At 44.7% G+C, this 72089-nt stretch overlaps 1 protein-coding gene and 1 pseudogene across 1 annotated transcript; one reads left to right on the forward strand and one right to left on the reverse strand.

The window, feature by feature from the left end:
• Window positions 1-14810: 14810 nt before the first annotated feature.
• LOC104657872 lies at window positions 14811-15402 on the reverse strand (annotated as a pseudogene).
• Window positions 15403-24074: 8672 nt separating this feature from the next.
• AKR1B1 (aldo-keto reductase family 1 member B) lies at window positions 24075-40666 on the forward strand. The gene is made up of 10 exons (XM_010357733.2): window positions 24075-24266; window positions 31605-31772; window positions 32449-32565; window positions 33561-33638; window positions 33930-34052; window positions 34567-34673; window positions 34999-35080; window positions 35679-35762; window positions 37692-37774; window positions 40250-40666. The coding sequence occupies exons 1-10, from the start codon at window positions 24201-24203 to the stop codon at window positions 40290-40292; spliced, it is 951 nt and encodes a 316-aa protein (XP_010356035.2). The 5' UTR covers window positions 24075-24200; the 3' UTR covers window positions 40293-40666.
• Window positions 40667-72089: the final 31423 nt, after the last annotated feature.

Below are 72089 nucleotides of genomic sequence, written 5' to 3' on the forward strand. Positions count from 1 at the left end.
ATAGTTGGTGGTTTCTGATTGACACAGTTGCTAGTTGGAGGTTAGCTGGTGATCTCTGATTAGTTAAGTTTCATTTTACTGTTTACACTGAGTTAGGCTTCAGTTTGCTGATGTAGAAACCCAAGGTAGTAGAGCTGTTTCAGCCTAATGGCCTCCCAAGTAATGATTTTAATGGGGAGGTAATCATGGTTAGGTGAGGTTATGAGGGTGGATCTATCATTATGGGACTAGTGGCCTTATAAGAAGAGATACCAGAGAGCTCGTTCTTTTTGTTTCTCTCAGTTACAGGAAGATACAGTGAGAAGGTGGCCATCTGCAAGGCAGGAAGAGAACCCTCACTGGAACTGGACCATGCTGACACGTTGATCTTGAACTCCTAGCCTTCAGCACTGTGAGAAATACAAGAGCTGATTAATACATGAGGCTAACTCTGCACGTTTGCTCTAAGCCAGGGTGTAAGTTCGTTGAGGCCCAGGAGGCCGGCATATGGTGCAATACATGTTAGTTGAACTACATTGACTTGACTTGGTTTGGTTTCATTTAGCTTTATGAAGCCTGCCACTTTGCACACTCCTATGGTATTGCTATACTTTTAACCCCTGTGGCAGCTTTTTAAAATTGCATTTACGAGGATGAAGTGATGTATTTAAAAAGTGGAAGAAGAATAAGAACATTTTAAAAGTTTAAGTTCCATGAGAACTACTCTGTATCAAAGTTGTGTTCCTCTTGCTTCTGGTTTCCAGACAGGAAATAAATAGAATCTTATTTTAAAATAGATATTTTTAAATATTCCATTTCTCACCTAATGAAGTAAACCTACCTCCCTACCTGTAGACAGTTGATCCTGGATGTGAGAAATTGATCCAAGGAAGGAGAGCAGATTCCATTTTATGTGCCTTGAGATCCTTGAAGGGTCTTTCTCCTTTTCTTTCAGATAGCTAGGACTGAGGGTGTGTGTCAGACAATGGGGAGCCTTCCAAAACTGGCCAGTGTTTCTTATTGTGAAAAAATGATTTTTACCATGTCTCTTATTCCCCCATCCTCTTTTAGGAACTCTTGACTGTTTTCCTGGCCAGGGTGATCAGACATCACCTGGGGTTGTGGAGGAAACTGATCAGATATTGAGTTGATCAGATATTGAGGATGGGGGTTTCTTGCACAACTGACTTAATAGAGCTGTTTGCTAGAACTGGATTTTACAAGGAAGTGCACAGATCGGCCCCAGTAGAAGATTTGGAAGCCTGACTGAAGTTTGGCCAAGCAAAGAATCCTTGTCAATTTCCATAACATGCTGCCTTTTGTTATCAGTGAAACTTTATTTTATTTTATTTTATTTATTTTATTGAGACAGAGTCTCAGGCTGGGATGCAGTGGCACAATTATGGCTCACTGCAGCCTTGACCTGCAGGCTCAGTCTTTTTTTTTTTTTTTTTCAGAGGTGGGGTCTCGCTCTGTTGCCCAGGCTGGTATTGAACTCCTATGCTCAAGTGATCCTTCTGCCTCAGCCTCCACATGTGCTGAGATTACAGGCATGAGCCACCATGCCTGGCCTGAAATTTAATTTTAGCAGGACAGGTGCTGCCAAGTGCAATTATGAAGCAGCTTAATGTAGGAGATGGATGTGTGAAGAAAATAAATAGGGAGAGAAAAAGAAGATACAAAATCAGTGCCAATGTCTAGACTTTACAGATGTAATGATTATCTATTTATGTATCTCATAAGAGCAACCAGGTATATATGGAGAAAGATCCTGGTTATCTTCCTTAATATCAGTGTAATTGATTTGGGATGATGCCAAAGGTTCTAGTTTCCTTTAACAATGCACTCTGGAGCTGCTATCCACAATAACTTGTCCCAAAGGGTTTTTTTTTTTTTTTATGATAATGATGTTGGCCTCACTTTGCAGATTTTGATTTTCAAGGTCTAAGGCCGTGAACTCCGCCCCTCCCCGATCTGTCCTTAGGCAGCCAGCTTTGTTCTGTATGCAAAGTTATGACTCACACAGAAAGGCTTCCTGTGGGTGAAAAGGAATGTGTCGCTGATTTCAGTGGAACAGTGGGGACAGAGCTTGATATTGGATGTCAGAAGACCTGCATTTGAATTCCAACTCTGCTTTTTACTGGCTGTAAGAAATAACTTTTTTGAGCTTCAGCTTTAGCATCAATAAAGTGAGCGATATAAAGACTAACTCCAAGGGACCAGGTGAAGGCTTAAGAAGACAATGTATGTGAACTGCTCATTGTAACTCTATAGTATTTTAAGAAGCTGTTTTTGGAATGTATTATATGTTGAAAGTAATGTGGGTTTTAGACCTGTATACTTAGGTTACTTAATCTTTTTTAAGCCTAAACATTTTCATGTGCTAAAGATCAGACAGGAAGAAAGAGAGACAGAGACAGAGCCATTATAACCTACTTTTGTAGGTTCTTATGAAGATTAAGAAGGATAATATATGAACAGTGTCTGGCAAAAAATCCCAGCAAAGAATGGGCTTCTGTCTTCCTATAAAATTACAACTCTTCATGAAATTAATAAACCATTAGTTACTTGAATTTTTAAATAAATAAGAAATGGAAGAATTGCCCACACCCAAGTTCTATCAAGTCATATCCACATTCACCTTCCACTGTTATCCATCACTGCTATCTCTTCCAGCTCAATACAGTTTCTCTTCTTGCGTCCTTCTTGGCCCATCAAGGACCTGTAACTGTGAAGCACCAGGCCCTCAAGCTAGCATCACAAAAAAACTCTGGAGATTTATGGCTGACAGATTTGTATTCTCATGACTACCTGACACTCAAGACTATGACACAACTAACAAAGCGTCTTTCTGAAGATTTCATGAAAGAAGAAACACATTTTTGTTCTAGGCACTTAGGTGAAACAGGCAAAGAAAGAAATTCTAAATTCATCACATATGCATAGCTCCCTCACCACGGGGCTTCTCTATGTATAGATCGTATAACCCATCCCACTTAAGGTGTAGATCAGTTAGTATTGTCACACTCTCCAACTAGTTCAAGCTCTTGGGAAAGGATTCTCTAGTTGGCAATGAGATAACGTGAAAAGTGAAGGAGCTTTCTGAAGTCATTCAATCTTGGTTCCATTCCCTGAATAGCTCTGTATGGTCTTGGGCAAGCTACTGAACCCTTCTGGGCTTTAAATATCTCATCTGTAAGACAGCAACCGTGCCCACCTTTCAGGATATCAAGAGGATTAGAGAAACCGGGATGGAAATAGGCTGCACGGAAGAGGCAATTTCACAAAACGCCTCTTCCATTTTAGAACATCTTTGTCCAGATACTAAAGGTAGAGAGAAAGGTGCATCACTTATGCTTCACTGGCGATGTGTATGTGGCACTCCTATGATGAGATCAGCCCCTTCATCCAAGCTGGACCCTTGTGACTGCTCTTCCTCAGGGTCTGGAAGTGTCCACGCAGCCTGGGGGTTTTGTATGGAGTCTCTAGACTCAGACTATCTCACTACCTGTCACTTTGCCATATGAAACACTTAGCATATTGCCCTTCATGAAAACCATTTCATGGGACCTCTCTGCTACATTTCTGTAGATTCTACTTTACCCCCATAAAGTAGAAAGTTCTGCTCTTGGGAAAATCGTTATAAGATAACATCTATTATCTTTCATCCAGCTCGTCATTTACCCTTCCCTGAGGGTGGTAGAGTGTTTTATCTGATGAAATCAGAAAAAGGAATTGTGTGCACTTGGCACAGCCTCTTTTGGATCTGCTCACTCTCTCTCTCTGAGAAAGAATGCTATCTTCAGGTTGCACATACTTTCCACCCAGGTGACCTGCCTCTGAGAGGGAGTCACAGTGGTCCAGTTTCGCCTGACACTGGTGGGCACATTCATTCCAGGGGGGCATTTGATGGAGTCTATAGACAAAGACCAAATTACCTTCTGCGGTTCAACTTTGTCAGAAACCAAGCTGATATTTTGATTTTCATGTGCCTGGTGTCTGTTACTCAATTCATTACCAATTTAAGAAAGGAAGAGCAGTCCCGCTCAACTGCCAGTAGAGGGTGATAAATACATGTTGACTATTAATTTTATGTTTGGTTTTCCAGAGATTTTCATGTGTGTGAACATACATTATATTTTGCCTAACATGAAATGAGTGTTCTTTTGTCAAACAAGCTCTGGTACTTGTAAAATAGAGAAATACTAATGGCGTGAATTTAACCAGTTTCGTATCTACCTTTCATCCGTTTGTACAGGCACACCTCATTTCATGATGCTTCACTTTATTATTGCAGTTCACGGACTTCATTTTTACAAACCGAAGTTTCATGGCAGCCTTGAGTCAAGTAAGTCTACTGGCGCCATTATTCCAACAGTAAGTGCTTACTTGAGTATCTGTGTCACATTTTGGTGATTCTCACAATATTTCAAACTTTTTCATCATTATTATACCTGCTATCATTATCTCTGATCAGTGATCTTTTATGTTATTATTATAATTGTTTTGGGATTCCATGAACTGTGTCCATATAAGAGGGCAAACTTAATCGATAAATGTTGTGTGTTCTGCTCCACTGACCAGCCGTTCCCCCATCTCTCTTCCTCTTCTCGGGCCTCCCTACTCCCTGGGTAGGAGGGAGATATAAGGATATTAAAATTAGGCCAATTAAAAACCCTACAGTGACTTCTAAGTGTTCAAATGAAAGGAAGAGTCTCTCATCTCTCACTTTAAATCAAAAGCTAAGTCAAGACATAACTAAGCCTAGCAAGGAAAGAATGTCAAAAGTTGAGACAGGCTGAAAGCAAGGTCTCTTGTGCCAAATAGTTAGCCAAGTTGTGAATGCAAAGTTCTTTGTAAAAGCTCTTGAAGGAAATTAAAAGTGCTGCTCCAGTAAACATATAAATGATAAGAAAGCAAAGCAGCTTTATTGCTGATATGGAGAAAGTTTTAGTGGTCTGGATGGAAGATCAAACCAGCCACAACATTCTCTTAAGCCAAAGCTTAATGCAGAACAAGGCCCTAACTCTCTTCAATTCTGTGAAGGCCGAGAGAGGTAAGAAACTTGCAAAATAAAAAGCTAACAGAGATTGGTTCATGAGGTTTAAGCAAAGAAGCCATTTCTGTAACAAAGTGCAAGATGAAGCAGTAAGTGCTGATACAGAAGCTGCAGCAAGTTATCCAGAAGATCTAGCTAAGATCATTGATGGAGGTGGCCACACTAAACAATAGATTTTCAATGTAGATGAAACAACTTTATATGAGAAGAAGATGCCATCTAGAACTCTTCATAGCTAGACAGGAGAAGTCAATGCCTGGCTTCAAAACTTCAAAGGACAGGCTGACTCTCTTGTTAGGGATGAATGCAGCTGGCGACTTTAAGTTGAAGCCTATGCTCATGTGTCATTCTGAAAACTCTAGGGCCCCAAAGAATTATGCAAAATCTGCTCAGCCTGCTCAATAAATGAAACAACAAGGCCTGGATGACAATAAATCTGTTTATGGCATGGTTTACAGCATGAATATTTTAAACCCACTGTTGAAAACTACTACCCAGAACAAGAAAAAAGATCCTTTTCAAAATAGTACTGCTCATTGACAATGCACCTGGTCAACAAGAGCTCTGATGGAGATATACAAGGAGATTCATGTATTTTTTTTCTTGTCTGCTAACACAACATTCGTTCTGCAGCTCATGGATCAAGGAGTAATATCAACATATCAACTTTCTTTTTTTTTTTTTTTGAGACGGAGTCTTGCTCTGTTGCCCAGGCTGGAGTGCAGTGGCCGGATCTCAGCTCACTGCAAGCTCCGCCTCCCGGGTTCCCGCCATCTCCTGTCTCAGCCTCCCGAGTAGCTGGGACTACAGGCGCCCGCCACCTCGCCCGGCTAGTTTTTTGTATTTTTTTTTAGTAGAGACGGGGTTTCACAGGGTTAGCCAGGATGGTCTCAACCTCCTGACCTCGTGATCCGCCCGTCTCGGCCTCCCAAAGTGCTGGGATTACAGGCTTGAGCCACCGCGCCTGGCCAATATCAACTTTCAAGTCCTATTATTTAAGAAACACATTTTGCAAGGCTATCGCTGCCATAGATAGTTATTTTCTGATGGGTCTGAACAAAGGAAGTTGAAAACCTTCTGGAAAAGAATCGTCATTATAGATGCCATTAAGAACAGTCATGCTTCATGGGAGGAAATCAAAATATCAACATTAGCAGGAGTTTGGAAGAAGATGATTCTGACCCTCATGGATGACTCTGAGGGGTTCAAGACTTTAGTGGTGAAAGTCACTGCAGATATGGCAGAAACAGCAAGAGAACTAGAATAAGACATGAAGCCTGTAGATGTGACTGAATTGCTGCAATCCTATGAGAAAACTTGAATGGATGTAGAGTTGCTTCTTGTGGATGAGCAAAGAAAGTGCTTTTTTGAGATGTACTCTACTCCTAGTGAGGATGCCCTCAATGTTGTTAAAATGACAATGGATTTAGGTAGAGTTTTACATAAACTTAGTTGATAAAGCACTGGCAGGGCTTGAGCGGACTGACTTCAATTGTGAAAAAAGTTCTACTGTGGGTAAAATGCTGTCAAACAGCATTGTATGCTATAGAGTAGTCTTTTGTGATAGGGAGAGTCAATCGATGCAGCAAACTTCACTTTGTTCTTATTATAAGTAATTGCCACAGCCACCCTGATATTCAGCAACCACTACACTGATCAGGCAGCAGCCATCAACATGAAGGCAAGAGCAAAAACATTAAGATCCGGTGAAGGCTCAGATGATGGTTTAGCATTTTTATTTTTAGCAATAAAGTATTTTTAAATTAAAGTAGACACATTGTGTTTTAGACACAATGCTATTGTACAATTATATTATACAATGTATATTGTATAGTGTAATGTAAACATAACTTTTATTTACACTGGGAAACCAAAAAACGTCATGTGACTTGATTTATCATGACAGTTGTTTTATTAATGTGGTCTGCAGTCAAGCCCACAATATCTCTGTACTTCTTAAGTGCTTGGAATAATGCCTGGTATGGATTTACAGAACCAGTTCTAAAGCCAGGCTGCCTGACTCTGTCATCTACTCAAGCCCTGTAGGTCTTGTTTCCTTAACTACAAAACTGGTGCAATAATACTTACCTGTGGGTTATAATGATGCATAAGTGAGAGAATGTGTGCAGAGTTTATTGCAATCCTTCAAAGGTTAGGGTCAGTTTCAGCTGTAATACAGACCCCAAAAGAGTAACATTAATAGAATGAGAGTTATTTTTTCCTTCTATCTCCAAAAAGGAGATGGGAGAAAGGCAAGTCTGACATGGCAGCTGCATCCTTTAACAGAATCTAGGTTCTTTGAAAGAAAATAAATTTTCTTTCTGACGAATTGTAGCCCCCTTGAATGATCAGGCCCAGGGAAGCATTGAAATGCAACAGCTGTAACCTCTCACTCCCCCTTGAGCTAGATAATTACCTCTTGAAGCCACTTGCTACGTGGGCTCTGGACTAACTGATGCCAAACAGCCATAAAATACCATATGCTGGCTGGACGCAGTGGCTCAAGCCTATAATCCCAGCACTTTGAGAGGCTAAGGTAGGCAGATTACCTGAGGTTGGGAGTTCAAGACCAGCCTGACCAACGTAGAGAAACCCCATCTCTACCAAAAATACAAAATTAGTCGGACGTGGTGGTACATGCCTGTAATCCCAGCTACTCGGGAGGCTGAGGCAGGAGAATCGCTTGAACCTGGGAGGCGGAGGTTGTAGTGAGATGAGATCGTGCTATTGCACTCCAGCCTGGGCAACAAGAGCGAAACTCAGTCTCAAAAAAAAAAAATTACCATACGCTGGACATCACAGCTCATACCCTATAGTTCAACAATGCATAAACTAATCACCAGCCAATGTTATCTCTGTAAACCAATGAGAATTCCAGTCAAACAACATTTTTATCAGCATACTCTTCATCCCCCTTTGCCTTTAATACCCTGCTTGTAACAAAGGCTAAATGAGCATTCCTCAAGGCAACTTGTAGTGTGTCCCAGGCAGTTGTCCTCAACCTTTGCCCAAATAAATTATCTACATTAATTTTTGCATTAGTTTCTTTCTTTAGGTTGTTGTCTCTTTCTATTCTGCTGCTTTAACCATGCTATCTCATAATCCCAATTGGCTGCTTGAGCTCCAGCCCTTACATTCACATTCCAGGCAGTAGAAAGGAAGAAGTGGCAGAGAAGGGTTGAAACAACCCTTTACTGATTTCTTGGTTTACCAAGAAATGTTCTCTTAGAAAACTCAGTTCCCCTTGCTCGGTTGGCATTAGAGTAGATTTCTCTACTATAATTTTACTTCCTCTAAAACTTACTAGGAATTTTTCTGCACTGATCATCAGAACTAAGTATAGAGTTTCATGAAACATTTCCCACAAGCTGTATTAAAGATTTACTAACAGTCTTACAATTCAACTTTTAAATAGCAAGCTTATGTAAGCATTTTGCCACATGTATATATGACAAGTTATGTATGTGTATGTTAGTGTGTGTGTGTGTCTGTGTGTGTCTGTGTATGTGGAGAGACAAAGAGAGGCACGTTGCAATCTATGGACTTGTAGTGTGTACTTTTAGCATGTACATTTTATAGAGGCTGCTCTCTAATAATCTTAACCTTTTTGGGTCAGAAACCCACTCTAGGATCTGAAAGAAAGCTTAAAACTCCTCTCTGGGAGAATGTACATGAAAACATACACTCCAAATTATAGTCATAATGGATTTTATTACATTGGAAATGTATTTCTTTCACAAAAATTATAGAAAACATATTTACAATAATCTGTGACACCAATAAATGTTCAAGCTTGGCAAATGGTTTTAACAATGGTCTTTCCTTTTCTCTCAACAAAAGAGAAAAGTGCTTGAAGTTCAATTTTGTGCCTCCAGAAGGCCTCTGCACAGTCAGTGAGTTTCTTAAAGTCTGCTCTCATTTCTTGACAAAAAAACCTCTCAAACAATGGTGATTCAAAGCCCTGATTCTGATGAAACTGACGACTCCCACAACAGTAAACAAGACTTCTTTCAAGATTTCCGCAGAGTACTTGAAATTTTTTAATGAAATGCGAGGCCTCCTCACTCCCTCCCCGGTCCCCAGGCATTCTCCACCCCATCATTCTGTTTTAACCCTTTCCATGTTGTAATCATTCTATGAAATCATTGTATTTGTTTGGTTAATAAATTTATTACTTTGCTTAGCATTTATCTATCTCTGCCACTAGAATGGAAGTTCCCCTGAGAGGCCACGCTATAGCCCAATGCCTGCAGCTGTGTGCAGAGTTATTTGTATTCCCATGAGGATCATCACTCACCGGCCAGCTGGAGCCCATTGCACAGGCTACCGAGCGGCAACTGGGCTCATCTCTCCTTGACTCCATGTTCAGAGAAACCAGCAGTGCCATATGAAATCATATTGGAGCCTGAGTCAAGAGGGAAAAACAGGCACCCCGTATAGTTATCAAAATATTCTGTCATGTGGTAAACCAAGTGGAAAAAACTAAGTATTATGATAAAGAACAAAAACAGGCTAGGCATGGTGGCTCATGCCTGTAATCCCAGCACTTTGGGAGGCCAAGGTGGGTGGATCACCTGAGGTCAGGAGTTCAAGCCCAGCCTGGCCAACAATGGTGAAACCCCATCTCTACTGAAAATACAAAAATTAGCTGGGTGTGGTGGCACACGTCTGTAATTCCAGCTACTCAGGAGGCTGAGGCATGAGAATTGCTTAAACCTGGGAGGCAGGCATTGCAGTGAGCCGAGATGGTGCCACTGCACTCCAATCTGGGCGACAGAGCAAGAACCTGTCTCAAGAAAAAAAAAAGAAAAAAGAAAAAAAACCATGATTAGTCGGGCACAGTGGCACATACCTGTAGTCTCAGCTACTAGGAATATTGAGGCAGGTATATGGCTTGAGCCCAGGAGTTCTAGGCCAGCCAGAGCAACATAGCAAGACCCCATCTCTTAAAAAAAAATAAAAAAACAAACAGAAGACCATGATTATGTATAAAGCCCTGCATAAGGAAATTGGAGGTATGTAGAAATATAAATTTGCCCAATTCAATCTGTTCCCATGCCACTGTCAACTCTCATAAAACCCCCTGTTGGGTAACTCAAAAGCCACTAAGATTGAGGAGCCCCGGGCTGACTGGAAACAACTGTTGCCATTACACAATCATGCGGGTCCAAAAACACAAACAGCAGCCCATCTTTAGTCCAGGTTTTGATACTTTGCTTGTCGTGGATTTTCTGCATTGATTTTGGTTTTTTAGAATATTGCATTAAAACCTTAGTCCTCGTGATTACTGAGATTGTCCTAGCCCCAGTCTTGGCACTGAATGTCAGACAGTTTAAAATAGGCCACTGTGGGAGCATTAATCCCCTGGAAACTGGCAAGGGCTGCTTATCAGGACTCCACTCCACCTCTCCCAAAGAACTGGTTGTTAAACTTTATTTATCAACAGACCACTGCCAACAATCCTCATTGTCAACATTCCTTATACCTTATCTTCTATATCTTCTCTGAGTGTTCATTTCCTGTTCTTGCTATAACTGATAACATGCCTTCCTTTATGGACATTGCTTCACCTGCTGTTCTCTTAAGAATTGGCTTGTTTTTCTTTGTCCATCCTCATACCAATGATCCTAAAAGTAAGGTAGATATTCTCTTTGGATATTGCAGTTCTTAGTCTATTTTTTGTCAATATCCCAGATACTTTGAAGTACTCAGCATCAAAACTATACACGCTACTATTATTTTAAATGACCTTAAGGTCACGCTCATTCATCAGAGATTTTATCGCTTTTAGCTACCACTTTTGTAATCATTCTTGGGGACTTTCCATATCCATATAATTCTCAGTGACTTTGTTATCTCAGTTAATTTACCCCCTCAATTGTTAAGAACTTTTCCTCTCTTTATTGTCATTACAAACAGATCTACTACCATTGAGTTTCAAATTTAAGCATCATATTCTGACCAATACCTCTTACCTTTCCATCTTGTTCCCTGTAACACTCATACTTTATCAATTCTTGGACACCGTTAAGATCTCTGATCCACTAATCTTATCTCATTTTACTGTCTGTCACAATCTTCCTGGACAATCAACTTCTTCTTGTCCCTCTTTATCCAGTTAAGATGCTGTAATTGATCACAGTAGTTACTCCTTACATTTATGTTTAGCTGGCAAATGATCTTTTTCTGTTCCAATCAATAAAGAGGATCAGAGACAGTCTGCATTCAGATAGAGCAGACAATAGTATGCCTTTACAACTTCATCCCAAGGCTAGGTTAGCTTTCTTACCTATTGTCAGAGTTCAAAGATATCTAGACTATCTGGACATCCCACATTGATCCATCATGTTAATAACATGATGCTAACTGGATTATATGAACAAGAAATGGGTAGCACATTGGACACTTTGGTAAGAAACATACTCCAGAGGGGTGAAATAAATCCTATTAAGACTCAGGATGTATGTCACACCAGTGAAACCTTTAGGAGTCTGGTGGTTGGGACATTCTGGGACATTTTCCCCAAGTATAAGAAAGGATAAATTGCATCTCCCTATCTAAATCTGTCATAAATGAAGATGGAAGTATAGCTCTTGGTAGTTCTCTTCAAGCCCTTGTGGCAGCATATTTCACACTTGTGAATACTGCTCCAACCCACATCCTAGATGTCACCAAGGCAGCCAGCTTTGGTGAGGCCCAGTGGAAGAAAGAGCTCAGCAGCCAGATAAGGTTGCAATGCTGCTCGAGCCATAAAACCCAGCAGACCCTATGGTATCAGTATCAGAGTATCAATGGTGGGAAAGGTGTGTGTAGAACTTATGGAAAGCCTCAACTGGGAGAATCACAATGAAGACCTAGAACTCTTGAACAAGTCCATGCCATTAGCAGCAGATAATTTAATGTCTTTTGAAAAACAACTTTTGGTGCGCTACCAGACCCAGCTAGAGGCAGAGTGCCTGATCACAGGACAGAAGTGACAATGTAGCCACAATTCACATCATGTCCTAGGTTCTATCAGACCCCCCAAGTCCATAGGTTGGTTAGGCTCAATAACAATGCATCCAAAGCAGAAGTGTATATCCAACATCAAGCATGAGCAAAACCAGAGGGCACAAGTAAGCCGTGTGAGCAGGTGACTCAGAGCCATGTCATCCACTGTTGTACCAGCACCTCTCCATCGCTTTACCTGAGTGGTGGTGCAGGGGATACCTTATAACTAGATAATGGAGGAGGAAAAAGCCTGAGCTTGTTTTCTGGGTTGGTGAATTGGTTATGTGGGTGCAAGTCAAAAATGGATGGTAGCTACACGATGGCCCACTTGGGAATAACTTTGAAAGACAATGCCGAGGTGAAGTCCTCCCAATGAACAGAGCTTCAGGTGGTGCACTTGGTCATCAGCTCATGGGCAGTGACCAATGTCTTGGCCAGTCTCTAGAAAGAAAGCCTCATATAATTGGAGATTTTTTTTTTTTTTGAGATGGACTCTCACTCTGTTGCCCAGGCTGGAGTGCAGTGGCACAATCTTGGCTCACTGCAACTTCCACCTCCTGGGTTCAAGAGATTCTCCTACCTCAGCCTCCCAAGTAGCAGGGACTACAGGTTTCCACCACCACACCCAGGTAATTTTTTATATTTTTAGTAGATACGGGATTTCACTATATTGGCCAGGCTGGTCTCGAACTCCTGACCTTGTAATCTGCCCACCTTGGCCTCCCAAAGTGCTGGGATTACAGGCGTGAGCCACTGCACCGAGTCTGGAGACTTATTCTCTTCATCTCTGTAATCCTAGGGCCAAAAACAGTTCCTGTTGATATTAAATGGTGAATGCTTGTGGGATGAACGAATTTATTGAATAATTGAGTGAATGCACCTCTTCCATAAAGGTGCCAAACTTGCTAATACCACAGGTTCCTCACCTGTGCACAGAAATCTTTTCTTCCAGGAGGTTTGCTTAGCAAAGTAATTTTTCACCATCTCAAAGGTAGTCATAGCCCTAGCAGTTTCCAAAAGTTGCTCCCAACATTAGAATGCTTCATGAAAGGCATGGATCTGGCCGTCAAAGAGGAAAACAGGAGCTGGTGGCCAGAAAGTTCAAGGTTCTAATATCAGTTGGAACACCGAGAGCTCACCAACTAACAGCACAAGGCAGTATGGAGCAACACGCTGTTTTAATGAGCACCTTGGTGCAGATGGGCTGAGGCCTAAAATGGTGTCGGCCCCAAATGAGGATGCGGCAGAGGTTTTACAGTCTTCTGTAAACAGGAAGTGTCCCAGTCTGATGTAACTGCTATGTGGTACCCCCACGGCCTCTCTCTTGGTCTTCAAGGGGTACGTGTCTTCCGGCCAGCTCTCTTCCTTCTCCTGCTATCTTGCTGACGCACACTGCTGGCGCAGGTGACCTTGTGCCTTGGCACTGGACCTGAGAAGGGAGGAGTTATTCATTCCCCCAAGCTTTCAGGACCTGGGGAAAGTCTTTCATTCCTGTCTATTTGGTTATAGAAAAAGGGAAAAGGGATGACTTTTTAAATAACTACTTCAGGCATGACATAGAGGGTGGTGTGGGCACCTCGGAAAAAAGAAAAACTTAATTTTGAGGTATTTTTGAGAGATGGGTTGGTATGCATTGTGTCGTTGTAGCAGGATTGTCTGGCGGTTGACTGTAGTTTCAATAAGACTTTTAATGGCTTTTATTATCAGTGGGATAATACAGGGCAGAAACAGGAGGAACCCAGTGATGAAGGTTACTGCCCCTACCAGCGTTTTAAATCCTCCTAAATTAGAGAACCACCTTCCTAGGTTTGTTGGTTCCCATCCCTTCCAGGTTTGGACTGGTACATGGGTTACTTTTCTGATGTTTGAAGTGATTTCTAGAACTGCTTTTCTGTTATCGTCTATATTAAGACAGCAATTGGAGATATTAAACTTACCACAGATCCCACCTTCTTCTGCTAATAAGTAGTCTAGTGCCAGCCTGTTTGGATAAATTGCCGCGCACATTTGGTTTTGTTGTTGCGTGAGCATTTCCAGGGCTGAGGCGGTTTGGTTAGTGTTTATCTCTAGAACAGCCTGCAGTCTAATTACTCTATTTAGCATATATATGGGAGTGCGATAACCATCCTCAGCCCAAGTGGCAGGACCGTAATATTCGATGATCCGTTGTGGAGGCCCCTCATCCTCTTGCCATCTTTGGCTTTGACCTACCTTTAAGGATCATTTTTCTTTGTTTAGGTTATCATACACAGGGACTCCGAGGGTGTTGCCTGCCTGCTTTGGAAGCAAAAAGAATCCAGGTTTAATTGTTCCTAGGAAGAAAGTACCTTGCCAGTGATAAGGTGGCCACAAGTAAGCTGGGTTCCACATATCCAAAGGAATCCATCAGGGGCAATCCATTGTAGGCTGATGTTCATAGGATTGTCCCATAGTGTACTTAGGCGGGGTATGTGGCATAAGGGTTAGTGGTGTTTGTACAGTTCCAGGCCCTTTTTGACGAGACACGATTGAGGTAGCTTAAGTTAGGAGACCAGGCTCCGTGGGGTAACCCTGGCCACCACTCTGCTGCGGAGGTATTGACTGTTAGGGTTTGGTGACAGAGACTTTCATCTGTGGTGCAATGGGTTTTATTAGTCCACTTGCAGTATGCGCGCCATCCCTCTTACTGGGTTGGTAAGTGTCCAGGACTGCGGGCGTTCCTGAGGAGTGAAAGTGAGGCTGGAGTCTTGGGATGCTAGGAAGTAGGGGACACTGTCTATCCCATACCACGGCCACTGTTCACTCAACGAGCTCCCCCACATACCCAGCAATTGCACGCATTTATGGTAAGCATGATGCATTCTCCTAGATCTACAAACAGGTTTTTTTCCTGGCTTGGGAAGGGATGCGCCTGCTTGTAGTTTTGTATAAAGGGGTGGAAATACCATGGGTTATTCTGGAGGGGAGTTGTTGGCTTTGGCCTTTGTTTTGGCTGTAATCTGTTCTCTCTCTATGTCCTCTGGCACTTGAGTGTTTACTCCCCATTGTCCAATTGTGGTGAAGCAAAGCCACTGCTTACCTTTTGGACATATAGCCCCGTTATAACTGCCAGATACTCTACTCCTAGATTTTTTGCTTTATAATAACTTTTCCCTGATTCAACACATTTCCTCGACTAAGGTTCCATAACAGGATTTTTCTATATGATTATGGTAAGTAAAGGACTGTTGCATTTTTCCTCCATAGTGGAAAGACTGATAACATTCACGGCAGCTTGGAGGGGCTGCTGTAGACAGCAGGGTGGCTACTGACAGGATTGTGGTGAGGAATATTCTTGTATTAAGACCTTTGGTTGAAAGTGAGGCACAGCAAGTGGTTGGGTAGATACAGGCCATCTCTGGAAGAAGGTGATTAGTCTTCTCATGTTTAGGCTTTCTAGGGGGTTTTTGGTTTTAAGAAAAATTTTGGGGTTAATTTAAGCTTGGTAGGAGAAACTGGCCTGGAGGACCACTTAGCTGTTAATATTTTAGAGGAAGAAGTAGCCTTAGGGGTGAGCTTGACCCTGGTGCGATGGATCCAGTGGGGGAGTCCTTGGACTCTCATTGCAGTTGGTGTGCTGAGTACCACAGCGTAGGGGCCTGTCCACTTGAGTTGTAGCTTTTTGCGAGCATCAGGTTGGCAGATAAACATGTCTGTGCCTGCAAGACAGTTATGTTGAGAGGACAAGGAGGTGTCGACAGGGAGAGGCATGGTCTCATTTGCTGCTTCACGAATGAAAATCCAGTGTCTGGATTAAGGAGAGAAGGTAATTCCCGAGTGGCTCAGAGTCTGGGAAGGGTGGAGGCTCCAGGACGAAAGTTCAGCCGTCCATGATTTCAAAGGGACTATAAAAAGAGGGTGCCTTTGGTGTTGCATGGAGTCTCATGAGGGTGAAAGAGAGGTTTTTTTATTCATGACTGTTGGGTTTCTAGAGCCGGCTTGGTGAGTTGGGCTTTAAGGACAGAGTTCACTTTTTCAACTTTGCCTGAAGATTGAGGCCTGTAGGGTGTGTGGAGAACCCATTTAACGCCTAAGGATGTAGAGATGCCTTGGGTAATTTGACTGATGAAGGTGGGCCTGTTATTGGACTGGATGGATATTGGGAGTCTGAAACGGGGAATTATACGCATGATGAGAGTTTGTGTGTGATGATATTTGCACCTTCTGAAGTTGTTGGGAATGTTTCTACCCACTCAGAGAAAGTACAGACAAAGACTAGAAGATAGAAGAACCATTTTTTGGGCGGCATGTGAGTGAAGTCTACTTGCCAATCTTGCCTGGGTACCTGGCCCCAGGCTTGTTATTAAGTTCCAGTTTTATTCCATTGTGGTCAGAGAAGAAAGTTGATATAATTTCAAATTTATTTATTTATTTATTATTTATTTATTTATATGTTTGTTTTATAGTAACAGGGTTTCATTCTGTCACTCAGGTTGGCTGGAGTACAGTGATGCAATCATAGTTCACTGCAGCCTTGAACTCCTGGGCTCAAGTGATCCTCCTACCTCAGCCTCCGGAGTAACTGGGACCATATGAATGTGCCATCAGTCCCAGCTATTTTTTTTTTTTCTTTTTGGTAGAGGCAGAATCTTACTATTTTGCCTAGGCTGGTCTTGAACTCCTGGGCTCAAGCAATCCTCCTGCATTGGCCTCCCAAAGTGATGGGATTCCAGGCCTGAAGCACTGCACCTGGCCTTTAAAAATTTTTTTAGAATCTTATCTTGTGTCCTAACATATGGTCAATACTGGAGAATGTTCCATGTCCTGATCAAAGTAATGTGTATTCTGCAACTATTGTGTAAAATATTCTGTAAATATTTGTTAGGTCTACTGAGTCTATAGTGCAATTTAAATTTGATGTTGCTTGCTTGTTTTTCTGTCTAGATGAATCTATCCAATACCAAGAGTGGGATTTGGAAGTCCTCAGCTATCACTCTATTGCAGTATATCTCTCCCTTTCAATCTAATAATGTTTGCTTTATATATCTAGGTGTTCCAGTGTTAGGTGCATATACATTTGCAATTGTTATATTCTTTTGCTAAATTGATTCCTTTATTATTACATAATATCTACCTTTCTTTTTAGCTTCTTATTTGAATTCTGTTTTGTCTGATGTATCTACTGCTCATTTTTTTGTTTCCTTTTGAGTAGAGTATCTTTTTCAATGACTTTCTATGTGCATCTTTGCTGGTTAAATGAGTTTCTTGTAGGAAACATATAGTTGTGTCCTCTTTCTTTTAATTAACTCAGCTAGTCTATATCTCTTAAATGAGAAATTTAATCCATTTGCATTCAAGGCTATTATTGATAGTTGAGGACTTACTCCTGTCATTATTAATCATTTTCTGGTTGTCTTGTATATCCTTTGTTCTTTATTTCCTCCCTTATTATTTATTTTTGTGGTTGGGTGGTTTTATGTACAGATAAGGTTCGATTTCCCTTTTTCCTTTGTGTATCGGCCCTACCAATGAGTTTTATAGTTTTACGTGTTTTCATTATGGTGATTAGGGTCTTTTCACCTCTAGATGTATGACTCCCTTGAGCATTTTTGTAAACTTGGTCTAGCAGTGATGAATTACCTTAATTTTTGCTTGCCTGTGAAATATTTTATTTCTTCTTCATTTCCAAAATATATATTTGCTGGGTATAATATTTTTGAGCAGTCTTTTTTTCTTTCAGTACTTTGAATATTATCACCCCTTTTTCTCCTGACCTGTATAATTTCTGCTAAGAAATCCACAGTTAGTCTAATGGGGATTCTCTTATATGTCATTTGATGCTTTTCTCTTGCTGTTTTTAGAATTATTTATTTGCCTTTGCCTTTTGACAATTTGACTATAATATGCCTCAGAGAAGCGTATCAACCTATTTGTGATTCTTTGAGCTTTCTGAATCAGGATATCAGTCTCTCTCCCAACACTTGGGAAGTTTTCAGGTATTATTTTATTAAATATGCTTTTATTTTTAGATGGAGTTTTACTCTGTTGACCAGGCGAGTGCAGCAGCATGATCTCAGCTCATTGCAACCTCTACTTCCCAGGTTCAAGTGATTCTCCTGCCTCAGCCTCCCAAGTAGCTGGAATTACAGGTGCCCACCATCATGCCAGGTTAATTTTTGTATTTTTAATAGAGACAGGGTTTCACTATGTTGGCCAGGCTTGTCTCAAACTCCTGACCTCAAGAAATCTGCCTGCCTCGGCCTCCCAAAGTGCTGGGATTACAGGCATAAGCCACCGCACCTGGACTTATTTCATTAAATAAGTTTTTTATATCATTTCCTTTATACTCTCCTTCTGTAATGCCATAATGCAAATATTTGTTTGCTTAATGGTTCTTCATAACTCCTGTATGCCTCCTTTATTCTTTTTATCTTTTTTGTTCGTTTGCTTGTTTTATTTCAAATGACCTATCTTTAAGTTCAGAAATTCTTTCTTCTGCTTGGTCTCATCTATCATTGAAGCTCTCAGTTGTATTTTTATTTTATTCGTTGAATTCTTTAGCTCTAGGATTTCTGTTTGGTTCTTCTTATTGTTGAATTTCTTATTCAAATCATGAATTATTTTCCTAATTTTATTGAGTTTTCTGTCTTTATTCTCTTTAATTTCATTGAGTTTCTTTAAGATTATTATTTTGAATTCTTTTCCTGGCATTTTGTGTATTTCCTTATTATTGCAGTCCGTTACTAGAGAATTACTGTGTTCCTTTGGAAGCATTATGTTTCCTTGCTTCTTCTTGCTTAATGTGTCCCTACACTGATTTCTACACATCTGGTGGAACAGTCACCCCTTCCAATTTCATGGAGTAGGTTTTATAGGGAAAGATTTATTCTCATAGATCGGTCTTGGGGAGTAGGTTCAGAGCAGTGTGTTGGCTTTGTTTCTAGGTGGATGCAGTAGTGTAGCATCTGCATAGTTTCTTCAACTGTGATCTTTCCTTGCAATGTTTGTGAGTATCTCAGTGTCCTAGGTTGAGAGATTTTGTGGCAGTGGCAGTGCAGCTTTGCCATGGCGGGCTTGCCAGGCCTTTCTCATGTCTGAGTGCATGTATGGCCACATTGGGTTGGCCAACTTCGGGTCTGGCTCTCTGTGATTTCATGCCATGGGGCTGTTTCTCAAGCCTGAGGGGGCAGGTGTGTAGCTGCTTTGATGGCCCGCCTGCTTGCCTTCTAAGGATTGCCTATGGGGCTATCTCCCAGGCCCAAGATATGAGTGCATGGCTGTTTAGCTGCCTGGAAGTGTGTTTGCCAGGGCAATCCACAGGGCCATTTCTCAGGTATGGGATGCAGCCACACACCTTCTTGGCTGGCCTGGGTGCATGTCTGCTGGGGGTGGCCACAGAGCTGTTTCTCAAGTGTTGATTGCACATGCAGGTCCTTTGGGCAGGTCAGCAGCATGTTCATGGTAGGGATGTGGTCCCATGCTGCTACTGTGTCTTAGGCCCTGGGCATGAGCACAGAGCTGCTCTGTGAGCCCAGTGGCATGTCAGCTGTTAGGTGGATCAAGGACCTCTCTCACTTCAGAGAGGGTGTGCAGCAGTTTAGCTGGCTTAAGGGTAGGCTCTCCTTGGACAAGACTTCCAGAATCTTCTTCCAACTGTAAAAGCAGACAGTGTAGGTTGGTTTCACTGCTGTGCAGGACCAGAGTCACAGGCAATCCTGGGCCCAGACTCCAGGCAGCTGGAGTTGTGGGATTCGGCCACCTGTGTGGGCTTCACACAGCGACTCAGTCAGCTTCTCGTTTCTCCAAGCCCTGGTTGTGAATGTGAGGCAATCCAAGGGTGTGTTCATGGAGGGAGTAGGTGCTATAGGCCTGTTTTTCAGGCCCTGTACATCTGCATATGGCCACTCTGCTGGCCTGGGGGTAGGCGTGTCAGTTGTTTGATGGGCTACGACCTCTCCTGCTTGAGGGAGGACATATAGCCATTTGGCTGGCTTAAAGGAAGGTTCACCCTGGGTGAAACTGCCAGACTGTTCCTTCAGCTGTATTGCAGATGACAGGGGTTGGTTTCACTGTGGTGCAGGACCAGAGTCACAGCCAATCCTGGGCCCAGTCTTTGTGCAGCTGGCCCACATGTGGGCTTGGTGGAATGAAGATGGAGCCCCAGTGCTGGAGAAGTGTAATGGTTATGGCCCCCAGAGCAGGGCACAGTCCGGAGATGGCTCTGATCTCAAGATGGTGCCATGCTGCAGCAGCTTGGCTCACTACGGGAAGGGTGTGTACACACCCTGTTCTCCTAATCCAGAGTGATACAGCTATATGGATTCCCAGAAGCTCTTCAAACTGGGCACAGGGCTTGCAAGGACTGTGGGATTATTTCATAATGAGGACTGGGGTCATTTACAGTGGCAATGGAGACTGGCGGGGTTCTTTTAACTTTTCCCTACAAGGGGACTTCCCTCCTGTCTCTGGGATGATGCAATTGTGGCAGGCAAGACGGGGCTACAGATGCCATGTGCCTCCATGGTACTCTCTTGGGCTTCCAATCACTACAAGTTCCCCTCTACTGCCCCACTGCACCTTAATGCTCTCTATTCATAATTCCAGTTAAATATTAGTGGTTTATTCATTCCCTTGGTCCTGTCTTGTGGCAGGGATAAGAACTAGGCATTTCTAATCAACCTTCTTCCTGACGTCACTCATTCCAAAATTCTTAGTGTGAGTCACAGTTTAAAAATTTGAAAGCTACTGGTAGTGGCTGAGAGTTTGAGTGCTATAGTCAAATTCCTAGGTTTAAATATTGACCCTAACATTTACTTAATGTGAGATCTTAGCAATTGTTCTCACTTCTCTGCATCTCAGTTTCTTCACATGTAAGATGGATTGATAATGGTATCCATGAAAGGGGTGGTTATGAAAATTAAATGATTTAATGTACATAAAGCTCATAGAATGGTGCTGGCCATTTACAAAGCTCAATAGATATATAAGCAGCAGCAGCAGCACCTTCATATAACATATGCCAAGTGCTGAACCATAATCCAGTGTCTGAACCATAATAAAGACTCAGTAGTGGTTTGTCATTGTGGAAGAGACTTCTGGTGCTCACCATACCCATTCACTTCTGTTTTCTGGCACACAGGAGGATGACACTTCCCCATCCCATTGAAGATAGGCCTGACTGGGCCCTACCACCAGATATGGTCAAAGGATTATAGGTAGAAGTGATGTGTGCCACTTCCAGGCCTGAGCAATTGATTGCTCATTTGAGACTCAGGTTCTATTTTGCCTTCCTAAGCCAAACCCTGAAGCCTTAGGTTGGGACAGCAGGGAAACAGTGTGGTAGAACCTCCATAGCTTGAGTCCTTGGGTGAACATGAGTCCTTATGTGAACAGAGCCTACTGCCACCCTCAGCTCCACCAGCTTGTGTTGGACATGTAGCATGTAACCTTCATTTGTTTATAGCAGTTTTATTAAGGCATAATTTACATACCATATGATTTACCTTTTTAAATATACAATTGGGTGGTTTTTTGTATATTCAAACTTCTACCAGATCTCGCAGGGCCTTGAATGCCAGGCTCAGGAGTTTAAGTTTTATCCTGTGTGAACTGGACAGTTCATAAGAAGTTGTCTTTTAATTCAAAATGTGTTCAGATTATTAAGGAAATAATCTGACAAAGAGTATTCCCCATTTGCTTCTGGCTTCTTCCTAATTTTTCCCAAATGTTATAAGTTGTATTTTCCTTCTTAGCATCATGTCATAGTTACATGACTTTGTTTTCTACTTTCACCTTAACATTACCTCATGTATGTTTTTCTCTGTGTCTTTATCATCTTTACTTTTGATGGCTACACCTTATCTCTTGCTATTGTTGGATATTTATAGTTTTACTTTATGTATACAGCATTTTAAAAATAAATACACATATGTGTATACCTGTGTGCAGGCCTAGGACTAAGGGGAGGCAAGAGCCAAGGACATAAATGTAAGGAAGCGCCTACCTTCTGGCATGAAAATTTGCACCTATGTAACTCATTTGCCTTACCTTGGTCCCAGCCCAGCCCTATACCTCTGTGCGTGTGTGTGTGTGTGTGTGTGTGTGTGTGTGTGTGTTTTCCTTTTAAATGATTTCCTTGGGAAATAATTCCCATGATGGGAGATTACTGGTTCAGAGCATGTTAAGATTCCAATCACTAGAGTGTTTCTCAGGAGGATTCCATTGAAGATTTTTTTTCCCTTTTTCAAACTAAATTTTGATATGTATACTTATCAAAAGATGGGAGATCAAAAATCTTGAGATGTGTACATTTTACAAAGATTACAGAGGCAATGGGGGATGTTAGGGGGCCATTACAATAGCATGTCTCAACTAGAGTGCTATTGTTGCTATAGAAATTCCACTGATACAACTTTTCACATTTGCATGGCCCAGCCAAAATATTCTGGGTTTATTTATTTATTTTAGAGACAGGGTCTTGCTATGTTGTCCAGGCCGGTCTTTAGCTCCTGGGTTCAAGCAATCATCCCACCTCAGCCTCCTGAGAAGCTGAGACTATAGGTATCACTCCAACTTTAGACACAGTTATACCTTCATGCAATCAAGCTGTATACTCAATTATTATCAAAACAGCAACAAAGCCTCTGATATTGAGTCCATGTCCCTAACAGATGACCCTTCTGTGTGTACCAACCTGGCCACTCAAGGTGTATCATTTTCACAAGAGATTAGCTCTTTGGATTTGGATCCAGGAGTTTCAATTGGCAGAGCAACCTCCAAGTCAAGAGGACTCTCATGGAAGAAGGAACTTGGCTGTTTTACACAAAGCAAGTTCCCAGTTTTAGGCTCAAGTTCAAATTCTGTTACTTGGGGACAAATGAATTTGCCCAGTAGCAACAATTTTTATAGAAGTTACATGGAAAAATATCTGGGCTAGTCTGTTCTGTATAAATTTTTCCAGGAGGGAGCACTTTTAAAGAAAGCACTAAATGGAAAATCACCAGCATGGAGTTTAGAGAGGTCTAGTGCTTGAGTCATTACCAGGCAGATGGAGTTCCCAAACTTGCATAATTAGGGGAAAGATTGGAGGGTGATGGAGCAGAAAGAGCAGTTGGGGTGAGGTAGAGTATCATGAAGAGAGGTTGTTGGAAAGAAACCAAAATTGTCTTCAACGATCTTCAAGTGACTTTCTGAGGCTATCTTGGAAAAATGTGTTTTTCTACCTGCCAATTAGGGCTGATCAATTTATTATTTTGTACCTTCTAATTTGAAATACTGGAAGCTACAATATTAGAGTTAACTTTTTCTTCTGTGGGTTTCTGTCAGTTCATTTTTCTTCTTCTAGAGAGTTTTGCTAAGTTACTGTACTGGAAGTTACTGCGTTGATAGAGTCTCACTTTCCAAAGACTGATGAAATTTGTTTTACTGACTCTGAATGGAGAGTCTTTTCAAATTCTTCTGAGTGTTTTGGATCAAGCTCATCAAGGCTTTCTAACCTCAAGAGCATCAGAGGATGCTGGCTTTTGGTAGAAGGCTTGCTGAACTACACCTAGTATGCATAGACACAGCTAACACCTGTTAGCTGTGTTAGAATGGGGTGCAAAGAGAGCTCTAGAAGGCTACAAAAAGGCTGGGCAAACCCGTATTTTGTGAAGGTGCTTCGCAAAAAGATTGCAAGCCATTTTTCTGGCATGCACCTTTGTCTAAGAACAAAGTACGGTAAACTATATGTATAGTCAGTATGATTCACATAGATTAAGGACAAGGTATTCGTCAAACTCCCAAAGAGCATCAAACTGGGATCGGACAATACACAAAGGCATTCTTCTGGGCTCTTAATGAAACCAAAACTTATTTCCAGTCTATGTATTTATGGGATGCCTGTTATTTTCGCTAAAGCATTCGCTTTCCCACGAAATACAGGAGCTGAGGAACTCTTTTCTGCTACACGGGACGGGGGCTAGCGATGGGGGCGGAAAGAATTCGGTACCACTAGGACCTGGCGGAAGAAGCATCCCTGGCGGAAGAAGCATCCCCGCCGACCCCTGGGGAAGGCGGCCGCGGAACCTCCGACGCAACCAATCAGAAGGGTCCTTCGCGCAGCGGCGCGCCAACCACAGGCGCCCTTTATGCCGGCCTCTCGGGCTATTTAAAGGTACGGGCCGCGGCAACGACCGCACCGTTCTGGGGCGGGGGTCTGGGGAGCGCAGCAGCCATGGCCGACCACCTCGTGCTCAACAACGGCGCCAAGATGCCTATCCTGGGGCTGGGCACCTGGAAGGTAGGTGGTTGGGGGGCGCGGGCCCTGGGCTCGCCTCACACTCTCCGCGCGGCCTGTGTCGGGGAGGGACCAGTAGTGACCCTGAGAAACCCGCGCCGCGGACGCCTGGGTTGCTGGGTGCCTCGCGCCGGCTTGCAGGTTCCCCAACGGGCTGGGGTCGGCCCTGCGGAGATCCGGGCCTTGGCTCCCGGGGCTGGCCCTGGGCGTCAGGGGAGACATCCTGCGAGTGGGGTTTGGGAGCAGCTCACGGGAGCCCTCGTCCCACCGCGGGCAACCCTTGATGGGCGGCCCCTGAGTCCGCATTTGGTGTCCGAGCGGGCGCCCCAAGCGGCACAACGCGAAAGGGAGGCGGGGAAAGTGGGCTTAGCAGACCGGTGGGCCTCCGGCGCCGAACAGGGACGTGGAGCCGTCGGCGAGGTGTGGGAGCGCGGCCCCAGCCTCCTTCCCCTCGAGGCACCTGTGGCCCCGTTGCCTTACTTGCAAATAGTTTGTCTCAGTCGTTGCCGTTCTTGCCCTCCCTCAGGAATAAGCATCTCAAGCCCGTAGAGGGCAGATAATTAAATTAGGTGGCGCGAGTTTGCCCGGACCCAGTTGCTAACAAGGCTCAGTGCGGAGCTCCTCGGCCAGGCACCGCCTCGGGATGCCCTGGGCCTGGAGCTCGGGACAAAATCTGGGCACCCCATAGCCAATTGATAATTCAGCAGGCGCCAAGGTTAGCATTTTGCCTGGAAAACCTCAACACCACACAGCGTCCCAGAGAAGTGCCTGGCCGGATGAAAATGACAAAAGGACATGAAACACCGTAGGATATGAAAAAGATGATAATATGATTATGAAAAACTAAAAGTAATAGCCTGATTATGTGAAAACTGAGCAACAAATGTGGTGGTATGGGAGCTGAGGCAAAAGCCAGTATTCTTAAGTACTAAGTATCGTATATTATATTCCACAGCCATAACCTGGGTTTCTCTCCCTGTTTCTATTTTCATTGTTTGTTTGTGACAGGGTCTCGTTGCCCGAGCTGGGGTGCAGTGGCACAATCATGGTTCATTGCAGCCTGGAACTCCTGGGCTCAAGTGATCCTCCTGCCTCAGCCTTGCGGGTAGCTGGGACTACAGGTGCTCACCTCTACACCTGGCTAATCTTTTTTCTCCCCTCTCCCCCAGAGACAGTCTCCCCTTGTTGCTTAGGGTGATCTCCAATTCCTGGGCTCAAAGCACTCCTCCCACCTCCCCTCCCAAATACAGGTGTAAACCATCTGGCACGCCCACGTCCCAGGTTTTTCTCTTAAAATTTGATATGGGCCTGGGCGCTGGATATTTACACACAGCCAAGGGAAGAAAACAACAGAAAGGATTGAGTGAACTGGGAGATGTTTGAAATAGGACAGAAGAGTTTACATGTACCCTAAAACCTGCTGTTGAAAATTAGTAAATATAAGGTGAGTAAGAAAAGGGTCATTTGCATCAGGGAGAGTGTTTCTTGGCCAGAATGATCAGGGTACGTAATTTGTTTCCTCCAAAAAGTCCAGTGGTGTCTCTGAGGGTGTAATTGAATTACAAACATGACACCAAGCTAATTTCCGTCTGTTGCAGGTTAAGCTCTTGGAATGGGGGCAGAAGGATGCTTTCTTGGCAATTGCTAATACTTTCTAAGCATGATGCAGCACACAGATATATACATGTGTCTGGAATAAAAATTACTTGACAGTACTTAACCTATGTGGGCAGCATTTCAATATTTTTATTCTATTCCATTTTTCCAAAAATTATTGTCGTAACTCTAGAAGCTAGTTTTGTGACCCATCATTTGAAAATCACTACTCTAGGGTAAATAAGGAGAAAAAGTTTATTTTTTTTGAGACGGGCTCACTGTCATCCAGGCTGGAGTGCAGTGGCATGATCATGGTTCACTGTAGCCTTAACCTCTTGGGCTCAAGCGGTCCTCATACCTCAGCCTCCCAAGTAGCTGGGACCACAGGTGTGCGCCACCACACTCGGGTAGTTTGTTTTTAATTTTTTATAGAGACAGGTCTCCCTATGTTGTCCAGGCTGAGGAGTAAAAGTTTATGGAAAAGGGTTTCAGATCATTCACTTGAGCACTCAACGCCCCAAAAAGCTGTGTCTTTGTTTAAGATAACATCACATTGTTAACATCTGTACATTTAGGTTATGCATTCCAGTAGACAGTTCATTGAGAACTTGGATAATGTCTGCTTCATTCATTATTATTTCTAGCACTTCTCACAGTGCCTGGCAAATATAGTAGTAGGTATCCAAAAGTTATGTGTTGAATTCATGTGAATTCATGAAGTAATGAAGAAGTAAAACGACTTCAGAGATAGCTGTATGGTAAAAGCGCCCACTTGTATTTCTGTGGATGAGATCATCAGGTTGGTGTAGAATTGTATGGTGGGGGCAGCGGGGAATCATGGGTCAAATTAATGGTATAAGGATGGACTTGGAGTCAACTTCCTTTTTTTCTTTTTTAATGACTTAAAACCTTTCCCTTGGGCCGGGCACGGTGGCTCATGCCTGTAACCCCAGCACTTTGGAAGGCAGAGGCGGGCAGATCATGAGGTCAGGAGATCGAGACCATCGTGGCTAACACAGTGAAACCCTGTCTCTAGTAAAAATACAAAAAATTAGCCCGGCATGGTGGCACGCACGTGTAGTCCCAGCTACTCTAGGGGCTGAGGGAGGAGAATTGCTTGAACCGCAGAGGTGGAGGTTGCAGTGAGCTGAGATCCCACCACTGTACTCCAGCCTGGGCGATGGAGCAAGACTCCGTCTAAAAAAACAAAAAAAACCAAAAAAACCTTTCCGTTGTATGTGTGTATGTATTCTTTCACAGATGCTCGATGAAAGATGGGATCTTTTGCCTGTCTTTGTGACAGCTGGAAAAGGCCCTGCAGGCACATGCCATTCCTTATTTTCCTGGGTCTTTCCCTGCCGTAGCGGCTGTGTTGTACCTTTCAGACCCTCAGCAGGATTCTGGTAGTCTCTACTTTTGAAGGTCCTCAAATTCCATTCTCGCCTCAGGTGGAGGTTTCAGGCAAATGGGGAGACCATCTCTGCCTCAGACCCATGTGGCTTGGACAGGGTTTCTTTCTGGCAGGCTTGACTTCTACAATGGATAGTAAACAAGGCCACTGGCCAGGCACGGTGGCTTACACCTGTAATCCCAGCACTTTGGAAGTCCAGGGCAGGTGGATCACCTGAGGTCAGGAGTTTGAGACCAGCTGACCAACATGGTGAAACCGCATCTCTACTAAAAATACAAAAATTAGTGTGGCATGATGGCGGGTGCCTGTAATCCCAGCTACTTAGGAGGCTGAGGCAGGAGAATCATTTGAATCCAGAAGGCGGAGGTTGCAATGATCTGAGATGGCGCCACTGCACTCCAGTCTAGGCGATCAGCAAAAAAAAAAAAAAACTCCGTCTCAGAAACAAATAACAACAACAAAAAACCATCATAGCATTGTAAAGCTAGGAAGCTTTTAAATCAGAGATGATGTCTGCTGCCAGCCAGTGTCTCGTTACTGATAGTGTTTTTAATCTAGTTGAAAAATTGTTGGAGGTAAATAGTCATTGTAAGTCTCTTATGTATGCTCGCAGAATACTCCTAGGGCTGAAGGTACAAGTATGTTTCTCTACCTCCCTCCCACCTATGAGCCATGTGAGACTCTCCCCCCGCATTTTGCCCCAAAATAAAATTGTAATATCACAGATAATATTGTACTTCTGCTTATGGCCCGTAGCCTTCTAGACGGTCACAAGCCATTCTGTAAGCTGAGGGGTTTTTTTGCCCCCAAAGAACTAATTTTTGTCTCTTTGGGGCAATAGCAACCACTTTGAGAATGCATGAGGTAAAAGAAAATGTGCCAAGAAAGACTTGCTCCACCTTCCCCAAGTGGGGGTAAGCTCGTGATGGCCCAAGATCCTTGGATGGGGTAAGGGTTGAGGCGCTGTGGGCATGGAAGTAACACAGGAGTCGAATTTACTGTTCACTTCCCTAGTGTCTCTAAAGCCCTCATCTCCTCCTCTTCAAGAGCAAAGATATTTAAATAACCCCTGCCCCTACAGGGTCAGTCCTGGTCCATCCACATCTCAACTAGTTAGAAATAGCAGTGTCTTAGAATTTGGGACAAATTGATGAAAATAGAACAGGAGGAAGTTAATCTCTGTTGCCAAACCTGATTCTGAGTGATGGTTTCCTGTTCCTTGCTCCAGGATTATCAGCACACCATTCTCATGCTTCCTACTCAGGACGGTTTCTTTACCCAAAGTGAAGTTTCCTTTGCCCCCTCCCCCTACCCTTTCATTTCAGTAGTAACACCTGCTAACTAGAGACCATTTCAAAAACGTACAACGAAGAAGAGTTCCCTCTTCCCAGAGATCCCGTGGTTAATATTGCAAAATATCCAATCTCTGAGATACTTTGGTTTTACCATAAACACTGTTCTGTGACCGTCTTCCTGTTTGGCACTGTGGCTTGCTTTTTGACTTGCAGAGGGAATAGAGGGAGGGGTATCTTGAAGTAACTATCAAATACCTGTAAGCAAAAGGGAAGATAACTAGGTTTTAAAAGGAGTGTTGTGTGTATCTGTGTAGGAGGGAGACACTGATTTTAGTTATCAGTGTCTCAAAGTTGGTATTAGCCGACCGGTGTTATCAAAGGAGGAAGTAGGACCCCTGTCTTGAAGAGGTGGTGGAGGACTCAAGGGCAGAGGCTTCTTACTGCCATCACTTGGTGCCATCAGCCCAGAACATTGCAAAGTCACTGCCCAACGTAGAGCTTTGCAGAGCCAGAAGTTCCAGGAGGAATGGGCATGCATGGCTTTGCCCATTAAGGGCACACAGATTAGTGGCAGGATCGGGTTAGAAACATGTAGGATTTGTATGATTGAGTTGCAATTGGAGTGTTTCATATGCTGCATTTCTACAGCTCTTCATCAGTGATGGCTGTGCCTGGATGCCACCCAGCATGTTTTCAGTTTACCTTCTTTTTAGAAGTCAATCTGGACCCTTCCCTCTGTTTGCATTTTCTCTTCTTTGACATGGCATGGGGAGATGTTGTCACCCTGTGTTGGCATTCCCAATTTTAGTGAACGGTTTCTCACCACAGCTTAAGCTGGCTGCTTCATTTGTCCTAAGGCAAATTAGTTTCTCTTGGGGAAGGGCTCTATATTGAGATCGTTAACATTGAATGTGGTTGTGGATCCTCCTACATTTTCATTGCGGAGGTGACTTTTTCCCTGAGCACTTTGGTCAGCCTCGCAGCATACATGTCTCAGCGAATGGCACATATCCAAGGAGCGATCAGCAGCAGCTTCCTCGTGACCTCTTGCAGTCATTGTGTCCTTTACTTTCTAGAAAAACATCTCACAACTTTCTTTTTCATTTCGTGCCAACTGTTTGACAACCTTGATTATCCTAGTCTGTGCTCTATGGATTCCAAAGAACTGAAAAACCACTTTAATCTTAAGCAGGAAAAAAAAAAATGTGTGTTTGGGGTGGGGATTGATTGACTTCCCAAATGACAGCTGCTGACGTTAGGTGTCTGAGATTCAGGGTTCTAAATGTTGTCACCAGGATTCAGCCTCCCTCTGCTTCCCTCCATCGGCTCCAGGCTGACATTCTCCCAGCTCAGTGACCGCAGCAGAACCAGGGCTGGTCTTAGTGGTTCCAATTTAAGTGCAAAGATTGAGTCTCATGGCCTGCGTTGAGTCGTGTTCCTGCCCCCGCACCAGTTGTGTGGCAGGCGGTGCGTGGCTAGGCCGAGCCTGCGGAGTGTGTCCTCCCCTCTGTCCCAGGCTTCGAGGGATCCGGCAGGCACAGTATATATAGTACATGCTGCAGCAGCTCCTCAGAGAAAAATCAATCAAGGCACCATCAAGCCTGGAGAAAGTTCATTGTGTCCTGGGCAGTTTCCTGCCTGGGCCCCAGTTGTTCTCTCTGGGGTAGGGATGTCCTGTGCTCTCCCTGCTCTCATCAGTGGTAACTGTGCCCGGACACCACTTAGAGCCTGCGGTAAGGCATTCTTTCCAGAAATTGAGATTCTCTGTTCCTTCAACCGTGCAGGGTGGGGAAGGCTGTAAGAGCAGCTTCTGAGGTCCTCCAGTCAAATAGGAGGTCGCCAGGTCCTCTAAAGGTCTCCTCTTAACCCACGCCTTCGATGAGCAACCCTACCCTGCCTCGCTTGTCCCTCTGAGGTGGAGAGTGAGCTCCTTGCTAACAGGCTCTGGTAATGGGCTTGTTCACTTGGGTGCCTTTCTTCCCCAATGCCTGTTGAAAATAGCTGATGTCAAAACACAGATGTCTGCAGCTGCTAAGGCCCTGGGGGGGTTTTCTTTTCATTTGTTTCTACCCCAGCTCTTCAAAGGAATGCACTCTGTTCACTCAACAGCCCACTGCGCACATTTATTGCTCAGCTCTGTAATCATAGCAGGATAGTGAAAGTTGGGGGGTACTTGTCCATGCAGTCTGTCTGAGTGCCAGTGAAGCACAGTGCCATGTAGGCACTTCCTCCTCCTCTTCAGTAGCCAGGCTCCCCACAGCTGTTCTGGTCACTCAGATGGTCAGGTGGCTTGGCCATGGACACCCATTCAGTCATTTTGCCAGGTCTACCACTAACCATTTGGCGATCTTCCATGATCCACATTCCCCCTGGTTTCCCTTTAACTCATTTCTGTCTGCTAATATCTCTGAGGGGCCCTCTCCCCTGTCTCTGTACCTCTTGAAGCAGATCCTCATACAGTGAGAATTGACACATGGGCCTTTGAATCAACATCAGTGATGTTCTTGACCTCATGATGATCTCCCAGAAGTGCTTGAAAACAAGCAATTGCCGGTATCAGAAGCCATGCATGAAAAGAGAGCATAAGGGTCAGGCATTCGCTGGCTGAACTGGGGGGCCAAGTGGGAATTGGGGTCCGTAGGACAGCAATTTTTGAAATATTTTCAGATATTTGGAGGAAATGGTTTCCCTTACTATCTCAGCATTCAGAGTGTGGGGAAATGTTTTTAATACAGTGGTTTGCAAATCAGTGGATGTGAAGAAGCAAGAAAATGAGATGACTTCAGCATATCTTTTAAAAGTGATCTGACCTGTGCTTCAGTGGCTGTCAGATTCTCCTACAGGGCAATCCTGTGTGGCCTTTCACCTCCATCCCCCACGTCTGAGGCTGGTAGTCCAGAATGCTGCGGAGGTGCACCTGGTCTGTCTTCACTGAACAAAGCAGCAAGCTGGTCAGCAGGGATCGGCGGCTGCCACTGCCCCTCCTCCTTGCTGGGCAAACTCTGCATTCTGCAGGGCTCATGTACTTTCTCCTTTCAGTCCCCTCCAGGGCAGGTGACTGAGGCTGTGAAGGTGGCCATTGACGTCGGGTACCGCCACATCGACTGTGCCCATGTGTATCAGAATGAGAATGAGGTGGGGGTGGCCATTCAGGAGAAGCTCAGGGAGCAGGTGGTGAAGCGTGAGGAGCTCTTCATCGTCAGCAAGGTATTGTTCCACGGTGGGGCTGGAAGGGGACTCTCAGTCCCATTGTCTGTTGGTGCATCAGCCCAAAGCCAAGTCCGCACTCAATACAGCTACACGTTTCACTGACGGGCGATTCTTCCAGGGGAAACGTGTCACTCAGGGCCATACAGGGCTCCAGAGCTTGCCCATCCTCGGCTCTCTGTTGAACCTTCATTCCATCTGGGCCCATTGCTTAGAACCCCATGTTGATGAGGCTGAGGTTGTGGATTGGCCCTCCCTCTCCAGGGAGTCGCTTTCAAGGATGGAACTTGGTTCCCATCTGCAAACTGAATCTCTACTGCTGGCCACTGTCTTTGACCTGAGATATCGATGCACAAAGGATATGAGGCAGGAGGATGGGGCTGGCTCCACAAACACCAGCCCAGGGGGGACGTTTCCCTGAGAGTTCATACTTAGGCCTAGGGCAGGCTGACCAATTTTGTGTCCTCTGTTTGGTCCTTGTAAGAGGTCTCTGTGACCTGGTCATCCTGCCTGCCTTTGGAAAGTTAGGATCTAGTACACAGTGGAAATGCCCTCACAACCATTCAGAGCATTATGGTGAAACAAATGGGTTTTGGGGAGAGGAGACTGCTCCGTCTTCCAGCCAGGAAGCTGCCTGTGGCTGGCAATGATGACGTGTGCCCTCTCGCTGGCTTAGCTGTGGTGCACGTACCATGAGAAGGGCCTGGTGAAAGGAGCCTGCCAGAAGACGCTCAGCGACCTGAAGCTGGACTACCTGGACCTCTACCTTATTCACTGGCCAACTGGCTTTAAGGTATGGGATGCCTGGTGCAAACCAGGTCCCCCGGAGCTCAGGTGCAACCTGTGGTGTGTTTTGAGCTGCCTTAGCAGGTTATGTGTGGGTGACTTTCTGTTCTTGCTGCTCAAGGTATAGCCAGTGGATCATTAGCACTGGCATCACCTGGAAACATCTTAGAAATCACAGTCTCGGGCCCCACCCAGGCCATTTGAATCTGCACCAGCAGTGACTCATATGCACACTTCTTCCAAGTTTGAGGAGCACTGCTCTTTGTCAGTTTTTAGTTGTGCAGTTTAAAACTGTCAGCGAACACAGCTGTTGTTTGTAATGCACATGGCCATGAGGCACGGTCAGTACCCTGGCCCTCCCCTCCAAGCACATGCACACATACATTCCACACATATATGAGTCCCTACCCACATTCTACACATATACCCTATCCTGTGGAGGCCTGGTAAATATTTGTTGGCTGTCTGGTTCTTTGCACAAGAAGAACTTGAGAGTTATTATGTCTTTTGCCTTTTTTCTAGCTGCTGCCTCAGTTTTCTGCTGTCAGCCAGGTTCAAAGTGTGCATTTAGCTGTATCCTGTAGCCCTGTTTTATTGCACCACAGCATGTCAGGGCTGAAGGGACTTGACTTTTATCTTTGGATTTTAGGGATAAGCCGGGGAGACTGGGCCAGGTGGTAGTTTTATAGGCCAGTGACCAGCCGAGCCTTGGCCCCCATGAGTCCTGGTCTTGAGTCCTTCCTGTATCCACACATTGCAGTCAGTGGCGGGGCTAATCTCTGTGGCAAAGTAGTGTCCATGTCTCCATCTGACAGTCTCAGCTCCAGCCTGTTTGATAGAGAAGTGTTGGCTGTCCACCTATTTCCTTTTCATACTGGCACACAGATTGTGCCTCGCCAGCTGTGGTGGTTTAGAATTGTTTTAGATGCCAGCTTCCCTCAGCAGGTCTGTGAAGGACTATTACTGATTGTTTTGTTTGTTTGTTTTTTATTGTAATGACAGCCTGGGAAGGAATTTTTCCCGTTGGATGAGTCGGGCAATGTGGTTCCCAGTGACACCAACATTCTGGACACATGGGCGGTAAGACAGCCCCTGGTTGGACCTTGTTTTCATGACTGGTACCCTCTTCTTAGGAGCAATCTGCCTGCCATTTCTCACATTGCATTTTGTTATTCTGTCACTGCTGTTTGCTCTTCTTATCTCATTAAAGCCAGCCTGGCTTTCGTCTCACTGTTTCTTGGCTTCTGAAAGGTCTAATTCACTGGCACTGAAGAGTGAGGGCAGGACCCGTTAAACTGGTGCAAAAGACACTACCGATCCTGTCCTTTCTGGACTTGTTTCTGCACCACACAGACACTCTTTCCTCTATAGGCCATGGAAGAGCTGGTGGATGAAGGGCTGGTGAAAGCTATTGGCATCTCCAACTTCAACCATCTCCAGGTGGAGGCGATCTTAAACAAACCTGGCTTAAAATATAAGCCTGCAGTTAACCAGGTAAACATCCCCCAGGGACACTGGCATTGCAACGATGCTGTTTTACTGTCTGATGCTGGTAGGGATTTCTCGTCCACCTCACCCAGCGAGTGGCCAGGAGGCAGCTCCTGGGCGTTGGCAGAGTCCTGAGTTATGATTCAGCATGACACAGCACATCTGGGAGAGGAAATTTACAGGAAAGAAAGGGTTTGAGCCTGGCTTGTGACAATTTGGGTTCTGACAAAGAGGCAGCCATGAGATCCTCAGACCTGTGATAATTGATAAGTGGCTAAAGCCAGGAAAAGCCTCTAGGGCCCATGAGAACATCTATAATAAGATGATAGTAATAATATAATAACATCAAGAATACTACCTGGGTATTGTAGGAAGGTACAGCTTATCTGGGAAATAGGGTATTTGTTATACATAGTTTTCTCTATGGGGTGGGGAGGGACTTTAGCATAGGAAGCTTCATCTGTGTCATATCAGCATGTAGCCACAGTGCTCCCATCAGCTCTTGTGTTTGCATTTGCAGATTGAGTGCCACCCGTACCTCACTCAGGAGAAGTTGATCCAGTACTGCCACTCCAAAGGCATCGTGGTGACTGCCTACAGCCCCCTCGGCTCTCCTGACAGGCCCTGGTGAGCTTCCCACAGGCTCATGCTCCCATGTCACTAGGTGAAGATTAAAAATGACTAAAAAGAACAATTTAGCCTCAAGGAAGATGTTTCTAGGGCTGATCTGCAAAATTTCCCCTGAGTCTCTTGCTGGTTTTCCTGGAAGGGTTGGCGTTTCTAGTAGCAAGACACCTACTCTTTTTCCAAAGGATTGGGGGTTCCTAACCCAGCTCTGAGGAGGAAACTGGTGGCTGCCCTCTGAGGTCGATGGGAGGATTAGGGTTAGGGTTTCTGGCTGCCATGAGTGGCAGCCATGATGGTGTGACCTGGACTATCTTTCTATCCTCAGGGCCAAGCCTGAGGACCCTTCCCTCCTGGAGGATCCCAGGATCAAGGCGATCGCAGCCAAGCACAATAAAACTACAGCCCAGGTACAGCCACTTCAGGTGTTCCTGACTGTCCAGAACTCCCTGCATTCCTGATGGTCCTGTTAGCTGGGAGGAGGAAGTGACTGAGCCTGTTACACCCTCACAGGGAAGTGTAGTTCAGGGTCCTCAAGTGCAGAGTGGAAAGGGCACAGATGGGGGCTTTAGAAGAGTGGCATGGGCTCTTAGAGTAATAGTGCCTGCCCCCACTATCCCAAGGGTGACTGCCACGAGGGCCAGCACTTGTTCATTGATGTGGAAGCTCATCTCTGTACAAATGTAAGAGCTGTACCAGCTGTGCAGGGAATGTTCTTTCTCCTGAGTGGTAGTGTGCGTTCCTAGCCAGTGGAGGGCCTCACGTGGTCTCGTGATATGCCTGAGATACTGAAGCGTGTGGCACGGTGGCTAGCGCAGGACTCTGGAGTCAGATCTGGACCTGAATGCGTCGCCTACCTGTTGCTAGCTGTGACCTGCCATCTTGGAGGCCCTCTCTGATCACCTGCGGAGTTCTCGCATGTCCTTCTGCGGGTTGTGTGTGCGACACTGTGATGATGGTGCGAGTGCCCGGCATGTGTACACACTCATTGTCTCCCTGGGCTCACAGGTCCTGATCCGGTTCCCCATGCAGAGGAACTTGGTGGTGATCCCCAAGTCTGTGACACCGGAACGCATTGCTGAGAACTTTAAGGTAAGATCTTGGCTGGTCAGGCCTGGCCCTCCTCCGTGGAGTGGGGGGTGGGGGAAGCCACTCATCCTGTCCCTGGAGTGTCATCTGTGGGATCCCCACCATCCTCTCCTCTGAGGCTAGGGAGCCATGGCGAGCAAGCCATAGACTGAGACGGACACCTCACCGGTGGAGCCATGTGCAGAGCCAGGCCTTGTGCCTCCAGGGCCCCGTGCTGTGCACACACACACTTACACCTTTGCTCAGGCCCTTCAACAACACTGAGAGGTTACCCAGAGAAAATCTCGCTCTTGAGCTTCACTGCCTGGACCTGCCCTGCGCTGAAACTATTAGTTACCAGCCGCATAACCTTGGGCAAGTCACTTAACTGCTCAGTGCCTCAGCTTCCCTATCTATGAAATAATATCCATTTTGAGGGTTGTTACGAAGATTAAGTGATGCATCAAAGCACTTCACATGGTGCTTAATACCTTAGTAAGTGATCGAGACATGTTGGTGTGCTGATAAGTCCAGGGACCGCAAAGGACACTCTGGGCCATTTAGCCCACTCACCAGCTCTGCAAGGAGTTCATGTGATGACGGACAGAGCCTAGATGTGTGTCAGGGCACTGGCAAAGTGCTCAGTGTGGCAGCTGGAGCAGCTCAGGCTTCCGGGCGCCACCTCCCTCCCCGCCTGTCCTTGCAGCTTTGGTGAGTCGGGGTGGGGGCACGCCCAAAGGAGAGCAACTCAGGAGTCCTGATGGCCCAAGCTCTGTTCTCACTGAGCAAAGTGGCTCTGCCGGGGATGCTCTGTCTTTATCCAAGATCTGTGCCCCATGGGGCTCTTGGGCAGGCCCCAGCTCAGGTGAGCAACTGGTTTTGCCCAATTCCACTGCCCAGGGGCTGTGGCCGTAATGCCTGCCACCTGTCATGTATGAGACAGGGATGAGAGTGATCCCTGAAGAGGGAAGTGGAGTTCATTGTTAGTAGAGGAGGCGGTTTTTCTTCTTACGTGCAGGTAGGTGTTCTGAGTACACAAGATAAAGTGGCAAAACCATGGCCACTGAGAGAAAGGCATAGCCCACCAGAGATGCATCCTTTGTTTCATATTTCATTTTTTAAGGAATTAGGAAAGAAAAAATAAATGACTAATCTCAAAATGCTAACCTAATTATTTTATTTTTGCATCTTACTGTGTAGCTTCTGCACATTTTTCTGTGATCGTAATCACAGAGCCTGTAGCAGACTCTCTTTCTGCACATTCTGTGATCGTCTGAAGCTAAGAGCCCTTCGGCTCTGGGAGTGTGTGTTGGTCTCTTGTGGGTCTCACCCAGTGCTGCCTGCCTGCCTCCCTCCCAGCCTCCATGCCAGCTGAGTTCTGTACCGTCTGCTGCCTTCATGCAGGTGGTTCTCTTCTCCCAGTATACCTCTCTTGCCCTTTCTGTCAGAACCTTATACTTCTTAGGCCATGTCAAATACCATCTCCTCTTCAGCCGTGGTGGTTCAGTTCCCCAGCTGGAATCCATTTGGAATGCCTCTGCCCTTCCTGTGCTCTGTTGAGTGTCTTACACTGTGTGATGAGTTATTTGTCACAGCTGTAGAAATACCTCTGCCCTTTGTTTGCTTCATCAATAGAGGCAAAGACACATCTTACCCATGATTCTGTTCCTCACTGCAGCTTATCGCAATAGAAGTGCTCAGTAGTGTTTTTTGAAATGAAATAAAGTGTATCATTTCCCTGGGAGGTTCTGGAAAGGAAGGACTGTTTTCATCGTTCCATATATTATCTAGCCCAACATGCACATTTCCTGAATAGTAATATAATCAGCTTTTTCTAAGTTCAGTTTATCATCTCTGCTCAAAGCCATGGAAGACATCTCCTGGGTCCTGCACAGTATTTCGTCTTTTGTTTTTATTTGCAGAGCTTACTGGATTTTTTTGTTTGTTTTTTAGGTCTTTGACTTTGAACTGAGCAGCCAGGATATGACCACCTTACTCAGCTACAACAGGAACTGGAGGGTCTGTGCCTTGTTGAGGTGAGTGAGCCCCAGCATGAGGAGCAGTTCCCAGGAGATCCTCAGACACTGCAGAGCAAAAGAGTGATCCCTGCAGGCCTCAGCACCCATGCGCTCCTGTCACAGCTGTTCTTGCTTTGCACATTACCTTGCTTTCTCAGCCACATGATCTTGCATTAGCTGAACTGCATGAAGCCAAGATGCCAAGAGATCTGCTCCTGATATCTTCTTCTAACCCCGGGGCATTGTTGGCCTGGCCTGAAGTAACTACATATTTTGGCATTTAATTTTTAAATCCTAGTGGTTCATCTGAAACCAGGTGATCCCGGGTGACCCTGGATCAAACTCTGGAAGAATTTGCCTGTGACTTTTTGTCTTAATGACCCTAATGAAAGGGGTTTGGTTGGAAGCCCCTGGGGCTGGGGTTTGAGACAGTCCCAGCTCTGACCCTGGTAAGCCACATGGCTCCAAAACAGGCCCTCCCTCTGAGCAGCAGGCACCTCAGTCCCTCCAGCCATACATCCTCTGGTTCTGTATCCTCTCGTGGTAGTTTGGAAGGAGCTGCCTAGGAAGGGTTTCTGTGGGGTTTTCTCTTTTGCTACCATTACAATAACTAGGTGACGCGTGTAAGTCACTTTCTGCTTTCAAGAAGGAACTGCTCATTTTGCAGTGGAGACTAAGACCCTGTTTCTCTTTCACTACCCTTATTCTCGTCTGAGCTCTCTGTTTCCACAAACTCTCCTTCAGTACTTCCTCTTCTAAGCAAAATTTGAATATTCCCTAAGATGGGGTGGGCCACCAGCTTTCCCTTTCCAGAGTCTGTCCCCTCTCCCTCCCTGGAGTTTGCACTGCTGGTGGCTTCAGCCACTGCCCCACGCAGATGTTTGCCCAGTCTGCGTCATGGACGATAACTTTGCCCTGCTTCAGGCATGCGCGTGTCTGGAGAGCCTGCCGCTGCCACACTGTGGCCTCACATTCAAAACAGGCCACAAACTGCATGTCACAGGCAGCCCCAGGCCAGCACCCTTTCAGACATCTTTGTTATTGCTACTTAGCCTTAAACATTAAAATCATTTTTGGATCTAGTGGACAAGGAGGAGAGGAGTAAGTTAGTCACCAAGCTACTTTGGTTCTCCTTTCAGAATCTCCCATTCATCCGTCTTCCTTTTCCTCTCCCACTTGAGACAGTGGATTGAAGCTCTTAGGGCTGAGGAACCACAGTGGTTTTCTCATTGCTCCCTTTACAGTTAGACTCCTCTGCCCTCCAGTATTGTTCTAGAAACCTCTGTTCGATTATCCTGTTGCGTGGTGGTGAGTGGGAGGAAGAGACTAGCCCTGACATGCCCAGGTCTCCCAGGGAGTTTTCTCTACGCACGTGCCACCCCTCTGGCAGATACTGCTCTACTGAGCCTGACCTGCTGATGTCAGTGTCACACTCTTTGGGTACACAAAAAAGGCAGGCCATGGAGAACTTTTGAATGGCTTTGAATAAGAGTTACAGACTCTAAGCACCCAGCTCAGATTACATAACTCTGGCCTTGCATGCCTTGCTCAACCATCTGTCCAGCGTTCCTGCCTTTATGTTCCCAGCACAGCCATTGGCCGTACTAGATGGACAGTGAGTGAGCCTTGGCAAAGATGTCTGCACCTGTGCTCTCTGCCCTGTTTCCAGTATAAAATCTCCAACTGTTGATTGTGCTCACTTCAGCCCCCACTGATACAAGGACGCTCCCTCCATCCTCAGAGCACTTGTCCTCAGAGCACTTGCTGTTGCTTCTCTTATCCTTAGAGATTCAGTCACATACAGAGTTTCAACATCCCCTTTTTTTTTTTTTTTTTTTTTTTTTTTTGAGATGAGCTCTTACTCTGTCACGCAGGCTGGAATGTAATGGCATGATCACAGCTCACTGCAGCCTTGACCTCCTGGACTCAAGCGATCCTCCCACCTTAGCCTCCCAAGTAGCTGGGGCTGTAGGCATGCACCACCATGCCTGGTTAATTTTTAAAATTGTTTTATTAAGATGGAAATCTTGCTGTGTTGCCCAGGCTAGTCCCAAACCCCTAACCTCAAGTGATCCTCTCGCTTCAGCCTGGAATTACAGGCGTGAGCCACTGTGCCTGGCCTACCTTCTCATATTATTACACCCTCTTATTGTTTAAGACCACAAGATACTGTCTGGTCCTGCCAACTAGACTGAGTTACTAGGAGGCAGAAATAGTGTTGCCATCCTGCATGGCCCAGGCACAGTGCTGGGCACATGGGGAGGGGGTTGTCCCTCCCACGTGTGCCGCCTGGTGACAGTAGTGGTAGAGGGGTCTGCAGGGTGAGTTGCTTCCCCCAGCTGCAGAACCGTGATCTGCAGACTCAGAACTGGCTTGTTACCTCTGAGGTCCTGTTTTCTTTCTTCAATGAGACACATCGTTTCTCTCTTGGGGGTTGGGTCTAGTCAAAATCACCTCTTCAAAAAGCAACCATTTTCTCCTTTCTCCTGACAGCTGTGCCTCCCACAAGGATTACCCCTTCCATGAGGAGTTTTGAAGCTGTGGATGCCTGCTCATCCCTAAGTGACCTGTACCTGTGTTTCTTGCCTCATTTTTTTTCTTGAAAATGTAGTATGGCCTGTGTCACTCAGCAGCGGGACAGCAACCTGTTGAGTGGCCAGCGAGGGCATGTCTAGCTTGATGTTGGATCTGAAGAACCCTGTCAGTAGAGTAGAAGTCTCTTCTAGTTTGCGTTGCCCTTCTTTTTGCCCCACTGGGGAAAGTACAACCTGAATACTCTTTTCTGACCAAAGAGAAGCAAAATCTACCAGGTCAAAATAGTGCCACTAACAGTTGAGTTTTGACTGCTTGGAACTGTAATCCTTTCAGCAAGACTTCTCTTTGCCTCAAATAAAAAGTGCTTTTGTGAGCTTGGTTTTGTGAGCTTTGGTTTTTTAAAACAATAGCAACCTTCTGTCTCACTTTCAACCGTCACTTTCCAGATACCCGTAAAGCAGGCCAGTCAGTGATGCAAAAGGAGTGAGGACTTGGCTTTTCTACAAGTCCTCATCTACAAGTTGGGGGCCCCCCACCCCAGCACTTTACCCGTTTAGCTTTAGGGCTGTGGGTTTCATCCTGGCTGCACACCGGGTCACCTTTGGGGGGTTTAAGGCTGGTGATGTCTGGACCTCGCCCTGGAGGCTGATCTGATTGTCTGGGCTGTGGTCAGGACAGCAGGAGTGTACAGGCTGTCCAGGTGATTCCAGTGTGCAGCCAAGGCGGACCCACAGCTTTAGGGTAAGCCCATGTTCGATTCCAGATTCCTTGGTTGCTCCTTCTATGTGTGAAGGCCGAAGTCGGTGTTTAGTAAGCATCACAACCTGAGAGAAACTGCTTTCCTGAAGCCTGTTGTCTAGACGAGAGGAAAGAAAAGCATAAATAAATGGCTTCCAATTGGATAAGGATGAAATAGGGCTGCAAAAGTAAAGGCTTTGCGGCAGAATGCTGCTGTTTTTGTTACTGTTTCTTTATCCAGAGTTAAGTTTGACAAAAGCCAAGAAAGGAGTGGAATAGACAAGTGCCGACTTGAAAGTTCATCAAGTTAGGTTGTTTTGTGGCTGGCCTTGTTTATTGGATAATTTAGGACCCCCATGATCAAGTCACATTAACTGCTTTACAGGTGATCTGTGTTTAAGATGTACCTCTAAAGGTATAGTTAATTGGGCAGTGGTGGTTCCTGGCCCTCACCCAGGGATTGAGCCCAGTGTGGAACCCAGAGCCCCACTGCACAGGCTGCCCTCACTACCTGGCAGCCTCGGGCCTGGGACCCTCGTGGCATCTGCTGATTACAGTGGTCCAGGTTCTCCTGTCAGAGTCGGCAGGTCACACCTTATCCCGAGTTAAACTACAGGCCTCTTATGTCACCCTCTGATGATAATGAGTAGATTTTAGTTTTGTTACAACAGTTACATCAAATCATCTGACCTGATCCCCACTGTTTCCCCAGTTGGCTTCAACACTCTGGAAAAATAAGGTAGTCACTGGTAAGTGTTTAAATCGGTTACCTGCCTTCTAGATCTCTGCTTAGGATAGATCATTATAGCATGACAATTTGAGACTCAGCCCAGGAGCATGAGCAAGATAAAAGGCAAGCTGCCTCCCCTCCCTACTTTCCAACAGAACCCTCAGAATTTTTCTAAGGACTGCCCCTTAGGAGCCTTGCCTGCAGTGGAGGAGGAGGAAGCGAATTAAGTCATGCCACAAATGACAGGGAGAACAGCTGGTTCTGCATTTTGAAGCTCCAATCATATTTTCAGCAGTCAGCGGCTCGGGCTCAGGACTGTTGCTTGTATGCTGAAAAGTGTGGCTTAGGGAGCAGAAGGCGAGGCTGTGGAGCTCAGTGGGACCAGCTTCATTCCACTAACAATTCATCCAAGCAGCAGATGGATCAAGACAGGTGCTGCTTCATTCATCGGTGGAGGGCTCCATTCTTCCTTCCCCTTGTGGAATCAACACCGCTGCACCTTCCTGGGCAGACTCCAGCCCAGCCTCAGGACTCTGGTGGACTCATCACGATGAATGAAGTCACCCTTCAGAGAGCAAAGTCAGTGGCAGTTTTAGAACAATGGTTCTGGCCTTATCTCTGGGGACCTTTGCCTCTGGTGAAGTTGGGGGTACAACATACATTCATGAAACTGGGATTTTGCCAAAATAATGTTCCAAAGAGCAGAATTGTTAAGATAATGAGACCAATGGAAAGATGGAACTAAATATTAAAATCACACGGGCAAGTAAGGTCTGCATTGGAAAATCTGAACAATGCCTCCAGAGACGATTTCAAACAGCATCATTTTTCAGGATCTGATTTCAAAGAACGAGGTTTCTGAACACTATGTCCCTTATGTTGATAAAATGGCACAAACTGCTATAGTGCAATGTCCTTGCTGCTGTCTATCATGGTTTCTCATGGGGCTCATGGGCAGGACCCTGGGAGGGTGCCCAACCAGGATGAGCACAGTCAGTGTTGGATTCAACCCAGGAAGATTTCCCTGGAGGAGCATTCTGGGAATTCACGGCTCTCTAGGATCCAGCCCCCTAGGTTATACCAAGTCCTTCTGTCCCTTGAAGGCAGTGGAAGCAGCTGATGGCTCCTTAAGTCCTCTTACAGCCCCAAATCCCAGTGTAACCTGAGGGGCCAGCTTCTGTTTTCCACACCCTTCTATCCAGTTTCTAGAATTCCACCTGGGCAGAGAGTAAACTCAGTAATGTCAGTTGATGAATGAGTGAGTGAACGAAGAGTTTTTCTTATAATGCCTATTAGAACCCCCAAGTTTTGAAATCAGTATATATTAAACCCAAATGCTAGCTGTTCAGTTCTGATCCTGGCCCATAATTCACCGAATGGTGGCCAAGAGTTCTATGACTATAGACTCTTAACTGCAGTTCTAATTCATTTAATCTATCAGCCTTCATTTCCTCAACCTACAAAATGCCTACCTCATCGTGGTCATGAAGACTGCATGAGATAATGAATGTAAAACCCCCTGTCCCAAGGCCTTGCACACAGCACTCAAAACATGCTAGCCATTATTGTTGATATTGTTAATATCATTATAATCAAATATTGACAACAGAAGCAAACCTATCCAGCCCCTCAAGGCTGGCAGGTGGTGCCCCAGGGGGTAGAGCTGTGCCCTGAGAGGGGCTTTTTTCTCTGCAGGAACATCACTGCATACTCACACAAAGGAAGGGATTCTCCTGACACACTTATCAGTGAGCAGCACACAGTTTTTGTTTCCTACCCCTAGGATTGTATTTCATGGCAAGAAGAAAATACTGCCCATGGGCTTATAAGAGTTATCTGTTTCATACTGATAGGTGAAATCAGAATGCAAGAGACAGAAAAGACTATAGAGGTCATCTAATCCATTGTTTCTCTAAGCCAGCGTTTTCAAATTTATTTTTGGCAGCAGACTCCATTCTTCAAACGAAAATCTACATAGGTCCTCAATATGTAACACATACAGGCAGAGCTGCTGTGGTTTCCGTTGGGGAGGAATCTGAGAGCCAAGCCAGCAGCACCCTTTCCCACATTCCCCTCCACCCATGAGGATGCTGGAACAGTTTCAAAGTCTTGGAATCTAACGCTTTGTGTTTTGTTTTTAATACCTACAAAGATTTATTTCACACAGTTGCTGGATTTATTTCACACAGTTGCTGGTGTTCAGTAATTTTGGAGAAGCTTAGCTGGGTGATTCTATATGAAGGCTTGACTGGGGCTGGAGGCTCTGATTCCAAGATGGCTCACTCAACCACTGGCAAGTCAGTACTGGGTATTGGCAGGAGGCCTCATCTCCTTCCTATGTGTACCTTTCCCTAGAGCTGTCAGAGTGTTCATGACATAGTGGCTGATTCTCCGAGTGAGTGATTAAAGAGAGCACAAAGTGGAAGCCACAATGTCTTTCATCATCTAACCTCAGACGTCACACAGCATCATCTCCACAATAGCCTATTGGTAACAATGGTCAGCCCTAGCCACTTGGGGACACCTCGGAGGGTGACTACCAAAATTTGTAACCTGAAAACTACACATTGTTTAGAAGGCATTTCAGAAGTAACTGTAAACATGAAAATGATACTTCAAAAGAACGTATGTTCAGATTAACAACAACAAAAACTCTGAGGATCAGAACGGTGAAGTGACCAACCAAAGCTCGCACTGCAATTTAGTGGCAGAAAGGGGGCTAGAATCTTGGTCTGTGGAAACTAGTCTGTGGCATTGCATCATAATATTACAATGACATTCCATTATAATAAAAATTATAGTAGTTTACACATGTATAAAACTTTATTGCCAGGCTGGGCATGTGTGATCCCAAGGCAGATGGATCACCTGAGGTCAGTAGTTTGAGACCAGCCTGGCCAACGTGATGAAACCCCTTCCCTACTAAAACAAAAATTAGCTGGGCGTGGTGGTGTGCACCTGTAGTCCCAGCTACTCAGGAGGCTGAGGCAGGAGAATCACTTGAACCCGGGAGGTGGAGGTTGCAGTGAGCTGAGATCGCGCCACTGCACTCCAATCCTGAGTGACAAAGTGAGATGTCATCTCACTTTTGAACAAGGAAAGTTTCAGAAACGGTCACATCCAAGAATAGTAGAGGCAGGATGCCTCAATGTAATGTGGATGGAATCCTGGGATGGAAAAAGGACATTGGATAAAAACTCAGGCCGTCTGCATGAAGCAAGGACTTGAGTTAATAATATCAATATTGGTTCATTATACTAAATGTACCATAGCAATATAAGATGTTAATTACAGGAAAGTGATGTAGGATATATGGGAAATCTCTTCACAATTTTTCTGTAAATGTAAAACTATTCTAAAATAAAATGCCTTAAAAGAAAACTTTATAAGAGTGGTCTTTCTAAACAATAGCCAGTATATCACCTAGATTACTTACCTGCTTTTAAAAATGCCTCCACCTTTTTTAGATCAAGCAGATAAAATGATTAGCAAGGGTACAGATTTAAATGGCAGAATCACTAATCTTGTTCTTGGAGAACACATATTTCTAAGTACATGTGGAACATTTATGTTAAGCAATGATATACTAGGCCAAACTGCTGGCCTCAACAAATTTCAGTGAACTGATATATAAATGTTATTCCTCTGGCCAAAATTACATAAAATTATAAAATTACATAAAATTATAAAATTACATAAAATTATAAAAAATAAAGTAACTGGAAACTGCCCTCCACATGAATTTGGAAATTTTGAAATAGATTTACAATCAATTCAAAGGTTAAAGAGGAAAAAAAAAAAATAACAGCAGACACTATGTATGGCATTTATTAATTACCTAAGGCAATTTAATAGGCATTAATTACCTATTAAAAACCCAAACACAGTTTTAAGAGTTTTACATATTTGTCCATCCTCACAACTCTATGAGGTTGATTCTATTGCTATCCCATTTGCAGATGAAGAAACTAGGACCCAAAGAGGATAAAGAACCTTCCCAAGATCATATAACTGGAAAATGGTGGAGCTGAGATTTCCACTTGGACAGTCTGGCTCTGGAGTTCATCCACCAGTTCTGTTGGGCTGCTTCCTAATGTAGAAAACATGTGGAATCATAACAACTTTTGGGATGCAGCCAAAGCAGTACTCAGAGGGAAACTTACAGTGTTATGTCCATTAAAGAAGTTGAAAAACTAGTTAAAATTTTTCCTCAAAGAAAATACCAGACCAAGATGGCTTTATAGAAGTGTTGTATGTCACATTGTAAGTACAGACAATACCAGTCCTATACAAGTTCCCCCAGAAAACAGGAAAAGAGGGAACACTTTCGAACTCATTTTATGCAGCCAACACAACTCTTGACACTAAGACAAGGATAGTTCAAGAAAACTACAGACCCGTTTCATCAAAGAACGTAGTTGCAAAAGTCCTAAACAAAGTTAACCACATCCAATGATGTATAAAAGAAGGATTCATGTGATTTTATCACAGGAATGCAAAGTTGATTTAATATTAGAAATCATGAATGTAATCCACCGCATGAACAAATTAAAGGTACATGTATGTATTCAAGTAGAAAAACATTTGGTAAAATTCAAAATGGTGTTATGATAAAATCTCTTGGCAAACTAGGAATAGGAGAGGACATCTTTACCTGGTAGAAGGCATCTGCACGAGTGGATCACAGTGTGTTCTTACAGTGTAAGTCCACAGCTCTATGCTTCTACATGAATGAATCTCAAAAGTACTAAGGAGAATACTAAGGTGGAAGAAAAAACTAGTCACAGAAAAAAGACATATAGTAAGAATCCATTTATATGAAATTTACAAGCAGGTAAAACTAAACTTTTTTTTTAAGGATACGATCACAGGTCGTACAACTACTAAGAAGAGAAAGAGAAGGATTTATGCCAAATTCACGGGTGGGAGTTAGAGTGAATCTTGATATTGAAGAGGGATATACAAGGAGTCCTAAAGTACTATTTATTTCTTAACCTGAGTTCTGAGAACTTGTATGTTTATTTTAATTATTTAAATGATACACAGAGATGTTGTACACTCTTCTGCATATATGATTTATTTCTACTAATTTTTTTAAAAATTAAGACAATGTCTCACTGTCATCCAGGTTGGAGTGCAATGGCACGATCTCGGCTCACTGCAACCTGTGCCTCTGGGGGCTCAAGCAATTCTCCCATCTCAGCCTCCCAAGTAGCTGGCACTATAGGCATGCGCCACCATGCCCAGCTAATTTTTAAATTTTTCCTAGAGATGGGGTCTCCTCATGTTGCCCAGGGTGGTCTCAAACTCCTGAGCTCAAGCGATCTGCCAGCCTTGGCCTCCCAAAATGCTAGAATTACAGGCGTGAACCACCACACCTGGCCTATATGTGATCTATTTCATAATAATAAATAAATATTTGTAAGCTATCTCATTTGATCCTTACAACAGTCCCGTGAGACTCGTGTGTGACATGATTCTTCCTTTATAGATGATAAACTAAATCAAGAAAACTCATTTGGTATACCAAATGTCTCACAGCTAGTCAACGGTTTCACCTCCAAACTCTGTGACCTTTCTACTGAATCACATTGAAGCTACTTTTTATGACTACCTCTGCTGCTATCTTAACTCTAGATACAGAACAATTTGATTGCCCAACCGCCTGTCATTGAGCAAAAGAAGTGAAGTCCTTTCAACAGAGTTATCTTTTCATCTTGTCTCCAATTCTTGGCTTCGAGTGATAAACGGTGTTTGCCAGAGTCGTAAGCCAGGAATAATTTCAGTGGTATTAGAGAGTTGGTCAGAGATAAGACAACAGGTTTTGGATGAGAATTGTGAGTGTCCCAACCTGTTAGAGAGCTGGGACCCAAGGAAAGGAGAGCCAGCCTTAGGGCCCATGGCAAAAGTCAGATAAGCTTTGTTAGAAATAGGGTACACAGTCAAAGGGGACCAGAGAATGGGGTACTGACCACAGGGCACAGGACAGCATGGAGAAAGGACAGGAATGAGCGATGGGAGGAAAGCAGAGGGAGGCCATTAATACACTCCCACTGCACAGATCCACTCAGGCCTGCAGCAGAGGCTTCCGGGCCTAAACCTGGGCATTGAGAATTGTGTGGCCTTCTCTCCCTGCAAATCAGTGGGTTGGGATTTTGACAGGGTTCTCAGAGGCCACATGGTCCCAGCCTTCATTGTACAGGAAGGATCAGGTGATTTTGTCAAGAACAGCCAGGGCTAGAACTCTGCAGGTATTTATCCAATACTCTTTTTCTCTAGTCACCTACCTTTTAGTCTGAACACGTGGTTTTGAAAACCCCAGGCCATCCACTCGTGGCCTAATCTGGACTAGAGACCAAATCAGTTTGTCCCCCAGTGGGAGGCCATATGGTTCAAACCGTGTTTCTGAAAAGGCCTGGATTTCCTCCCTGGGCTGAGGAGGCAAGAAAGGGGTGGTACACGCGTCCTCTCTCCCTCCCCTCACCACCTCAACCAGAGCAAATTCCTTTTTATCTTTTTTTGTTGAAATCGTATATACGATTTTATGTGTGAAAAGGGTTCTGATCCTTTAAAAAACTTTAAGAAAAATTAAAATCCATTCCATGGAAAACCAAGTTGGATCTCTTGGAACTCACTCTGTCCATTTCCCAGATTTTAGTACCATTCAATAAGTATTCTTGGAGTCCTAGTTCTATGCCTAGCATTGTGGCACATGCTAAGGGACATAAAGAAAGAGATTATTTGGCCGGGTGCGGTGGCTCATGCCTGTAATCTCAGCATTTTGGGAGGACGAGGAGGGCGGATCACCTGAGGTCAGGAGTTCAAGACCAGCCTGGCCAACATAGTGAAACCTCATCTCTACTAAAAATACAAAATTAGCCAGGTATGGTGGTGGGCACCTGTAATCCCAGCCATTCGGGAGGCTGAGGCAGGAGAATTGCTTGAACCCAGGAGGCGGAAGTTGCAGTGAGCCAAGAGTGCGCCATTGCACTCCAGCCTGGGCAACAAGGCTTTGTCTCAAAAATAAATAAGTAAGTAAATAAATAAATAAAATAAATAAATAAAAGAAGTTGTTCTATTCCCCAAGGTGCAGATCTGCAAATTACTCATAGGGTAGTTCCTTGGAAAACGGTAGCATTTTCCCTTAGAAACAGCTTTATATATAATGCTTCATATACAATGTTCCTACCATCCTATTTAATTGCATCTCCTTTCTTGGATGTCCCTGCAGAAGGTTTGCGAAAGGATAATACAATAAGATCTCGGTCCCTGCAACTTGTTAATTTTCTGCCACAAAAGTAAAGGGGATTTCTTTCTATGTGTGTATGGGTAGCTCTAGGTGAAAAACTTTGCATAATTTTCTGTACAGGGAGAAATACGACAATAATCTCCTTCTTCTCTTTTTTCTCCTTCTCCTTGTTCTTCTTCTTCTTCCTCTTCCTCTTTTTTTTCTTTTTCTTTTCTTTTCTTTTTTTTTTTTTTTTTTTTGAGACAGGGTCTTGCTCTGTCACCCAGACTTGAGTGCAGTGATGTAATCATGGCTCACTGCAGCCTCAACTTCCCCAGCTCAAGCAATCCTCCCACGTAAGCCTCCCAAGTAGCTGGGACTACAGGTGTGCACAACCATACCTGGCTTTTTTTCTTTTTTCTTTTTTAATGCAGAGTCTCACTATGTGGCCCAGGCTGGGCAATAATTGCTTCATGGTGGTGTGAGGGAGGACAGAACAGGCCATTCTAGGTTGGATGTTCCTAAGTTGGGCACAGCATGTGTAAACCCGGTTGGTTCCTGGGACTGTGGGGAGAGCAGATGATAGTCCTGCCAAAAAGAAGGCAGGTGAAAAGTTAAACAACATGAAGAGTTGAAGGAAGTACGTAGCTCCAACTACTGTCTGGTAGAATTCTTTCCTGACCCCAGCAACTGCCCTCTCGATGTATGTAATTCAAATGCTGCTTGGCTAGATTGGGATATACACCAGCTGGTCTCTGCCTGGTCCCTGGCCTGCCTGCCTCACCAGAACATCCCTGAAAGTGTCTAGTCAGTCTGGGTGGGCCTGATCCTACAGCAAGGACCGGCTGGCTTACGGGCACCGTGGCCAAGCAAAGGAGGCGAAGGAAGCCTCGGTCATCGAGTTCAGCCTGTGTGAACAAAAGGAAGTCTCCATCCAGGCTCGCCACGCTCCGTCCTTAGCCTCCTGAGCTTATAGTGTGGTGTATGCTTCCCCCTTCTGGCCAAAAATAGTCAACAACGATTTCTGGCTACGACAATAATCTCCTTCTCTTTTTTCTCCTTCCTTGGTGGGAGTCCCTGCTTACTGCTGGGAAGTGGACCTTCCTAATAACAGCGACGACAATGATACTATTGCCACAGCTATTGATGGAAGTGGTACAATACAACAGGTGCAGTAAAAAGCCCTTTACATACACTGTCTCATTGAATCCTCAAAGCCAGGGGTCCCACAGAAAGGTACCAGTCCATGGCCTGTTAGGAACGGGGCGGCACAGCAGGAGGCGTGCGGTGGGCGAGCGAGCAGAGCTTCATCTGTATTTACAGCCATTCCCCTCTCGCATTACCGCCTGAACTCTGCTTCCTGTCGGGTCAGCAAGGGCGTTAGCCTCTCCTAGGAGCGCAAACCCTACTGTGAACTGCGCATGCGAAGGTTCTAGGCTGCGCACTCCTTATCAGAATCTAATGTCTGATGACCTGTTACTGTCTCCCACCACCCCCAAATAGGACCGTCTAGTTGCAGGAAAACAAGCTCAGAGCTCCCACTGATTCCACATTATGGTGAGTTGTATAATTATCTCATTATGTGTTACAATGTAATAATATTAAAAATAAAGTGGGCCGGGCGCGGTGGCTCAAGCCTGTAATCCCAGCACTTTGGGAGGCCGAGACGGGCGGATCACGAGGTCAGGAGATCGAGACCATCCTGGCTAACATGGTGAAACCCCGTCTCTACTAAAAATACAAAAAACTAGCCGGGCGACCTGGCGGGCGCCTGTAGTCCTAGCTACTCGGGAGGCTGAGGCAGGAGAATGGCGTGAACCCGGGAGGCGGAGCTTGCAGTGAGCTGAGATCCGGCCACTGCACTCCAGCCTGGGCAGCAGAGCGAGACTCCGTCTCAAAAAAAATAAAAATAAAATAAAAAAATAAAAAATAAAATAAAGTGAACAATAGGTGTAATGCACTTGACTCATCCCGAAACCATCTCACCACCCCCAGGTCTGTGGAAAAATTATTTTCCACAAAACCAGTTCCCTGTGCCAAAAAGGTTGGGGACCGCTGCTCAAAGCAATTTTGTAAGGGATGTATTATTATCCCCACTAAACAGAAGACAAACTAAGACACAGAGCAGTTAAATGACTTGTGTAAAATACACGCTGATAAACACAGCAGGGCGGGGGTTCACGCCTACGTGTGTCAAGCTTCCAAGTCCGCGCTCTGGGCCACTGTGAACATTCCCGTTTCTGACAGGATGTATTGTGGGTGGGGTATCCTCTGTCAACAGAGACATCTGTCAGACCATTCCTGCCTTTTTACTTCCCTGAGTCCACATTCTGGCATCTTCCAAGTCATTTTTCCTCTTCACTTGTTGTGCTTACCGGCAGATCTATGACCATCCCAGTCTTTCTTTTCTTCCTGATCTTTGTGCAATTTGTCCTCCCTCCTGCTTGCTTCGAACATTCACTCTTGCACAGTAGTTCTTTTCTTTTCTTTCTTTCTTTCTTTTTTTTTTTTGAACATAGAGTCTCACTCAATCGCCCAGACTGGAGTGCAGCGGCGCTATCTCACCTCACTGCCACCTCCACCTCCCAGGTTCAAGCGATTCTCTTGCCTCAGCCTTCTGAGTAACTGGTATTATAGGCACCCGCCACCATGCCCAGCTAATTTTTTTATTTTTAGTAGAGATGGGATTTCGCCATGTTGGCCAGGCTGGTCTTGAGCTCCTGACCTCAAGCGATCTGCCCGCTTTGGCCTCCCAAAGTGCTGGGATTACAGGGGTGAGCCACTGTGCATGGCCTGTGCAGCAGTTCTTAAACTGGCATCCACAAGAGGTCTGGATTGAATCCGAGAGATCTGTGAACATGGACATGGAAAATATTACATTCTATTGTGAATCTAGAGAACAGAAGTGGGGCCTGTGACTTTGTCACAAATAGAAAGTCACAGCTTTGACTGTATCCCATTGCTGTTACTAGGAATATCTCATGATGTCATCTATGTGCGTCGCTACTGTGAAATTACCAGAGCTATTAAACCTGTCACTAGACCTGTTATTCAATCATTAATAAAAAGCCTATAGATGATCATATTACAAATTTGATTTTAAAAATTATTGTGATAGCAGTCTTTCAAAAACTAAGGAATTCCTTGGTAATCTTGTGCATTTCGTTTTATGTACATAAAAACATTTTTCTTAGAAGGGCTCCAAAAGCTTCTGCAGCTTGCCAAGGGGATCCTGGCATGAAAAATGATTAAAAGAAAACACACTATCATTGATTTTATGCCAGCTTTGCACCTCATGACCCAGCCCATATAAGGTAACAGTGACCCCTGGTAAGAGGGTTGCACTTCTCCAGATAGGAGGACCACAGGATTTCTCTTCCAAACATGGACATTTGAGTATGGATAGCGATACTAGCATAACAAGAGTAAACAGGAACATAAGGTCACCCCCCTCAAATATCAGGTATTCTGGAAACTGAAGAATTAGATAAGAAAATGCCAAGTAATTTACAAGAATCAACATAGAAACACCCTATCTGTAAACATGCTACTGATAAAACTAGATTAAAATCCAACCAGAAGAAAATATAACTAATATGAAATATATCAGCTTCAACTGAAATAATTATAGCATATAATAAAATAAATACTAATATATCACACAGGCATTGTCTTACAACAGCCCTCTGAGGTTGGTTCTATTATGGTCTTCACTTTAAAAATGAGGAAAACGTGCCCCCATCACACAGCTACAAAGAGGCTGAGCTGGTAGCAAATCCAAGCACACTGGCTGCTGCCTGTGTGCTCTGACCCACTGTCTCTCATATGTCTTTGTTAGGAATTTTCATGATCTGAATGGAATCCAGGAAAATTGCAGCTGGAATACAAAACATCAGTCTTTATCTCCAGCACTGTACATGGCAGAAACTGCTTTTATTCTAGATGTCTAGATCCAGTTATTTGAAATAAATTCTCCAGAATGGGGGGAGAAACCTGGAAAGTTTCCATAGAACAATCGAAATATCCCTTTATAACTCTTGAGTTGTAAGTGATGCTATCCCCAGGTATTAGCCTTTTTCTCTTAGCTGCAACCCCTAGCTCCCATATCAGAGGTGGCATGGGCCAGTGATTAAGAACCGGGTTTGAAGTTTCAATTCCAGGCAACTATTTAAGCTGGATGTCCTTGACTAAGTCACATAGCTTTTTTGCACCGCAGTTTTCTCATCTGTAAAGTGGAAATAATGGTAATGGAATGCAAAATGCAAAATGGAAATAATGGTGGTGACAAGTAAATGAGCTGGGCAAATACACAATAAACAAGAACAATTGTTATTATCATTTTACTCGTCTCTATTCTGACAGTTTTGTCTCCAAACTCATCTCTCTTGTCTTTTTCTGAGTTCTTCCATGCGTTCAGGCATTTTCAACTTGACTTCTTCTTCAATATTTTTCATCATTTGGTAGCTATCTTTGGGTAACAATTACAACATTTGCTTATACAGCATTTGCCCCAAAACTCGTTTTGCTGATGCGGCATAAACTGACAACTGGAAGTGAGAATGGGGACACGTGATCTCGTGATTATCACACATTCTCGATTTACCCACTCCATAATAGCATTTGCGCCAGAGCTCTTCATTTGCATTTTGCTGAGCCAACGTGAATTTTTAGAAGTTCCGAGGTGTCCAGAGAATGCTTCAGTAAGAATTGAGTTGACAAAAAATAGGATAGATCATTTATCACCTCTGTAGAAACAAGATGAATTTCGTTTACAACTGAAAGAAGAAATTACAAAAGATTGTGGGGCCTAACCACATGAAAAATTAAAATACTGCAAAAGAAAAATAATTCAATACAAAAAGGGAAGCCTGGGAGATGTTTACATCAGTATAAAAAGGGGTTCACAAATATGCTTTATAAGGCCCATCTTTTAAAAACATCTTTGTTGCATCTCTGCTAAGAAGAAGAGTATCACGACCTAATACAAACTTACATCGAAATAAAAGTTTCATACAAAAAAAAACCTTACTATACTCTGTTGATGGGAATGTAAATTAGTACAACCTCTATGGAAAACAATATGGCAATTTCTCAACTAAAAATAGAGTAACATTCAATCTAGCAATCCCACAACTGGGTATAAGGAAAAGAAATCATTATATCAAAAAGACACCTACACGCGTATGTTTATTGCAGCACTATTCACAATAGCAACAATATGAAATCAGCCTAAGTGCCTATCAATGGGTGATTGGATAAAGAAAATGCGGCACGTATAGACAATGGAATACTATTTAGACATAAAAAAAGAATGAAATCATGTATTTTGCAGTAATGTAGATGGAACTGGAGGTCATTATCTCAAGTAAAATAACTCAGCAACAGAAAGGCAAATACCACATGCCTTCACTTATAAGTGCGAGCTAAGTAATGTGTACACGTGGACACAGAATGGAGTAATAGACATTGGAGACTGGGAAGGGTGGCAGGGTGGGAGGATGGAAGGGGGTAAGGGATGATAAGTTACTTAATGGGTACAGTATTCACCATTCAGGTGATAGCTACACGAAAAGCCTAGACTTCACCACTATACCATATATCCATTTTAAAAAGATGAACTTTTACCCCTGAAATGTATACAAATTTTTTAAACACAAAAAATCTTACTATATGCAGAATGCTCTGATATTTCTATTTTATTCTACTCTATTTTTTTCTTTAATACCAGTCATGAGCCACAATATATTTTATAGTCTACTAATGAAATCATGACATAATTTAAATAAACAGTGATGTCAAGAGGTCTTATAAATACATTATTGCATAAAGAATATATATAGATGCTTCAGATAGGAGTAAAAACAATTTCTAAAATATGAAAAATCTCTACTTCAGTACTCACTCAAGATACACACATGAATAACAATGATAAAAACACAATTTCCATTGACTAAATTAGCAAAAAAATTTAAAGTGATGGTGATGTCTGATGCTGACGTAAAGACAGTAAAGGGTTTTCTTTAATACAGTTTTTTATTTATACTCTCTTTAATTCAAAACACATTCGAGGTGGTTTTATGTACCAATATTGCCAAACAACCAATGGCAGAATCAATGCAATTTTGTTTGAGAAGTAATTTGGTAGTACGTTTGGGAAGCCACAAAAATGTTCATACCCAAAAGTAATTCTACTTCTGGGAATTTGTCCCACTGAAGCAATTCAAAGAAAAAGAAAAATCTCTATGCATAACTTTTTATATCATTACTTAAATAGTGAAAAACGAGAAACAGTCTAAATAGCCAAGAATAGCACAATATTTAAATAAGCTGTACTACATCAACTCAAAATATTTTGTAGCCAATAAAATAATTATGAAGACTATAAAGCAACGGGAGAAAATCCTCATGCTAACAAGTGCAAAAGTTATAAAACAAAACTCTTCTTGTGTTTCAGTGACTATAGCTGCATAAAGATTACCCAAAAACTTAGTGGGATGAAACAACCATGTATTACGGGTCAGAAATTCAGACAGCTTACAGCAGTTTGGCTTATCTGGGCCCACAGTGTCAGGGGCTGGATTCACATGAGACTCATTCATTTATATGTCTGGCAGTTGATGTTGGTCATCTGCTGAGACCTTAGCTGGCTCTGTTGGCCAGGACACCTCTGTTTGGCTTGGGCTTCCTCAGAACATGGTGGCTGGGTTCCAAGGACAAACGATCCCAGCGAGAGAGCCAGGTAGAAGTCAGTTAATCACATATGACCTAGTCTTAGAAATTGTGCAGTGTCATTTCCATTTCCATTCACTGAGTCACAGTCTTGTTGGTTTCAAAGGGAAAGAAAAGCGTTGCCACCTTATGTGATGGGAGAGCAACAAGTGTCTGGAAAAGCATACAGGACTGGAAATACTGCTATGGCCAGTTTTAGAAAATATGATCTGCCACAATTTTTGATTGGGTTAAAACCACAGAAAAATAATAAAAGTATTAGGATTAGAACTGGGAAGAAACATGGAAAAATAAATGATTGATTTTTTAAATTTTCTATTATTCTGATTATGTTCTTTGGCCAATAAGTACATAATTATTAATCAAATTATATTGACAAAAATTAAGCTGACAATACTTCAGAAATTATCCCTGGAGGTAACCCAAGCTTTTCCCTTTACTCCTTTGTTTATAAAATCCTACTGTTCTCACTGTTTCATTTTTTGTTTTTTGGGTTTTTTTGTTTTTGTTTTGTTTTGATTTTGAGACAGGATCTCATTCCCTCACTCAGGCTGGAGTGCGGTAGTGTGATCTTGGGTTGCTCCAGTCTCAACCTCCCAGACTCAAGCAGTGATCCTCCCACCTCAGCCTACCAAGTAGCTGGGTCTACAGGTGTGTGCCACCACACCTGGCTAATTTTGCTTATTTTTTGTAGAGACGGGGTCTCACTATGTTGCCCAGGCTGGTCTCGAACTCCTGGGCTCAAGCAATCCTCCTGCTTCGACGTCCTAAAGTGCTGGGATTACAGGTGCAAGCCACCGCACTTGGCCTGTTCTCACCCTTAATTCACTGCGTCAGCAACATCCCTCCCATCATCGCGAGATGGGCCTGCAGCAGAGGCCCCAGTGCCCGCACGAGCCTCATCCATATACACCACCCTCCCCAGGCCTTCATAGCACAGCCTCACCTCCACGGGGGCAGCCTCGTTTGCAGACAACCTCGTCTTTTAGTTACTGAAGAATAAAGCGGAAGGGGCACATCTCTGGTCTCATCTATTAAGAAACCCTCATCTCCACCTGAGAATTCCTGAGTTCTCATTTGCGGTGGGGTTACAACCACATAAAAATAATAAAAGTATTAGGATTAGAACTGGGAAGAAACATGGAAAAATACATGATTGATTTTCTAAAATTTTCTGTTATTTTGATTATGTTCTTTGACCAGTAAGTACGTAATTATTAATACAATTATATTGACAAATATAATTTCCTTCTTGGAGAGAGAGAGAGGTCCTTTCCTGCACAAGGCCAGTCCTACCACCTGTCCTCTTAATCATCCCTCTTCAACTTCTTCCCAAGCTGTCCCACTCAACCATCACACTCAAAAGCCTCCTCTTTTTTCTAGCATCTTTCATCTTAGCTCATTGGCTGGATCTTTTCTCTCCACCTACAGACATATCCAGGTGCCCCATAATTCTGATCATGCAACCCACTGAAAGTGTCATCTGATTTTTTATTCTTCACCTACTCCAGTAACAAACTCATCAAAGGAAACACTCATTCTAGCTGTTTTCATTTCATCAGCCACTCACGCCTCAACACCAGTGGTTTACCTGACAGATTTCCTTCCGACCACTATGGTCATCTGCCTTCTTAAATGTCATTTTGATCTCCTACTTGTCAGATTGAATGACCCTTTCTTCATCTTCATCCTTCCTTCCTCTTGCAACTTCAGATTGTGTTGTTCACCATCATCTTCCTAAACTTCTCTTTCCAAGCTTCCCAGGACCATCTCCCCAGCTCTCCCCTCACACCTCCGAGCCCCCTTTCTGCATTGCGCTCTTCTCGTCACTGGCTCCTGCAGCCCAGTGTTCTCGTAATACTCACATCCTTTAGCTGAGTTTAATGATTCCCATGCTTCTATTACCCCTGAATGACCCCTTCATGAAACTGAAAATGTAATGCATACTACATCTTGGATGTGCAACATTATAAGTGCAACTGTTAAATAAGGCCTATTGCTAATAAAGTTTAATCAGGCTGGATAACTATAAAAGCCCTGGAAGGTGCCTCAGTCTCTCTTGAATTACAGCACACAGGCTTGCATCTGGCATGGCCTAGCTCTGCAAGAAGAGGCCCTGGCCTTGTGGGTGCTGGTCTAGTCTTCTGGGAGGGCCCCTTGCTCCCCAGGGTGATATTCTTGGCTGACCCATTCCCTGTGTGCTTTATGGCCTCTGATCTTGAACCCCCAGCTGTCTAGCTTGGTCCTGGGGAGGTCCTTGGATGATAGAGCCCCATCTTAATGTCCCTGGCAGCACAATTCTTACCCCCAGACCCCACCCCACACCCCCTAACTTCGCCTTCTTTTTCCCTTGGAGGGAGCAGGGTTTCTTCTAATGCCACAGCTACCTTCATCTACATTTTCACCACTGGAGCCTTAAGACAGGGTAGGGGGCCTTCCTGTTGATGAGCTAATTGAGGAAGAGGGAACTGAAGGAATTCAGTGACTCCTCTCGGGATAATATCCTGGTTTGAAGACCATTGTCCTGCCACATAATCGTATTTTGAATGTCAAAAGTTGAATACCAACCTGGCCTTTTTCTAGGCAATCTTTCTCTAACAGGTTCTAATCTCTTCCCAGATATATGACTGCCTAGGGCAGACTTTGTGTAAAGGTCACAGACTCACGAAGACAAAAGTGACAAATCGCATGCAATTTCAAATTATTTCTCCAGTTACAATCTTGAATCTCTATCCATCCTAACCCAGTGGCTTTTCCGAGCTCTAGCTTTTAATAGCTAACTGCCCATGAGACATCTGCAACTCTAAAGCCAAACTCACTATCTTCCTGCTCTTCTTCCAATCTGAAACCTGCTTTTCTTCCAGTGTCCCCAGTATCAAAGTTTAAGACCAGGTGTCTTTCAAATCCCAGGGCTCCAGCCTTTTATTCCCAGAGATTCTGAGTGGGGCTTAGGAATCTGCATCTTTAACAAGTAGGCCAGGTGGTTCTGAGTCTGACGGAAGTGGCATGGGAACCACATTTGGAAAATGCACTCCAAGACCTGCAAGGCAGGAACCAGATCTGGAGGAGAGAGCAAACCCCAGCTGTGAAATCCCCTGTCCCTCCCATCATCTTGCTTCATGACATCACCATTTGCCCATTTGCCTAGTTGAGAAGCCTGGGAGTCCTTCTCTCTCACTACCCCGCCCTTGACCATCGACTGACCTGTCTTCCAAGCGCTCTTGCTTCTGCCCTTCCCTGGATTCCCCCTCCCATCACCTGATCCAGACCTGTGTCAGTTTTCACTGGAAGGCTACGCTGTCCTACTGATAGCTGTCCCAGCCAGAGCAGCTCTGATCTAATCTGCCCACTGCACCAGCTCCTTTAATCACTTCCCCTTCAAGGCCTACAGTGGCTGCCAAGTTCTTCAGCCCAAATCCTTCACAGCTGAGGCCAAGCCTCCAGCTGAGCCTCACTACCTGCTCTCTTCCCTCACAGAGTCAAACTGTGGATTTGCCGTTCCTCCACCATACCAGGGCCTCCACATCCCCTGTGCCTTGGCTCAGGCTGTGTCCCTCACTTGGGCAATCCAAGCCTGGCACTCCACAGGTACTTCCTCAATGGGCCTCTGGTGAGTAGAGTTTGTGGGACATCCAAGATGGCACTACTTTCCTCTCCTCCCACCGGCCCCATGCCACACTCTGAGGTTCACCTGCTCAGTGGGGCTGGGTCCCTAGAAGCCATGGAAGAGCCTAGACTGGCCTCCGAGGTGCCCTATGCCAGATGGCCAGCTCTGTGTCCTTCCAGCCCTGACACCCTGGGTGATCTTGAGCAAAGATCCTTCACCTCGTGGGCTTCAGTGCCTTCATCTGAGAATGGAATGTGGATGGAGGGATGAGTTGCAATAGGCAATGTATATGATTTCCACCAGCTCCATTCCCCTGTAAATTCTTTGTTGTTGTTGTTGTTGTTTGTGAGATGGAGTCTCACTGTGTCGCCCAGGCTGGAGTGCAGTGGTACAATCTCAGCTCACTGCAACCTCCACCTCTCAGGTTCAAGTGATTCTCCTGCCTCAGTTTCCTGAGTAGCTGGGATTACAGGCGCCCACCACTACACCCAGCTAATTTTTGTATTTTTAGTAGAGACAGGGTTTCACCATGTTGGCCAGGCTGGTCTTGAACTCCTGACCTCATGATCTGCCTGCCTCAGCCTCCCAAAGTGCTGGGATTACAGGTAAGAGCCACCACACCCGGCCTCCTCAGCGTAATTTGGATAGCGGCACCAAAAAGGGGTGTGTTTAAGCCCTCAGGGAAGTGGCCACTCAGACTCCCATCTTCAGTACCCCAGCCTTAGACCCGATTTCATGGAGGGTCTGGGGCTGGATTTCATTCCCATCCCAGGGAGGGCAAGAGGACCATGGAGGAAGAGTCTCTGGGAGTGGGGACGTTACTCAGATCTGAGGTAAGAGAAAGTGTCCCACCAACTCTTCACCTCAACCTTGGTCTCTGCTGTCATCACCATGGAAATCTACACTCTGGCAGGATGGATTTTTTTTTTCCCCTAAGACGTTTGTACTTAGATTCCAACCCCGCCCCAGGGTTTCTGAGGAAAAGTTCCTTTTGGAAAATTCCCACCCAGCCCCAGCTGATCAAAAGGGAAGAAGGATTTTTCCACAAGGGGGTCTGGGTTGGTGTGGGATTTAGAGCCCCCGGCAGCCATTTGTCTGAAGGAACAAGGAGCTGGGTTAGACAGAAAGGGGAGTCCCAGGTGGGCTAGAGCTGAGGTCACCCTGGAGGGCTGGAGCCGAGGTCAGCCGGGCAGTGCTTCCCCTCGGACCCCACCACCCTCTCTCGGCATGGATACGGGTAGAGTTTTCATTATCTGACTTGCTCCTCTAGAACTCAGCACTTGGGTTTCATCTGAATCCTAATTATCCAATATATTAAATCAAGTGATAAGATAAACATTTTTCCATCTCTTTCTATCTCTAAGAGCCTCTGGTGACTTCTTTTTTTCCCCTTTGATAAGTATTTAAAAGTTTTTTAACAATTAAAATATAATTCACTCGATTCACTAAATATGAAATTCATCAGTTTAAAGTGTACAATTCAGTGATATTTAGTATAGTCACTATTTCCTGTGACTTCCTGTCCTGGTGGCATTTCCCCTGAGAGAGAAAAGAAGGGGGCTGGGGCTGGAAGTTTCCCTGACATATTCCCCGGGTATGCCAAGGCTTCGGTCCTAAAGGTTTGTTCCAGTTCATTGGCACCGCCACACCTCTCTCTGGAATTTCTGGGAAAATCCTGTCAATGAAACTTGAACCCTACCATTCATGGGGCAGCTGGGTTCTTAGCTAAAGTTTTCCATGTAACGGAGCCTCTTTCATCAGTGGCACCAGGCTCAAAGTTTCCCTCATAGGCCTGTGGGGGGTTAGAGATCCCTGACCCCACACTGAAGCCAAACCCTGAGGGTGAGCAGACCAGGTGAGCTCCAGGTCAGGGCCCCAGAGGAGAGAGAAGAGTCCTGGGACGCTGCTAGAGTCACTAGATCCTTTAGCTCAATTTCCTCCTCCTGAAGATGAGGGAATAGAGATCCAGAGACTCCGAAGATGCCCACCCCGGTGATGGCAGAACCAAGACCAACACCCCACCCTTCAACTCCTGGGCCATGCATTCTCCACCAGGTGACTCACTCAACAGCAACCAGTGATTAGACACCCTCTACCCTCCATCGGGACAGATGGGGGGCACCTGGACATCGACAACGCAGCCCAGAGAGGGCGTAGAGAGAAAGCCCTGCCCAGTGGAGCCTAACCTAACCAGGAGAAGGAAGAGAGCTCCAGAGAGAAGCCCCTTGGCGAGGCTGGCTGCCTGGCTGGTGGCTGCCCAGATAGTCCTGTGTGTATCCCAGTCTCATATAAACAATTCTCTTTCCCTTCACATTTTTATCTTTTTATTTATTTATTTTTGAGATGAAATCTCACTCTGTCACCCAAGCTGGAGTGCAGTGGCACAATCTAAGCTCACTGCAACCTCGGCCTCCCGGGTTCAAGCGATTTTGCTCCCTCACCCTCCTGTGTAGCTGGGATTACAGGTGCAAGCCACCGTGCCCGACTAATTTTTGTATTTTTTTGTAGAGACAGAATTTCACCATGTTGGCCAGGCTGGTCTTAAACTCCTGACCTCAGGTGATCCACCCGCCTCAACCTCCCAAAGTGCTGGAATTACAGGCATGAGCCACCACGCCCGGCCCAACATTTCCAACTCTTTTAAACATGAATATTCTTCCTCCTGTCTATTGCCTCTACTTCCTTTTTCACAGAGTGGGTAAATGAGACTTCATGCCCCTCACTTACTGGCTTCCCACTTTCTGGCCCCAAACTTTAAAGTACCTTAGAATACACCTAGGGCACTTGTTAAAAATATACATTCCCAGTCACCAGCCCCAGAGATTCTGATTAGGGCTGAGGTTGGGCCAGGAATCTGTACCTTTGCCAAGCTCTCCAGGTGATTCTGATGCAGGCAGTATAAGAATGGCATTTTCAAAACATTTCCTTCTGTCACTGACTAAACAATACCGTATTTATTGTTTTCCCTCTAGAGAGAATTCATTTCTGCTGCTCTATCCTCATTCTCTGGCTTGCCACCCTTCCTAGCACAGTCGTTGGATGCTTCCTTCTGGTTTAGCCGGCCCCATTAACCCTATGCTCCAATGAACCTACATCAGGTTGAAGCTCCATAACGCTAAGGATAATAATGTTAATGAAAAACCAGCAGCCAAGCTCTCACTCACAGACACACCACTTGGTGGAGTCATTGCTCCGCTTTTCTTCTCTGGTCCAGCTGACTGGAGTCCTGTAGCTCCATCGACACTTTGGTGTCGATGGTTTCGGGGAAATTTTGTTTCGATCTGCTTTTCATCCTCTGTTAGAATCCTCAGTTCAGATAGACAGGGACACAATGAGCAGCAGGCAGCCTGGGAAAGGGGGTGGGTTTCTTTCACCCTCACCACAGGCCTGAGGAACGTGAGACCCAGCACGCTCTCTCCAAATCCCACATTCTTTTGGCTACAATTGCATCTCTGTACATTCACTGATCAAACATCAATAACAAAGCAGATTTGTGAGCAATTCTATCTTGGACAACCCAAGGGCACTTGGGCCTCTGCCTGCACTCAGGAAGGAAAATACTGACCCCCAGCTACGGAGCCGTGGACAGAGTGGTTCACTTCTACAGCCAAGGGCGGGGCAGATTAAAACAGAAATGCGAAGAAGGAAAATGAAGTACTTTCCAATGAATGGGCGAACATAGTCCCATCTGCAGTTAAAATCAATGGGGCAAAACTAGATGACATTTGAGCAAGCCAGATTGAAGGGCCCAGAAGCCCTTCTCTCCTTCAGTTTCCTGAGGACACCTGCCACCCCTCACACCTGCAGATCTCTGCGGTTGTTCCAAAAGCCACTGGAAGGTGCGGCTGCAGCCACGTGGGATGTATAATGTAGATGATGCCCTCCCTGTCTTCATCCTCTCTGTGTCTAGTGAGGGCGCGGGCAGGATGGGGTTCCAGGTTGGTTAAGGTGAAAAATAGAACCTAAAAGGGCTACATTTGGGAATTACATCAAGTCATCTGGAAACAATGAAAAGCAGATAGGATATGGCAAGGCAGGAAGAAGCCATGTCTCAGTAAAACAATGGGAAGTGAGATGGAAGACTGTTGCATGAGAGGCCGACTCTGGCAGGGGTGGAGAAAGCCCCGATACTGGTCATCTATTTGGGTGGGCATCTATTTTCTTATTTTCATTGCCCATAGGGGTCTTTTGCCTTACTCCTCTTCCACAAGCCTCCCATACACTCAACTCAATTGGACCCTGCTATGGGCAGCATCTGAGACCACTGAGATCATTTCCTTTCCTGAGATCTACCCACTTTATTTGCATCTCTTTCCTCTGCCTTATGGTGACTCTACTCTCAGGACACCAGATCTGCCTAAAAAAGACAAAAGGGGAAAAATCCAACTAGCCAACAACCCATAGGGGTGACTGCAGCTAAGCAACTAGTTTATCTGATTTGCTTGATGCTCAATTGTGGATGTCAAAGTCATTTAACTGCAGTTCAAAAGGGATTGTGCTGTGTGGCTTCTCCATGGCCACTCATGAGCCAGGTGTTTGCCTCCACTATCAGCTGTTGCCCCAGTCTAAATGTGCTGGCTTCCTGTGGCTCCAGCCCCTGTGTGTGGGCATGAGGTTCACATCACTTCATTTACACACCCACTTAGCAAATATTTACTCCATAACTGCTCTGTGCTTGGCTGCCCTTTGGGCACTGGAGGTCACAGTTGTGGGTGTGACAAGGAGGTCTTTGCTCTCATGGAGTTGATGTTCTAGTGAAGAGAGACAAGTGGTAAACAAATAAACAAACAAATCAGATGGCGATGAAAGTTGGGGTGGAAATAAAGAAATGCAAAGTGACCCAGTGTGTCCAGGGGCTTAGTTTAGAGTGGGAGAGATCTTCAATAACCTTGCAAATCTTCCCTAATTGCATCCTTTTCCACATCAACCGCATGGGGTCCTACAGGAGAAGACCAAGAGACAGAGACAGGGACCAGGGAAAATAACCAATACCATTCCTTCTCAGGGATGCTACATATCCATGGGGCAGAGGATAAGAGGTTTCTGAAGGCATCACCCCTCTGGCCATGACTGGTGTGCAGAGGAAACTGGAGATTTGGAGTAGCCTGTTATCCTACTGACTTTTAGACTGTCCCAGCTAAGAAGAACCAACTCCTCCTATTACGGATAAAATAAACAAAGCTGCTCAGGCTCTCTAGTGTCTCCCTGACAGTCATCATACATCCACTTCACATTTCCCTCCTGCCCCCCTGATTTTCTGGAAAAGGGAGAAAGTGTGTGGGGGGAAAAAAAAAAGCACAATAACTTCTGTTAACTTTATAGATGTCTGGTTCCTCCATATGAGGGTGTGCTTGAATCGATTTGGGAGGGAGGGTTTCCAAAGTCTCTCTAGACTCTATTAATTTTGCTAGAGACAATAAAAGGTAGCAGGACCAATGCTATGTGGTGGGAGATCTAGCAACCATTGTAGTCACAATAGCCACCACTTACTGAACACCCACCATGTGACAAAGAACTGTGCGTGAATTACCTCACATTTTTCACAAGCACCCTCTGATTTGGGAGTTCACTCATGAGGCAACTGAGGTTCAGGGAGATGAAGTAACTCGCCCAAGGCAGTACCCTGTAGGTAGTAGGGCTGAGATCTGGACATAGATCTTGCCTCCAAAGCTTTGTCTTTTTTTTTTTTTTTTCTACTACAGCACACCAAAGAGAGTTCTAGAAAAAATGAGAAAAAGGAATTTACCTGTAATCCTTGCTCAAGAAACCGAAGCTCTGAGACCACATTGTCCCAGCCTTTTGCAGCTCCTGCACATGGATACCAGCACCAGCAGCTCCCCAGCCAGGGGCCCCAGCTAAGCTCTCCCAGAAGATGATCTTGGCTTTGTACCTGGGGTGCCAATATCCTGTGAGTCCAACAGAGGGAAGACATAAGAGTATGGTCACCCAGGTAAGTGGTGGACAGCTTAGTGACTATATTCTTGCTCACCACCATCCCCATCAGAGGGGAGTGTCTGTGTTTCTAGTTGGGGGAAGCTTTGGTAGACTGTCAGTAATTCCTTCCTGTATCCCCCATCCTGTGTCAGGTAACAGACATTTGTCTTAATGTATTCACTGTATCATCAGAAGCCACTTCTTATCCATCTTCATGAATACTTGATGAATGAGGAGTCAATGACTAAATGAAGGAAAGAAAAGAGACTGAAAAGGAGGTATGAGAATAGGAAAGACGAGTGGAAAAGACGGGATAGATATTGCCCTAAAGACACAGTAAGCCATCAAATATTTGTTTTCTAGTCCCCTTCTGGAGCCTCTTGGGTTTTGAAAAAGGGTGGAAGAAAATGGAAAAATTGCCAATAACTTCTATTGACTTTCTGGATTCCTAGTTTCCCCACATGCGACTATGCTTGAATCAACTTGTAAAAGTCTCTTTACAGTCTATTAATGTTGATGCAGGCACTAAAAGGCCATGGTCAGCCTAGTTAGATGATCCACTCCACCCTGGACTCTGGAAGATGTTCAGGGCATTTGCCTTTACTTGACCCTATGCTGTGGAGCTACCAATATTTTTCTTTCCACAAATTGGTTTTATTTGTACCTTCTATATATTAAATATTAGAGTACTGGCCAAGTTGAAGGAGTCTTCTTCTATGGCTAGTTTCAATAAACATGGTGAAATAAATCTATATATATATTATATATGTATACATATATATTATATGTGTATATATTATATATGTATACACATATATTATATGTGTATATATTATATATGTATACATATATGTGTATATATTATATATGTATACATATATATTATATGTGTATATATTATATATGCATATGTATATGTACATATATATGTATATATTTTATATATGCATATGTATAGTATATATTATATATGTGTATATTATATATGCATATGTATAATTATATGTGTATATGTATATATATGTATATATTTCTTACTAATTTAAAGGTGCAAGGGACCTTTGGGATCATGAATCATTTTACAGTTGTGGAACTGAGAGCCCACAAAATTAAATGACTTGCCCAAGAATACTAGCAAGTTAGTAGCAGGACGAGGACCTAGCTTGTCTTAAAAGGATTAAGAGGTAGTCGGTCAATTAATTAATCACATATTTATTGATAACTACAATCCATCCCCATCCCTCATGAAGAGCAGAAACTAAATTGCCAACTTACTTTCGCCAGGAGGGCTATGATACAATGTAGAAAGTACTGGCATTATTGTGGTGCTCATATTGAGGCTTGTGGCAACTCTTAATTCATGCATTATAGTGACTTTAATAGACAACATAAAATAGTGAACTGAAGGATGACTTTATGTCTGCAGGTCAAGCAAAGGCATATAGTCCGTATGGAAATATGGCACCTCAGAGGTGCCTGGTGTAATAAGAAACAACTAAAAAAACAAAGGAGGGGATGTGGCTCTAAAAGTTATCAACTGTCAATCAGTCTTGACCACAAAAAGTTAGCCAAAGAAAGACTTGGGCCCAGAGGTTTTGTACAGAGGAAATCCAGGCTCCTAACAAGGGCAAAAGATGGGAATAGAAGGATCAGAACACTGAGCTGGATCTTCGGTTCATTTCAGGTATGGAGAAGGGTAAATGGTCTGTAAAGATGGCCGACCCCAATGAAATTGCCTTCCAAGACCTTGTCCACTCAAGGACATGTTGCATGCCTGAAACTCAGTATAAAGGAAAAGGATAGAAATGGAGTAAGATGGAAACCCATAGGCCGGGCGCGGTGGCTCAAGCCTGTAATCCCAGCACTTTGGGAGGCCGAGACGGGCGGATCACGAGGTCAGGAGATCGAGACCATCCTGGCTAACACGGTGAAACCCCGTCTCTACTAAAAATACAAAAAAACTAGCCGGGCGAAGTGGCGGGCGCCTGTAGTCCCAGCTACTCGGGAGGCTGAGGCAGGAGAATGGCGTAAACCCGGGAGGCGGAGCTTGCAGTGAGCTGAGATCCGGCCACTGCACTCCAGCCCCGGCGACAGAGTGAGACTCTGCCTCAAAAAAAAAAAAAAAAAAAAAAAAAAAAAAAAAAAGATGGAAACCCATAAATCACAGGACCCTGCCATGCAGGTTCAAACCACTGACTTGATGAAATGTTGATCCACTTTGCCATGGATGCTCCACTTTTTAACTTCTTCAGAGTCCCAGGAGGTAAGGCTCTTCTGTTTAACTGATTTGCAGAATTTTTGCTTCTGCTGTTATAATGGCTTCCATAGTTGAGTACCAAAGACACATTACTATGGTGCCACAGAGATATCACAACTTGCGTTTTGCAGATGAGGAAACAGACTGTTCTACCACCAAGGCTTTGGTTTTTCTACTCAATCTTGCACAATCTCTCACTCTCAGCCCAGATCATTGCTGCATTTGTGCGAGCCATCAGCATCCAAAGTGAACACAGGGTCTAAACAACTGAAGATGGCATGAGGGAACACACAACCAGGTCTTTAAAAAAAAGAAAGCGAATAGGCAAACTGAACAGGACATCTAGGACTGAAAAGCCTCTGTGAACAACTGGACTCAATATGAAATTGACATGAGCTCACAGAAGACCAACTGAGTTCCAGATGTGGTTGGGTAGCTTGGGTTATGGGCCAGTATAAAGAAAATGGTCTCTTCTTATACACGGAGTTCAAAAAAAGACTAAAAGTCACCCCAAAGAGTCACTGTCTTTGTCTTTTGGTCATTAGTAAGTCAGCAGAAATTTCTAGAGAAGACTGGATTTTGTGGCTGATTATCAATTAATTGATCATCACTGGGTATCTTTGGGAATGTTGCCTTCTCAGGGAGAAGCTGGAAATTATTCTGTGAAAGGTACTTCCACTGAGAATCGTTAAACTCTTTGGAGGTAAGAAATCAGGTATCTGGGAGAACTCAGAGATAACATAGGAGCGACAGGCTGCAGCCATGAGAGAGATGGGCAGATGGCTGGAGAATGACCATGGGCAGAGGAGAGCAGTGGCAGGGAGAGCCCACAGGCCTCCACCCAGAGTCAGCCTGTCAGCAGGATGAGCTATAAGATCACCCTAGAGGGAAACTGCAGGGCAGGTGGCCTGCGATGAGGGGCCATGACTGTGTGGTGGGCTTTCCCACAGCAGGAGCAACTAGACTGAAAGTTCTTTTTTTTTTTTTTTTTTTTTTTTTGAGACGGAGTCTCGCTCTGTCGCCCAGGCTGGAGTGCAGTGGCCGGATCTCAGCTCACTGCAAGCTCCGCCTCCCGGGTTTACGCCATTCTCCTGCCTCAGCCTCCCGAGTAGCTGGGACTACAGGCGCCCGCCACCTCGCCTGGCTAGTTTTTTGTATTTTTTTAGTAGAGACGGGGTTTCACCATATTAGCCAGGATGGTTTCGATCTCCTGACCTCATGATCCGCCCGTCTCGGCCTCCCAAAGTGCTGGGATTACAGTCTTGAGCCACCGCGCCCGGCCGACTGAAAGTTCTTTTAAGTGAGGAAGCCATCATCTGTCCAGAGAAAAGTGGTTCGGGATACAGGAGGAGCCCTGCACCCTGCACCACAGAATCAGTCTAGTCTTGGGCAGTCTGTTCCACAGATGCCTCCAGCCCAGTGATGGTTGTAGCTATTCGCAACCAATCACGGCACAAAGTGAGGCCTCCCAATCCACAGCCATCCCTAAATACAGACACTTCACTTGACGTCTGAGTATAGCTGTGTGTGCCTGGAAAACCTAGAAATAGAAACGCTGCTGTTTTCCCCAAGACAATCATCTCTACATTCTGATCTGGATCAACAATGATCCATTCTGGAAATCCTGGACACTCCTGCTCGTGGAGAGAAGGGATAGATAACTTTTCCACCTGCCTGCCTGTCCTGTCCACCTGGAGGTGGTCTTGTGGCATCTTGGGCCTCACATGTCCCACAGTCTGTTCTCATCCCTCTAATTTGCTCCTTCTTCAGCCTTCTCTCTCTTGGTTGAGTGGTTTCATCATTTGCCCAAGTTGCTTGAACCCAACGCTTGAGTTACAGCCAACTCCTCTCTTTCTCTCACAACCCAAATCTAATTCATCAGTAAGTCCTGGTGACTCCACTTTCAGAATGTTCCTGGGATGCCACCACTTTTTGTCATCTCTGTTGCTGCTAGCCTGCTGCTTGCTACTGTCAGCTCCAGCCTGGAGAACTGAAATAACCTCCTCACTGTCTCCAGCTGTTCTTCCCGCCCGTGGTCTCTTCTCCAGACACCACCAGAAGGATGCTTTGAAGTCCAAACGGCATCATGTTTTCCATCACATTTAGAATGAAACCTGAGGTCCCAAGTGTGGCCTGAGGGCCAGTCAGGTTGCCCCCAGGGCTCCATTTCCTGCCACTCTTCCTCTCTCACTCTGCTGGAGCCACATGATTACTATTCCTGAACACAGGAGGCTCCCTCTTGCTTCAGGGCTCGTGCAGATTTGTTCCCATAGCCTGGGGACAGATTTTACCCCAGAAGTCCCCAGGGCTTGATTCTTCCCTTTATTTAGGTCTCAGCTGAAATGTCCCCTCTTCTGAGCAGCCTTCTCTCACCACCCAATGGAAGCAGCCATCCCTGCATGCTCTGTCACTTCATTTGGCTCTTTTTTTCTTCCTAACACTTTCACAACTTGATATTCTTATATAGTTTTTCACTTTATTTATTGAGTGCTGTCTCTTCCACTAGAAACCCCTGAAAGCAGGGATTTTTATAATCTGTTGGCCCCCAATAGATTCATAAGGACGCACAGAACCTGGTAGGCTGCAAGCTGTCCATAACTGCTTGTTGAATGAATCGATGGATGAATGAGCAGAAGAAGCTCGTTTCTCTCCGTGAAATACAATGGGTTCCAAAGAAATCGAAGCCTTTTTGAAAGGCCTAGCCATACTTTGCCCATACAGCTACAGTGGCAGATCCATGCTCATGACCTCATTTCTCTCCTCAGAACCGCCTTAAAAGTAGACCTTTCAGAGCTACCGGAGAATCCCGGTCCCTGCAGCTGATCTTCCCACCTCCACCCAGCTCTCATCCTCCTCTCCCTCCCCATCCACCATCGAGTGAGCTGGCTTCCCCTGCTCAATAGCTCTATGCGTTTGCACTTCTGGGTTTGGTCAGGTCGAGACCAGCTCCCCCAAATATTCCTCTGTACTAGACAGCCTTGTTCTAAATGGAAACGGCTGATGACATGGAGGAAGAGGCTTGAATGGAAACGTGGGGCAGGGAAGGAAGGAACAGGGAGATGTCATCTCTAGGTTGGCAGTCCCTATCAGCCTCTTAGGACTTCTCGCCTCTGCAGCAATGATGATAGAGTCACATCTTACTCCCTGGGGGGAGGTGGGTGGTTCCTGACACCTTCCCCTGCTTCTCCAGATTCTTTTTAGAAAAGGATGAAGGACAGTCTATGATGCAGGCAAGGTCATCACAGATTCTATTCCCTCCTTCAAGTGATGTCAAATGTGACACTGAATGAATGTAACAAAGAAGTTCTTTATGAAGCTTTTGATTCTGAAATAGAATCATTCATAAAATATGAAGTAACTCTACAGACCAGATCACCTATCTTCTCATTTAATTGAAGAGGAAACAGAGAGATGATAAGTAACTTGCCCAGGGTCACAGAACTGGTAAGGCACTAAACTAGGACTTGAAGCCTCCTGAGCCGCTCTCCTGGACCACCAAGATGCTGCAGAGACCAGCTCTCTCCAGCAGGAAGTCCAGTTCCCAAAACGCACATGGGCTCCTCCAACCTTGCCAATAATTCCCCCAAATGGTGGAAACTGCAAACATACCCCATTGGCCTAAAATTGTTGCTTAAGGGCCAGCCTCATTTACCCCAAATTATCATCCTCTTCCTCTCTCCTTCCTGCCTCCACCCTGCTCTTCGAATCTCAAATCCCTCAAGCTATCCAATAACTATTGAGAGTTTAGGCATCCAGGTCTTCAACTGTACCAATCCAAGCCTGGGGAAAGATCTCCTTTCCTTTTTCTATCTTCATTGGAAGATATTTCATGAAAAAAAAATCACAGTGAGTTCCTCCATAGGGAAGCAAACATTGCTTCAAAACTCAGCTCTAAACTGCAGAGAAGGCCAGGCACGGTGGCTCACGCCTATAATCCAGCACTTTGGGAGGCCGAGGCAGGTGGACCACTTGAGGTCAGGAGTTTGAGACCAGCCTGGCCAACATGGCAAAACCCTGTCTCTACTAAAAATACAAAAATTAGCCGGGCGTGGTGGCAAACACGTGTAATGTCAGCTACTCAGGAGACTGAGGCATGAGAATCACTTGAACCCTAGAGGCAGAGGTTGCAGTGAGCCGAGATCACACCACTGTACTCCAGCCTGGGCAACAGAGGGAGACTCTGTCTCCAAAAAAAATAAAAAATAAAATAAATTGCAGAGAAAATAGCATGGGCCAAGCCAGCCAGAGGGTCCTGTGCCACATGCCATCAGTGCTATGGTGGGAGCTTAATTCCACTCCCAGGTCAGCACCTCCTCCCTCATCTGTGCCCCCTAGGTCAGTGACCCCTGGGACCCATGAATGGCTAACCAGGCCTGCAGCTGAAAGCTCTGGTTTGTAATTTGTGAAATCCTCTCCTCCTGGCAGCTTGTAAAGTGGCCACTTAACAGATGGCCAGTAATACATTGCATTCCTGGAAAATCTGTATTTCAGTAGTCACATTATTTATATTTTTCATTTATTAATCCTATTAGGAATATTCCCTCCAGGAGACAAATAAAGGTGGAACAAAAAAGC

The sequence above is a fragment of the Rhinopithecus roxellana genome, chromosome 6 (genome assembly GCF_007565055.1).
Source record: "Rhinopithecus roxellana isolate Shanxi Qingling chromosome 6, ASM756505v1, whole genome shotgun sequence".
Taxonomy (NCBI): Eukaryota; Metazoa; Chordata; class Mammalia; order Primates; family Cercopithecidae; genus Rhinopithecus; species Rhinopithecus roxellana.

Excerpts from the sequence above, each read along its gene's own strand:
- AKR1B1 (XM_010357733.2), top strand. The coding sequence starts at position 24,201 with ATGGCCGACCACCTCGTGCTCAACAACGGCGCCAAGATGCCTATCCTG. Across the intron at positions 34,053-34,566 it reads ATAAGCCTGCAGTTAACCAG|ATTGAGTGCCACCCGTACCT; the intron begins GTAAACATCCCC and ends TTGCATTTGCAG. Across the intron at positions 34,674-34,998 it reads GGCTCTCCTGACAGGCCCTG|GGCCAAGCCTGAGGACCCTT; the intron begins GTGAGCTTCCCA and ends TTCTATCCTCAG.